The 72,089-nt window shown below is 37.9% G+C and overlaps 1 protein-coding gene and 1 pseudogene across 1 annotated transcript; one reads left to right on the top strand and one right to left on the bottom strand.

Annotated features, from left to right (window-relative positions):
* Positions 1–25,715: 25,715 nt before the first annotated feature.
* On the bottom strand, positions 25,716–26,369 carry LOC150027164 (putative E3 ubiquitin-protein ligase RHC2A). Its single transcript, XM_090303834.1, has one exon. It carries the CDS (start codon positions 26,367–26,369, stop codon positions 25,716–25,718), a length of 654 nt encoding a protein of 217 aa, XP_090159960.1.
* A 21,814-nt stretch (positions 26,370–48,183) lies between these two features.
* LOC150027163 (amino acid transporter AVT1I pseudogene) lies at positions 48,184–48,973 on the top strand (annotated as a pseudogene).
* Positions 48,974–72,089: the final 23,116 nt, after the last annotated feature.

Here is a 72,089-nt window from a genome sequence, read left to right as displayed (position 1 = left end):
TTAAAATAATCAGAAGAATTGTTAAATTGTTAAACTAAAAAATATATAATTAAAATAACATTAAAAAAACAGTATAATTATTATTTAAAATAAAAAATACATTGATATAGCTATAACTATGTAAAACAATATAAAAATATGAATATAAGAAAGATTATTAACTCATATCTTATATCCTGAGATACAGTTCTAATATGTGTTTGGTATACACTCTTATTCTTTTGATATACCTGAATGAATTAACTCATAAAATTTGTCATTTTCTATTAAAATATTGTACCCAATTATATAATATCATGATGAGTGGATCTGCCTAATTAGATTGTTATTTGAAGAGAGAAAGTCTCCCTACACTAGTATATACATGAAGTAAGTGATGTAAATACTCAGGAAGCACGTCGCCAGATCTTCCGACAAGCTCAGATCGGAGCTGGTGAAGACCCAAAGGTGTAAGTTCGAGTGTACAACTCCAGTGAGGCGATTGTTGCGCCAGCATCGGGCGTGAAGGGTGTTTGGGTTGAGGGGACAGCTCGCCTATCAGCGACGGGATTCCCAGAGTGGACATTCGTTGATGGCAAGGTTTCCTCAGCCAGAACACGCATGGCGCAACGGTAAGGAGGGTGCCATTAGAGACAAGTGATATCACAGAGATGGTGCACTTTGCTGCACTCGATACTCGCCTTGTCGGGTGGTGCTCTAGAGCATGTCGCGTGCTAGTTTACCCCTTGAGTTGAGGACTTAGCCGCGCGACTGGCTACTATGCAAAAGTGATGTTCAAGTTGCCCCAGCCCAGATGACGACACGTGTAGGGTTTGATTCTCTCAGTTACTCCAACCCAGGTGATGACACGTGTAGGGCTGGGAGAAATAAAAAAGTGACGCTCGAGTTATCCTAGCTCAGATGATGACACGTGTAGGGCTGGGTGCTACCTGCCATCCCAGCCCAGATGGCGACACGTGCAGGGCTGGATGCGAGCCACGCGTGCAAAAGCATAACGGCTTAGAGAGAGAAAAAACCTAGCTATAAAGGTAACCTTAACAGAATTTGCAGAGGTACGTTTTTCATTAAGGCTCATTCTGCTAGGGTTGTGTGCTTTTCAGTACGATCCTACAGAGCATATTTTCTCTCAGTTTTGGGTGTTCTTGTCACTGACTTGAGCGTCGGAGCGCCACCGGCCGCAGAGGCGCCACTGTGTGTTTTTCAGGTTCTTAGAGAGGCTATCTGTGGTGTGGACTTGGAGGGCACGTGGTGTCAAGCTGGTGAGGAAGATCGTGACGAGGCAACGCTCTTGCGCTAAGTCAACCGGCAGGATCATCTGGCGCCCACCGTCGGGCCGTATAAAAGGTGATTCCCAACCATAGTTCGTGTTTGTGGTGTTTTTGGTGTTTTCTGTTCGACTGCTCGCTATCGCAGTCGATTCCTGGAGTTTTCACCGTTTGTTTGGAGTTCTTTGAGTTGCTGAGTTTGCTGAGGAAGGATGAGGACAACACGCTCCAGTTCAGTTGCGCCATCAACAGACGAAGATGCTGTGTCTATGACACAAGTGATGGACATGATGAGGACGCTGCAGGAGAACGTGGCTGCATCGCGTTCTGAACAAGAAAGGATGCACGAGGCGCTGGTGGCCTCGCAAGCAAGGAACGAAGAGCTCAACAGGATCAACGAAGAGCTGCGCAAAGCCCTTCAAGAGCGGGAGGAGCGTGCGGCTGGGGACAGATCTGCACCCCCATCCCCACTGCGCAGCTTTCCGATGCCTTTTTCCCAAGAGATCATGGACTCGGTGGTCCCGGCTAACACTGTGGCAGTGAAAGCGTCTTTCACTGGGGTGGAGGACCCTGAAGCCCATCTCACGGCGCTTCATACTCAGATGATGCTCTCAGGGGGCTCAGACGCGGTGTACTGTAAGGTGTTCATGAGCACTTTGAGTGGAACGGCGTTGGACTGGTTCGTCAGTATACCTACTGGCCACATTACCACTTTTCAACAGTTTTCCAAGATGTTTGTTGAGCAGTATATAGTGAACAAGGCGCCACCTTTGGTGTCTTACGACCTGTTTGATATAAGGCAGTACCAAGGGGAGTCCCTGAAGGATTTCCTGAACAGATTCGGAGCTCAGATAGTCCGTTTGCCAGGAAAGAACGAAGAGATGTTCGTGCACGCCTTCAAAAAGGGCGTGTTACCTGGGCCTTTTAGTGAGTCGCTCATCAGGAGCCACCCCGCCACGTTTGCTGAAATCCGGCGACGTGTTGTGGCTCACATCGTCGCCGAGAGCGAGGTCACCGAGAAGAGGGGAAACATGGCCCCAACTAAACCGCGCGCCCAAGCAAGGGTACAACCGTAGAGGGTAATGGAGGCGGCGGCGGGAAAGAGGGATCAAAGGACGCGCCATCCCTACGACCCTAAGAAAAATAAGAGCAAGGGACCAGGGCGCCCCAGGGAGAGTAATCGCCCCCCAAGGTATGAGTTTGTAATGGGTTTGGCTGATTTGATCGCCATCCCAAACATTGTTGCCAGGCTCAAACTGCCTGAGAAAACGACGGAGAAGGTTTTGGGGCCAAAGCCAGACACATGGTGCGAGTTCAACAAGAGTTTCGGCCACTCTATCAACTCGTGTTTGGCTTTGGGACACCAGCTCGCCGAGCTGGTCAAATGTGGTTTCTTAAAGGATTACTTGCTAGAGAAGCAAGCGGACCAAGCGTCAGGATCTCAATCGGCGGGCAGCGGAGGGCAGCAGCACGAGGTGCCCATTCACGGTGAGATCCACACCATAGCTGGCGGATTCTCCGGCGGGGGGTGCATTGCGTCGCAACGCAAGAGGTACGCGAGGTCGGTATTGTCAGTAGAAATCTTTGAGGATCACTCACCCGACGTGGACATCACGTTCACCAAGGGGGATCTTAGGGACGTGGTGCCTCACGACAACGACCCTATCGTGATCTCGCTTGTCACGGCGGGAAGGACTGTCCACCGGGTGCTAGTCGACCAAGGAAGTTCAGCAGACGTGATGTTTTGGACGACTTTTGAGAAGTTACAACTGTCCCCCGATCAACTAAGACCATATGGGGGCTGCTTGTACGGTTTTTCCGGAGACCAAGTGGAGGTGAGGGGGTATATCGAGTTGAGGACGACCTTCACTGACGGTTTGGCCTCACGAACGGAGAAGATCAGGTATCTTGTTGTAAACGCCTTGTCAGCGTACAACATACTGTTGGGAAGGCCAACGCTCAACAGAACAGGAGCTGTGCCTTCGACAAGGCACATGAAAGTCAAGCTGCCGTCTATGGAGGGCATGATCATCACTATTTGCTCCGACCAGAAGGAAGCGAAGAAGTGTTACGAAAACAGCCTTAAGAACAAGAGGTCTGTGTGCCACGTAACCACAACGCCTCCCCCTGGCGTGGAGCGAGAGCGCGAATCCCGGCGAGTTTCGAATACAGCGTTAGAGGTGGTCACCGAGGGCGATGTGCCGATGGGGAACGCAGAGGCGAGGTCAGAGAACTGGGAGGGAGAAAGAAACTGCTCGGAGACCGCCAGAGAAACCGGTATCGCGAGGGCCTTGATCGCCAGCGAAGGTCGTAGAGGAATGGCTCGAGAAGGAGATCAGCGGGAAGGTGTTTAAGTTGGGGAGAACCCTGGATAGCGAGATGCAAGACCAGATCGCCAAGGTGATAAGTAGACACTTGGATGCGTTTGCGTGGGCTACTTCAGATATGCCGGGAATCGACCCCGATTTTTTGTGCCATCGTTTAGCGATGGACCCCCAAGTCAAGCCCATCCACCAAAGAAGAAGAAAGTTCAATGAGGAGAAGAGACAGGCGATCAAGGAAGAGACACATAAACTCCTTGCAGCGGGCCACATCAGGGAAATCCAATATCCAGAATGGCTCGCTAATGTTGTTATGGTCAAGAAGAGCAGCGGAAAATGGCGAATGTGCGTTGACTTTACAGACCTGAACAAGGCCTGCCCAAAGGACTCTTATCCTTTGCCAAGCATAGACGCCCTGGTAGACAGTGCATCAGGGTGCAAGCTGCTCAGTTTTCTGGATGCCTTCTCGGGGTACAACCAAATCAAAATGCACCCCATGGACGAAGAGAAGACCGCCTTCGTGACGGAAAGGTCATGTTATTGCTACAGGGTAATGCCCTTCGGGTTGAAGAATGCAGGGGCCACACACCAAAGGCTGATGGACAAGGTGCTCGCATCCATGCTCGGAAGGAATGTGCAGGCATACGTCGACGACATGGTCGTGACGTCCCTGGAGAACGACAAGCACGTCGCAGACTTGGAAGAGTTGTTCATCACGATAGCCAGGTACAAGCTAAAACTGAATCCTGAAAAGTGCGTTTTTGGTGTAGAAGCAGGGAAATTTCTGGGGTTTCTCCTGTCAGAGAGGGGAATCGAGGCTAACCCCGAGAAGTGCGCCGCCATTTTGGCAATGAGGAGCCCCGCCAATGTGAAGGAGGTGCAGCAACTCACGGGGCGGATAGTCGCCCTGTCCCGATTCGTATCGGCAAGCGGAGAGAAGGGCCACCCATACTTCCAATGTTTGAAAAGGAACAACAGGTTTGTTTGGACAACCAGCTGGGCAGCGGGGCTGGGGTCATTTTGGAAGGGCCCAACGGAGTGTTGATAGAGCAATCATTGAGGTTTGCTTTCAAAGCAAGCAACAATCAAACAGAGTATGAGGCTTTGATCGCCGAAATCCTGCTGGCGAAGGAAATGGGGGCGAAAGTGCTGATGGCCAAGAGCGATTCGTTGTTGGTCACCGGACAAGTAACTGGCGAGTTCCAAGCCAAGGACCCGCAGTGATGGATATCCACTAGGAGAGGATTTTATTAATGAAGGAAGAGGATTTTCACCTACACATTTGAAGTTCTTCCTTCTAGTCTTCTCACAAATTAAAAGAAGTCAAAGAGAAGATCAAGCCTAAAGATAAAGAAGTCTACAAACTCTCAACTAATAGGCTTCATATTAAATATCTCTCTTTATAGTTTCTTTTAAATTGTAAATAATATAGAATAATGTTTAGAAAGGTTCTTAGAGGGAAACATGAGACACCTCTTTTGTAAAAGCATCTTTAGGCTTTAGTTTAGCAAATTCTAGAAGCTTGGGGAGTGAGCTTAGTAAGGGGGTGTGATCTTAGGAGTTTTTTGGGTAGCTTAGGGAATAAGCTATGTAAATGACCAGCCCTTACTCCTATAAAAGGAGGGCTTAGGTCCTTCACAATTCAGATTGGAATTTTATAGTAGAGAGACTATACTCAATTTTGGAGAGAATTTGTGAGTTTTGAGTCTTCCTCTTCTTTGCCTTATCTTGTGAGCTATGGTGAGCTTCAAATGGTGGCACTCCATCACTTATCTTGGGTCAAGGTTCCAAGTGGCGTGAATGGCTTCTTCCAATCCTCAAAATCCAACAAGCATCTTCCTATAAGTGTTCTTCTTCCCTTTTCTTCAATTTTCCATTCAGCAGTTTTTGATTCCTAGAGTTTTACTTCTTTTTCTACCGTTTAATTTTGTGTTTCCAGCATTGTGTTCTTAATTATGTTTGGTTCAGTAGCTAGCTTTTTAATTTCTGTCCAGTTTTAATTCTTGTTCTTCATTCTTTGTGTTTTGATTCAATTTGACAAAACATGGACTTCCATATGAGTCTTGGTTGGTGCTAAGTTTTGGTGAGTTCTTGAATTAGAGCATTGATCCAATTCTAATGTAAAGTGCCTTTCAAATCCAGCTCAAGTTGATCCTAAGAATGTCAAGAATCATGTGTTCTTGTAGTTACATTCACATCACGCAGATGGCAGCCTACTTGGAGTACGTGCAAGAGCTAAGAAGATCTTTCGCTTCATTTGAAGTGGTGCATGTGCCAAGAGAACAGAATGCCCGAGCTGACTTGCTGGCCAAGCTCGCCAGTTCGGGCAAGGGGGGCAGGCAGAGGACTGTCATTCAAGAAACCTTGAAAGCGCCTCGAGCATTCGTGGCAGACCACCAGGTTCTTCATGTTGGCAGATCAATGGAAAGAACGGCGAGAAGTCATAGATTCCTAACGCAGGAAACTCTGAGGATGCCGAGGGTCAGAGCGCGCCCGGCGGAAGAGGCGAGATCGATGCAAGTTTGCGCTATCCACAAACCAGACACGTGGATAACGCCATACCAACGCTATTTAGCGGATGGTGTGCTTCCAGTTGACTCAACTGAGGCCAGAAAGATAAAGAAGAGCTCCAGCAAGTTTACCCTTATTGACGGCGAGCTGTACAAGTTTGGATTTACACACCCTCTTCTTGTATGTGTACATGGAGAGAAGTGCACGAGGATTATGACTGAGCTCCATGAGGGGATTTGCGGGAGCCACATTGGAGGTCGATCGCTGGCAACAAGGACTATCCGTGCAGGCTACTACTGGCCCACGATGAGGGAAGATTGCAAGAGATACGCCCAGCGTTGCAAGCAATGCCAGCAGCACACCGACTGGCACAAGGCACCCCTAGAAGAGTTAAAATCAATCTACAGCCCTTGGCCGTTTCACACGTGGGGAATCGACATCCTGGGACCCTTCCCATTGGCAGTCAGACAAATGAAGTATTAGGTTGTGGCGATCGAATACTTCACGAAATGGATTGAAGCAGAACCAGTGGCCCAGATCACCGCACACAAAATCCAGAGTTTCGTATGGAAGAATATTGTGTGTCGTTTTGGCGTGCCCAAGCGTCTAGTATCAGACAATGGGACCCAGTTCGCAAGCCACCTGTTGAAGAAACTTTGCGAGGACATCGGGACACAACAAGTGTTTGCATCTGTGGAACACCAGCAAACGAATGGGCAAGTGGAGTCCGCTAATCGGGTTCTGCTCAGAGGATTGAAGAGGAGGTTGGAAAAGGCCAAGGGGTCTTGGGCTGAGGAGGTTCCCCGCATAGTGTGGGCATACCATACTACTGAGCAATCGGGAACCCACGAAACCCCGTTTAGCTTGGTGTACGGGTGCGACGCGATGATCCCAGTTGAAATCCAAGAGAGCTCGCTGAGGTTTCTGAACTTCGTGTCAGAAGACTCGAACGAAGAAAGGAAGATGAACTTGGATCTGCTGGATGAGGTCAGGGAGGAAGTGCGGGTGAAGGCCCAAGCAGTAAAGAGAACGGTTGAGCGCAAGTACAACTCCAAGATAAAGCCGAGGCAGTTCAGAGATGGCGACCTGGTGATGAGGAAGGCCCACCAGTACGAGATGGAAAACAAATTATCGCCCAAGTGGACAGGACCGTTTAGAATAACCGAAGCACTCGGGAACGGCGCCTACCGCTTGGAGACGATGGAGGGAGGGGCGATTCCTCGCACTTGGAACGCCACCCATCTCAAGTTTTACTACAGTTGAGCCTTTGTAAGTATCAATTAACTTGACCAATTTAAGATGTATCAGTTTGAACAAATTTTTCAAGGGGGCACTCTTTTTCACTAAGGAGGGTTTTAATGAGGCCACCCAGTAAATAAGGTTTCGAAGTTTATCAAAGTTTCCCAGCTATTAAGTTTGCATGCTGTCTGTTTGCCAAGTTTGGGGGGAGAGACCCTATCTTCCTTGTGTAGTTTTAAAGAAAAATGGCAAATCCGAACTGCATGCATCCAGTACAAAATTTCCGAAACGTAAAGTTTTTTAAGTCCTCATCGCCATGTGGCGATCGGAGGCACAAGAATAAAGTTTTTTAAGTCCTCACCGCCTCCCGGCGACCGGAGGCACAAGTATCGGATTTGCTCTAGGCGAGAAAGAGATTTAAAAGACCTCCTCGCCTAGAGCGAGCATAGGCGAGAAAGAGATTTAAAAGACCTCCTCGCCTTGAGCGAGCATAGGCGAGAAAGAGATTTAAAAGACCTTCTCGCCTTGAGCGAGCGTAGGCGAGAAAGAGATTTAAAAGACCTCCTCGCCTTGAGCGAGTGTAGGCGAGAAAGAGATCACAAGACCTCTTTGTGTGAGCAAATTGAGGCAAGTTGAAAGCTCTCAGTGCATCCGGGGGAGGAGGAGATGTAACCCCTAGGCAAGTTGAGGCATCAGAAAAAGTCCTTCTCACCCTCAAGTGAGTTCAGGCAAGATTAAATCGAAAGGTCAGGGGTGCTAACGATCTCAAGCGTGGGAAAGGAGGGTTGGAGAAGGACTTTTTCCCCCTTGAGAGAGACACCAATGTCGACCTAGTAAGATCAGTTAAATCGGAGGTGAAGGGTGGTTGGGGAAGGTTCGCAGAGGACACTCCACCACCCAAATCATTGTTCCAAAACTCAGGGAGGTAGAGAAGGATCTGAAAGGCGGCTCTACCCCCAGATGAGGGAACAATGGTGTAAGTTATCTCAGGGTAAAGGCTCGGGGAAGGCAAAGAACGATTCGAAAGACGGCTCTCTTCCCAGGTGAGCAAAGATGAAATCAGAAGGTGGTCCCGCAAGGGACGCTTTCAGTTAAAGGGAAGATGACGTCGCCAGAAGCCCATGGTTTGAGATTGGAACAGAAAGAGAATCGCACAGCGGAGGCCGCGTCTGCGAAGTTCTGAGCGACGATGTAGAGACGCCTTAGGCCCTTGGCGGGTCGGGCAAGAGAAGTTCCAGGTGCTAAATGGTTTGCAGAAAGTTAAGTACCGGTTGGTGCAAAGTACGTTGAGTCAAGAAAAGTTAAGTACCGGTTGGTGCAAAGTGCGTTAAGTTAAGAAAGAACCATCCAGTTAAACCAGTTGATTGTGCAGCAGATAAATTAGAAGATTATATATATATATATATATATATATGTGTGTGTGTGTGTGTGTGTGTGTGTGTGTATGTGCACATGAGATAAGACCAAGGTAAAGCATAAGAGTTTTCAAGGAGATAAGTCAATCGGGGGCACGATCTTGCCGTCCACCACTTCGTTGTACACCGAGAACTCAGAAAGATCGAGGTCAGGATATTTGCTAGCAAACTGCTCCAAAGCAGCGCCAAAGTCGGAAGTTAGAACCTGGGCAGCCTCAAGCTGAAGCTCGTCGATCTTCGTCTTGAACCCACTGTTCTCTTCACGAACCTGGGTGACTTCAAGCTCGAGCTCGTTGGCCTTCTTCTTGAGCCCGCTGTTCTCCTCGCGAACTCGAGCAAGCTCAGCAGCAGTTTCACTAAGTTCCTGGGAGGCCTTATCCCGATCTTGCTCAACCTTTCCCAGAAGGGTCTCTCTCTCGATTGACCTCTTCTCCAGGTTGACCATCTTCTGAGCGTCAGTCTTCTTTGCCTCCTCCAGCGCGGCAATTTTCTCCCTTAGAGGGACGATCTTGCTCTCCAGCTCGACGGCGTCTTGGAGTTTGTCATGAAGCTTCTTGCGCAGCTCTTTGTTGTCTTGCCGCACGCTCTAGAGCTCGTCCTTGAAGGCATTTTCAACTCGCGAAAACTCCAAGCCTTGCATCATCATATCGCACTTGGTCTTCTCGGCTTCAGCTTTCGCGGTGCTTGCCACCTCCTGGTTGATCCGATTGTCGAGCTCAAACTTCTCCAAGGAGTCCTTGAACCCTTCGCCGACGATTTGGGGAAGACAATCGTCAACCATGGCACTTAGGCGCACGGTGAAGGACTTCAAAGCTTCTTGAAGAGCGGCAGGGAGGCCTGAGGTTGCTGGTGGAGGCGAAGGTTGGTGCTCACCACCACCCTCACAAGGTTGTACGGCGGGGGGAGCTTCGAGGCGTGGTGGTGAGGCAGGCAGCTTCTCGGCGGCTTGTGAGGAGGCTTGCGTATCAGCAAGTTGCTCAGGAACGGCCTCAGCAACTGAAGCGTTTGAAACGAGAACATCCCCAGCGGACTCGAATGGTGTGGAGGCGCTGGGGGGGTTCTCGATGAAGTTTGGAGCGACGCTCTCAATTGCTGGGGGCTCGGTCACCGCCACCCTTTTCCTTTTGCAGATTAGCCCGTCCTTGGTGCTTTCATCCGCCTCTTCGTCAGATACTACCCTGGGGGCTTTCCTTTTGGCCTTCTTGAGAGGTAGTTTTTTGCGTTGGGGGGCTGGAAGAGCGGCAGCAGCGGGTGGACCAGCTGGTGGGGATTGGCCCTGGGCAGCAGCGATCTCCGCAACAGAGTTCGGGATCGTTTCAGAGCCCGCCGCAAGCTTATGGGACCTGGCTATGGCGCGTAGCTCAGCCATCCTATCTTGTCCCAGCATCGTATCTGCAAGGGGGGCCAACAGTTATCAACTAGCACAGAGAATTGACAGGTAATAATGCATGAAGGAGTTTGAAACCATATGCGAAGTAGAACAACAACATCAAAGTAGGAATGAGAAAATGCAAAGTCAAGCTAGGGAAACTTGAAGGCTTAAGGGCAAACCTATGTGAAAGTCCAATTGGCTTTCATAGAACTCGAAGGAGACGATGGAGGCAGTCGACAGGGTCACGTTGGAAGAGGCGACTTTCTTCCAGAAGCCGCATAAGTCCTTGTCGAGCTCCCCCATCTTTTCTGGCTCCCTACCCTTCCTGAAGCTCGACTCCTTTTTCCCTTTGTTCACCCAATACAAGGGGAACCTGTCGAGAAGGCAAGGGTCTTGATCGTTGCAGCATACACGCACGAACTTCCCCTTCCAATCCTTATAGGATTGCTGGAAGATAGAAAGAATGGACCTCCCGCCGATCCCATTGAGGCTGACCCATAGACGACCGCCCGGGTCCTTCACCTCGAATAAGTAGAGGAACACATCCACTGAGGCCGAATGTCCTAAGTGTGCGCAGAGGATCTGGTAAGCCCGCACGAACGCCCAACTGTTGGGATGGAGCTGGGCGGGGGCTATGTCAAGCTCGGTCAGGAGCTCCCTCTCAAAGCGTGTGAAGGGAAACCGAAGCTTGACCTTCTTGAACATGGTGGTGTAGATGAAGCAGAAGGGGGCGTCGTCGCTCCCCTGATCGTCGGTGCAGATGGGCTCACCGGGAGGACAAGGACGCACAGACACTTTGCTGCACTCGATACTCGCCTTGTCGGGTGGTGCTCTAGAGCATGTCGCGTGCTAGTTTACCCCTTGAGTTGAGGACCTAGCCGCGCGACTGACTACTATGCAAAAGTGACGTTCAAGTTGACCCAGCCCAGATGACGACACGTGTAGGGTTTGATTCTCCCAGTTACTCCAACCCAGGTGATGACACGTGTAGGGCTGGGTGCTACCTGCCATCCCAGCGCAGATGGCGACACGTGCAGGGCTGGATGTGAGCCACGCGTCCAAAAGCATAACGGCTTGGAGAGAGAAAAAACCTAGCTATAAAGGTAACCTTAACAGAATTTGCAGAGGTACGTTTTTCATTACAGCTCATTTTGCTAGGGTTGTGTGCTTTTCAGTACGGTCCTACAGAGCATATTTTCTCTCAATTTTGGGTGTTCTTGTCACTGACTTGAGCGTGGGAGCGCCACCGGCCGCAGAGGCGCCACTGTGTGTTTTTCAGGTTCTCAGAGAGGCTATCTGTGGTGTGGACTTGGAGGGCACGTGGTGTCAAGCTGGTGAGGAAGACCGTGACGAGGCAACGCTCTTGCGCTAAGTCAACCAGCAGGATCACTTCTTATATACAATTTTCTTATATGTATCAGAGCACCAATCTTGGTGTGCTCTGACCGTCTCTCCATTTTTATCCGCTAAATAAGAAGTTATGTATGGCAAAGAAGGTACAAGCTTCACTGTCGAGTTAGCGTTGCAGGTTTGCTTGCCCATAACTCGTCTATTAATTTGGCTTTTACAAAACCGATTCACAATTTTTCACACACATAAGAGAATAAAAACATCTTTTTTCTTCTTACATACAATTTTTTTATATTTTCAAATATATATTTATCTTCAAAAACTTAAATATCCTAATATATTAAATATTTTTTTAAATATGAATTCAATTATACCTATGTTCTAAAGTTGAAATTCAATATTTATTAAAAAGATATTATAAATAATTAAAAGTAAAAATATCAAAATGTAAGTTATTTGTCATAAATACAAATAAATTAAAAACATTATTCACTATAAATTTTAATTATAACATAATATATATATATATAGATGTAGTTATATAATAAATATTTATTTTATACAGTGCATAAAACAAAAATACCTATAGCTATATATAAAATTTTTCATTTTAAGATTAGGTTCGCCTTTGAATATGGTTGAGTTTAACATAAAATATATACAATTAATTGATTAATTTACGAAAACGGTTTAATTATTTATTAAATTTACTGAAATACTTAAATTTTAAATTTTTTACAAAAATATGTAAATAGTAATTCCAAACACGATTTTAGTTTTAGTCAATATTTCACTTTCAAGTCGCGCTTCAAAGCATGTATTTTTACTATTTTTTATTTATTTTTAATTATTTTTAAGTAAGTCGTGTTTAAAGGAATCACTTTAATTTAATTTTTTTTAGAAATAGTACCAAAAAGAACAAGTTCATATTGTGTTTTATTTTTTATTTTTTAAGTGTGTTTTCACTAGTGCAGAAATCTTAAATAAGGGCTCCTTATTAAGTGCAGTTTTACGAACAGACGCATTCGTAAAAAATACGGTGGTATTTTTTAAATTAAGTTCATTTACAAATGCGGCTATTTGTAACAACCGCATTCGTAAATCAAGCGCTATGGTTTACAAATGTGGCTATATTAAAAGCCGTATTTCTAAATCAAGCGTTTTAATTTACAAATGTGATTGTTACTATAGCCGCATTTGTAAATGAAAGCGCTTGATTTATGAATGCGGCTTTTACAAATAGCCGCATTCGTAAACCGTTTTTTACCCTAACTCACTTCAAAAACGCGTCATACACTACTCTTTCTTTCTCCAGAAGCGTTTCGCCATTCATTGTGCTCTCATTTGCGTTTTGCGTTTCGCTGTTCATGAAGCTTTCGTTCCTTCGTGGTATGTTTGTGGTTCTCTTTCAAAGCTTTCGTGCCATCACCAATGTATTTTTCGTTCATATATACTGTTCATCATACTGTTGCATTGCCTCATTGATACTGTTGCATTGCTTTCGTAGTTCCTTTGTTCTTACTTGTATGCTCTGTCGTTGTTTCTGTGTCCACCGCCTCTCGTTCGCGTCCACGGCCTCTCGTTCGTTGCCGCCGTCGTGCCACCTTGGGAACGTTGCCTTCACACACAAGATTGGTTGTATTTTTTGAATTTATTTTAATGTTATGAATTTATGGATGACGATCAGACTCCAATCCGACCTCGATCCGGACGAGGCAGCAGAGGACCTACTAGATTGAAGCGTCTCGCATTGAAACGTGCTGATAGTGAGAAGACACGTGTTGACATTGATGTCAACACTGGAGTGGCTTTTGGTCCTAAAGCAGATGAGTTTATGAGTTATCTTGGAGTTGTTTCTCGTGAGAGGCTCTCCATTTTGATTAATTCATGGGATGAGGTGTTAGAAGTCGATCGGAACATGATTTGGGAGAATGTTCTGGTAAGCTTTACATTATTATTGTTACCATATAATGATTTTTAATATTCATTGATTAATTTTAATTTGGTGATGTTATTTTCCAGACAAACTTTGAAATTCCTAATTTTAAGATGTTTAAACCAATAGGTTTGAAACATGATATTATCAGGTGTTGGGGGGGCATTTGGGTAGGTATTGTAAGTGAAATTTTGAATCACAGGAATAGAGTTTTTTTTAGAATGGGCGGGTAGATCTAGTGGAGGTCTTTACTGCGGTACAAAGGAAGACTTGGTCTTGGATCATGGTAAAAGAAGGGTTGGCTGCTTTCTCTTACTCAGACTGGTGTTTGGAACCTCAGTGTTGTATGGGGTATTTGAAAGATTGATATTTGGTGTTTCTTATTTAATGTTTGTACCCAGGTTTGGAAGTTGTGATGTGTTCTATGTAGATTTCCTTGACTTTTTCTACCTGACAGTGATGAATTTTTTCTACCTGACAGTGAAGATTTCCTTGACTTTTTCTAGTTATGTTCTCTTCTCACAGGATCGGTTGTTGTCTTTGACAATTAGTTATGTGATAGGTCAGACTGCTGGCAAAGATCTTCTTTATCAGTTGGATTTTGTGCCTGTTCTAAGGGTGTCTTTCACTGGTGGGTTGATGTATTTGGGGATTTTGTATCTTATTCTGGTATGTGATTTTGGGTAATGTCGTGTAAGGTCTGGTGGATCCTTAGCTGGTTAGGTGCAAGGAAACTTGTTTTCGTTTTTTGTATAAGGATTGGGTACCCCTGAAGGACCTCATTTTATTTTATTTATTCTTTGCTGATAAAAAAAAGGGTAAAAATAGAAACATATCTCATTTGCAGGAAGGGTTACATAATTAAGTTCATACTGCCAGTTGCCCCCCTCATACTATATATCTATATAAAAGATGTCACAAATAAGAAGAATTTTTTTTTTATCAACAAATAATTAACTGAATTAATAGGATACTTCAGGGGTATCCCAACCCTTATACCAAAATCATTGTTCTTCCCTCATACTAACAAGTTAAGATTACAAAATAACAGTAACAATATTGCTTCCTTTGAAAGTTAAAACTTGTAGTTGGGGAGATCTTTTCTAACAAACCAGCAACCTTGCACCTTCATTTCGGCAGTCCATATGCTCCTCTAAGGATTGTGATACCAAGACAAAGATCCAATCTGCAATTAAAACAAAAAGCCTCACTCCAGCTAGCATCCCCTTAGAGTTGTAATTATAAACCTGGCCTAGGATTTCTCCCCCTTCTTCACTCTACAGATTTTACCAGTTAATTCTCCCTCCATGTGCCCCCTTCTTATTCATCTTCCATATAGCTGATTTCATGAGGACCTTTTTGTTACACTCCTACAGTTTCTCCTTTCGGAATTCCCTCTTCTGACAGCATGCTACCCTATATCCATCTAGACTAGCGGCACACAATCAAACCTGTTAAGCTCTTTAATCAGTAGCCACCACCCATGAAAAATTGATTACTTATTTCCTGTTCCAGCACCTCCACTACACATTCAGTTGTAACCTTAAGTTTGATTTGCCCATTCCATTGCATTTGGAATGCTGTCCAGGAAAAATTGGTTGGATTAGTGTTAGTTCCGTAGCCCAAAACTAGCAACACATTGGATGATCCTGACTAGAGACAACCTATACAAGTAATGTCACTGCTGACTAACCACACAACTGCGTTTACCAGCAATAGCACCTTTCAGCACCAATCAGAAATTAATTACTCCACCTATTCTTCAGCCCTGCTTTGCCTCTGTCACTCAGGATTGCATTCCTGGCCTCCCACTATCTGCCAAGCACCAACATTTCCTTCACCCTGACATCAGCAACTGCTTCCATCTCCACCATCAACTTCTCAATCCTCTGCCACATTATTAATGTTATGAAAAGGTACTACCCTTCCTCCACCACAATGAGTGACATTTCCTGATCATACACTATATCAAGACCCTTCCAGCGTTTCATACCCCATATTGCTTCACATTACCAGATTTTCTTTAGCGTTTAACAAACCTTCAGTGCTTAGGAATTAGGACAGCCCTACAACTGCCAGTTTACCCAGTTGCGACCCCCTACAACCAACATCTCCATCCACCCTTGTCCTCTGGTTCCTATTTAGCTTTTAGTAAACCTTTTGCTATATACACATCAACCTGTAGTTGTTCTCCAAACACCCAACATCCTACTATAGCTGTCAACACCACCTTAGCCCTTACCAGCTTTTAGATAGGCACAAAACAATCCAGTTTTGTTTCTCATATATGTCCACCCTTCGAACCTCCCCTAACTACCTCCATGATCCCTCTCAGCCTTGTTTCTGCACCTTGTACATACCCCTTTGCCATTCATTCCAGATTATTTCAAACTCTTTATACAGATGTCTGGAAATCCAATCTACAAAAGAGTAACTAAATGATCTAGTCCTATGTTTAAGCCAAGACCAAGATTTAAGCTGAGTCATCTGAAATATCTCTTCTACATCCACAACTCCCTGTTTGAACAAAATTATGTTTCTTTGGTCCCAAATACACCTTACAACAGCTGCCCAAATACCTTTCCAAACTTGATTCTGCTTAACACTTGCTTGACTACAGTGAAAACTTTCAAAATGGTTCTTAATCTTATTATGTTGCACTAACGTAGTTCCCAACCACCTTTGGCATATGGACCATACTCGTTGTGCATATACGCATTCTATGAATAAGTGCTTAGAGGATTCCTCCTTACTTCGATACAAAACACATTCAGTAGAAGTCACCTGCACACCTCTTCTATATAGGCCTTCCCGTGTTGGAATTCTATCCAAAAGTGCTCTCCACGCTGTTGTCAGCACACTTGGAAAAGTTGTGGCTTTCCAAAGGATTTCAAAAACAACCTGCTGTGTCCCACTCGATTTCTTTGCTAGACATGTGTATGCTGAATTCACCGTATACTTCTCTAGTTCCTCCTCCCCCCCACACTTGGATGTCAGATATGTATCTCTTCACATATGCCCTTGTAATACATTGAAGAAGATTTATTACCATCTCAAATTCCCACTCAAATTTGTTCCTACGCCACTGTAACCTCCACTGCCACTCAGGACCCTCCCACACACCTACTTCTTCCACCTTTTGCTCCTGGTTAGCTGACAAGGAAAACAACCTTTGGAATGATGTTTCTAGACTTGAATTACCAACCCACACATCCTCCAAGAATCTCACCTTATCTCCTCTCCCTAGTTTCCACCGTAACTCTTCTTGGAACCACCCTTCTCTTCGCCCTTCTTACAAACCTTTCCTATGTCCCTCCACCACCACGACTGGTGCTTCACAGGAATACTTGTAAAACTTGAACCCTCTTGCTGAAAACCATATTTTGACAGAAGCACCTCCTTCCACTTCCCTTTCTCTTGCGAGATAAGTCGCCATCTCCATTTCGCTAACATGGCACAATTTAACTTTCTGATGTCTTTGATTCCTAAGCCTCCCTCTTCCTTTTGTTTGCATACGTCTCCCCGGCTTACCCATGAAATCGGTTTATTCTCTTTTCCCCACCCCCAGAGGAATCTTCTTTGAGTGCAGATAATGCTTTTATAAACCGATTCCGACGCTTTGAAAACAGATAGGTAGAAGAGGGGCACTACTGTGAGCACAAATTTAATTACACAACTCCTACCTGCCAAAGATAAAAACCTCCCTTTCCACGCACTTAGTCTTGATTTCAGATTGGTCAAAACAGGTTCCCAGAACGCTTTTTTCCCTGGGTTCCCTCCTACTTCTAGTCCCAAGTATTTAAACGGATAGCCCATCAAGCCACAGTTTAAGATCTTTGAGTAGCAACTAAGAGTAGTATTCTCAAAATTTATACCAACTAGTATTGACTTGTGGAAATTGATTTTTAGGATAGCCTTCATATTCACCACGTTACTCCAAGAATCCTCACAGAAGAAAAGAGTGGCATCTGCATATTGCAAGAAACTCACATCTACCTTCTTACTTCCAATCTTCAAACCCGACAAAAGATTGATTTTCGACAAGCTGGATATTTTGTAAGAAGGGGGAGGACGGTAGAAAAACGCATGGACTAGCTGGGGAAATTTATGTAAATCTAAGAAAGAGGGAGGATTAAATGTTAAGGATGTAAAGTTTTTTAATATAATTATATTGAGAAAATGGAAGTGGAGAGTAGGTATGAAAGAGTTAGGACCATGGAAAGATATCCTTATATCAAAATATGATTTAGAGAAAATTGAACGAGAATAAATCAAGCTCACACAACTCAAGTTGGTGGAGGGACATTAAGAGTGTGTGTGATCGTGGACAATCAGAGAATTGGCTTGATAAGAACATAGTCCAGCAAAAAGGAAAATGAAATAATATAAGATTATGGAAATATGCATGGACTGTCAGTATCCCTCTAAGGGAAAGATTCCTTACACTCCATGTTGATTCTAGTTCTAAGGACTCCAACTTAAGAGAGCAAGGGTTTTGGAATGGTAGTACCTGAGAATGGGAGGTTAGTATGGATAAGAGAATGGTTTGCTTGGAAGAAACCAATGTTAAATGAACTAATGCGGGAACTGGAGGCTACACATTGCATCAGGATAGAGAAGATGCATGGGTTTAGAAACACTACAAGAAAACAACCATTTTGCGTGGGCCAAAAACGGACGCAAAAGTGAAAAAACGGACGCTTATGCGTCGGAGTATCATCTGTTCCGCATCCGACGAAAAAAGCATGGAAGCAAATACAAATTAGCGTGGGTCAGAAAGTTGGACGCATCTTGCGTAGGCCAAGCCCACGCAAAACGAACGCACATGCGGCGACTTTTGCATGGGCCTATCCGACGCATAATTATTAGATTGTGCGGATTTTTCCGTATGTAATTTACAAAAATTTATTTTTAATTTTCCCATTATTACTAATTATTATTTATACCTATTTCTATTTTTTATTAATGTTAGAAATATAAGAGGAACAAAAGCAAGGTATTTGAGGAGGTGTATAGCTACAGAGGAAGCAAAATTTTTGTTCATAAAGGAAACAAAAACAGTTGAAATAACGGATACTAGGTGTTTTTCATTATGGGGAGATAATAATATTGGGTGGATTCACAATGGAGGGGATAACCGAAATGGAGGTTTACTTTCTATCTGGCACAAAGAAGCTTTTAGCTACGAGAGTCACTCAACGACGAAATGTTATATTGCTACTGTGGGCCAACATGTTAAATCTGCCAAAAGGTGATGTGTGGTTAATGTGTACGTAGAGTGTTCATTGAAAGAAAAGAAAAGTCTTTGGGAGGATCTGTCTAAATGTAAAGAAGTCTCTCAAATTGTTATGTGGTGCTTTTGTGGGGAATTTAATACGATAAGAAGTAGAGTTGAAAGGCATGGGGCAAATAAGGGTGACTTTACCAGTGAGATAAAGGGGTTCAATGAGTTCATCCAATCAAACCTGTTATTGGAATTGCCCATTGTGGGGAAAAAGTTTACATGGTTCAAATCAAATGGTACGACGAAGATTAGGATTAATATAGTCCTTGTAATTGAAAAATGGCTGCATTGTTGGCCTATCTGTAAGCAATATGTTATAAGGAGGGAAGTCTCCAACCACTGTGCCCTGATGATTAAGTGTTTGGACAAAGACTAGGGTCCCAAACCCTTTAGATCAATTGACGCCTGGCATTCGGAACGAGGCTTTGATAAGATGGTGGAGGTTAGGTGGAAGTCCTATGTGAACCAAGGAAGTGATATTAAAGGCCTCAAGGAAAAGTTTAAAATCCTCAAGGCTGAATTAAAAATATGGAACATGAATGTTTTTGGGAACCTAAATTCTATTAAGAGGTCTATTTTACAGGAAATTGAGAGCTTTAACTACCAACATTGTAATGGTCAAGCTTCGAAAAGTGAGAGGCAGCGAATGGATCTGGTAAGGAGACTTTGGGAGACTGACTCAAAGTTAGAATCTCTTCTCCGTCAGAAGGCTAGAACCAACTGGTTTAGATATGGAGATTCTTGTCTAGTTTTTTTCCAGTCATCACTAAGGTGGAGGAGACTAAGGAACGAAGTGAAGAGGGTTAAAGTAGGGGGCATTTGGTGTGAAGAGCCTAGTATTGTTCGTTTAGAAGCAAAAAAGCTCTTTAAGTTAGATTCAAAGCAACAAAAGACTTTGGGGTTAGACTTGATGGGGTTGAGTTTAAATCACTCTCTTCTAAGAAAATCTTGAGGTTGATAGAAGGCTTCTCTGAGGAAGAAGTCAAGGATGCCGTGTGGCATTGCAAAAGATCAAAAAGCCCTAGCCCGGATGGTTATAACTTCAACTTTATTAAGAAAAGTTGAAACTTCTTAAAAGTTGATTTTGTAACAGCCTTGGAGGTCTTCCATAAGACGGGTTATATCCCCAAAGGGTGCAATGCTTCATTTATTGCACTGGTACCCAAAGTGAAGGACCCCTGTAAGCTTGATCAATTCAGACCCATCTCATTAGTGGGTGCCATATACAAAGTCATAGCTAAAGTGCTAGCTGGAAGACTAAAGAAAGTGCTACCTGCTATTATAGATGAAAGCCAATAATCATTTATAAGGGATAGGGGTCTGGCAGATAGCGTGCTTTTGGAAAATGAGGTGGTAGAAGATCTTAGGAGGAAAGGGAATAGAGGCTTGTGTTTGAAGGTAGACTTTGAAAAAGCGTATGACTCAGTTAGGTAGGACTATATGCACAACATGCTTGGAAGGTTGGGTTTCTATAGTACATGGATAAAGTGGATTAGAGGATGCATGGAATTAGCTACTGTATCAGTACTAGTGAATGAGAGTCCTACAGAGGAATTTAGGCCAGCAAAAAGGTTGAGACAGGGAGACCCGCTAACACCCTTTCTCTATATTTTGGTGGCTGAAGGCTTGGCTGGACTGGAAAGGCAAGCTCTAAAAGCCAATCTTATGCATAGGGTCAAGATTGGAAGTAAGGAGGTTGAGGTCAATCTCCTTCAATTCGCAGATGATACACTCTTCTTCTGTGAGGATTCCCGGAGTAATGTGTTCATTATGAAGACTATCTTAAGGGGTTTTGAGCTAGCTTCAGGTTTAAAAATCAACTTTCACAAGTCAAAGCTAGCTGGAATCAATGTTCAGAATTATGATCTCAGCTGCTACTTAGAGATCCTGAATTGTGGACTAATGAGCAACCCGTTCAAATACTTGGGTCTAGAAGTAGGAGGCAACCCAAGGAAGAAATCGTTCTGGGAACCTGTGTTTGAACAAACTGAAAGCTAGACTGAGTGTGTGGAAGGGGAGGTTCCTATCGTTGACAGGTAGAAGCTGTGTAATTAAGTCAATGCTCACAACAATACCACTCTTCTACCTGTTAGTGTTCAAAGCGCCGGAGTCGGTCTATAAAAGTATAAGAAGTATTCAAAGGAAATTCCTCTAGGGGTGGGGAAAGGAAAAAAGACCAATAGCATGGGTAAGCTGGGGAAACTTGTTTAAACCGAAAGAAGAGGGAGGTTTGAGGTTCAAAAATATCAGAAAGTTTAACTTTGCTCTCCTAAACAAATGGAGATGGCGGTGTATTTCACAAGAAGTGGGGAAGTGGAAGGAGGTTCTTTTTTCAAAATATGGAGGTGAGCTGGATTGCCCTCATATTTCTGTGAAACACCAATCGTGGTGGTGGAGGGATAGAGTAAAGGTTTGTAGGGAGGGAGGAGGAGATAGGTGGTTTCAAGAAGAGGTACGATGGAAACTAGGGAGGGGAGACAAGGTTAGATTCTGGGAGGATGTGTGGGTAGGCGAGTCAAATCTTAAAATACTGTTTGAGAGGCTGTATTCTTTGTCACTTAATCAGGAGCAAAAGGTGGAAGATGTAGGTATGTGGGAGGGATCAGTATGGCGGTGGAATCTACAGTGAAGGCAAGACAAATTCGAGTGGAAATCTCAACTGGAAGCAAATCTTATGGAATGCATAGTAAGGGCCCCTGTGAAGAGGAATATCAATGACATCCAAGTATGGGGAGACGGGGAACTTGAGAAATATACGGTTAACTCAGCATATGAATGCCTAGCCAAGCAAACGAGAGGTACCCATCATGTTGCTTTTGAGATTCTTTGGAAAGCTAAAACATTCCCTAATGTGGTGACTAAAACTTGGAGAGCTCTTATAGATAGAATTCCAACAAGGGTGGGGCTAAGTAGAAGAGGAGTGTTGATGCTCTCAACAATATGTGGGTTGTATCAAATTAAGGAGGAATCATGCCATCACTTATTTTTTGAATGCAAGTATGCACAACTTGTTTGGTCTCTATGTCTCAACTGGTTGGGTTTTATGCTTGTTCAACACAATGATCCAAAGACTCACTTGGTGAGCTTTCATTGAGTTCAGGCCAATTGCAAGCAAAATCTGGTTTGGAAAGGTATATGGGCAACCGTAGTAAGGTGTATTTGAGACCAGAGAAACTCTATCCTATTCAAGCAAGGAGTAGTAGATGCAGATGAGATCTTCCAAATGGCCCAACTTAAATCATAGTCATGGTTGAAACATAGGACAAACTCCTTTACCTACTCCTTTGCTGATTGGACTCTTAATCCAGGTATATGTATAAAGAGTATTAAATAATAGGGTGTGAGTGACTGAGGGGAAGAAAAAGATGTGTTACTGTGAGCAATTTCGCATGCCAGTAGAAGGTGAAGAGGGGTCTTGGATGAAGGTTCGGTTATACAGGGGGCTGGTTAACTTTAGACGGAGCTGAAGTATCACGTTTCATATGGGAAAAGTAGCTCACAGAGTTAGACGCAGGTATGTATCAATTCATAAGTATTGATAGATTGGATGAGGATGTTGTAAAAGTTGCCAAAGATGACTTGGTTCTGGACTATATTTGATGGCGGGTTTGTGGCTGGTTGTAAGAGGCCAGGAAGTGAAGATAGAAATGTATAGCCCAAGGTCTAAGCAGCAACGATATCAAGTGAAGGTTTCCCTCTGAGTTAGAGGATTGTGGGCTAAGTTATGAGCCAAAAGGAGCTGCTGTTATCTGGAGTTGGGTAAATTTGTGGCAGGAGGTGCTGATTGGCTGGGATCAGACTTGTAGACGCAGGGGAGGTTAATGTGTATAGAGGTTAATGGGCCTTAATCTGGAACTCTACAGAGGTTTTCTTTGACCAAGGGGTGAGGCCCTGTAAGTATAAACCACCCTATATGTCCTGGAGTAGGGAGTAGTTTGGTGTTGGAATGAATGTGGGTGTAGTAGGGACAGGTCTATTGTTCTGTGAAGACCTGAAGATAGTACCTTATTGGTCTCCAAGACTGATACTGCTGTTGAATCATACTAGAATCTATGTGGGGGTTCATTACCACTGAAACCAGATTTACATCGTACAACATGATGAAGTCATAACCCGTATTTTTGAAGGAAGAAGTTGGAAAAAGAAGGGGGTAATAAATGGGAGGTATAGTGCCAACAAGTGTAGTTGGTTGTGGAAAGTCTGTAGGTGCAGACGAAGGGGTGTTATCCTAGCTATCCCCTCAACTGGACGGTTTATGTAGAAGAAGTGAAGGGAGATGTTTCTGCTGTGGATAAGTAGCATTGTTGGTTGGTCCAGCTAGACTATCAAAGGAGCAGTGCTAATCAAGTGTGATGAAGGGGTTTTTAGGAATGTGAGTGTAGAATGGGTGCAGGTAAAGGAAAGAAAATTAGAAGAACTAGATGTGCTGGTGTTCTCCTGTTCAGGGCATCTTATAATGCTGCTGAGGGGTGTTATGTGGCTCATTTGCTATAGCTGGGTTTGAGCCTAGCTCAAGGGATTAGGGAATGCGGTGTGCAGTACAATGAGGAATGCTGAGCTGAGGTCTCGGGAGTGTAGTGGTTATTGTCCTCTTCAAGAGAAAAGCTTAGCATGAGCCAAAATAGTCTGCTATGCTGCATGTTTCTTCTGGAGGGTTACATAGCACCAGCAAACATATCAATCATGCGCTGTATAAGCTACTAGTAGTTATACCATAACCAGATTATATCAGGTAAATAAATGTAACAGGAATCACCGTACTGATATTTCCGTTTTTTAAAATCCTATACACAAACAGCTTTTCATTTTAAATACATTATTATTATTTTTTATTATATAGATGTAACTTTAAATTTTAGAATCATTACACTTGGATCCTAATTACTAAAACCACTGTAAAAGTGAAATAAACAGAATTATAAATATAATTTGAAATTTTTTCAAAGTATCATTGTAATCTATTTTATTATAAAAAGAGGTAAGTAGATAGATGTCACATGACATCACTATATTGATATTTTTTTCCGTAAAAATATATGATTTATTTTATTCATAACTAATTATTATTCAGTTATAGTAATTAAGTTACGTGTAATTAAGGCACGTATGATGAATTTATATTCTGATTAAATTAATCAATTCATATATTCAATCTTAAGCAATCTTGATCGTATCATTCCAGTGTAATATATATTATTCAGTTAATGCATTAAATCCTAGTCCTAGCATATCTTGATTTTATCTTTTAAGTACAATTAAGTTGTATATATATATAAGATATTTTCTTGTTACATCAATTAATTTAGTTATTATATATTATAAAATAGGATTTTGTTGCGTATGCAAATGTAGGTGGCATCACGATATATATATATTCACAACAAAATACTATAATATTTAGTTATAGTAATTAATACGTGTTTAATACGCTTATCGATTAGATTAATCAATTAATATTCAATCCTAGCTGTTCTTGATTTCATCATTTCAATATAATTACGGTGTATATAATAAGGATTTATTTTGATTGCATTAACTAATCGATATATTCAATCTTTAAAAATCTTGTTTTTTATCAATTAAGTATAAGTTTATAATTTGTTTAATAATTATAAGAACTTTATCTTATAAAGACGAGATTTTAAAATAATCAGAATAATTGTTAAATTGTTAAACAAAAACTAATTGCCTATTCAGGTTCACCATGCTATTAAAGATAACTAAAATATTGCACAAAATCATTTTAAGAATTAAAATATAAATCAAACCGTACTCATAAATGAAAAAAATAACATAAAAAATATTAAATTTAAATAAATGCTTGCTTTTGCTTTGGAGCTACTAATTGACACTATAGAGCATTGCTTTGGAGAAGGAATACATTAGGTTTAAAAGAGAAAAAACTAAGAAAGAAGAAAGAAAAAAATATTAAAATATTTTAATACTGATTCATTAAAAAATTGTTGAGGTTTATCAGAGGTTTGAAAAACCTCTACTAAGTGTGCTTCCTAGGAGTTTAGAAAACATCTAGGAAGTGTGTGCTCTACCAGAAATTATAATAACCTTTATTAATAAACCCTTACTAAAATTAAAATTTTGTAGTGTTACATGGAGTTGGAGAAGGTATTAGACATTTGTCCACTTCTATCACAGACTGAGATCACAAAAGAGTTCATACAATGGTCTATTCATGCTTTATTAGGCATATTAGAATTCTTATGTTTAAAGTTCTGAACCAATTACCTTTAACTTTACATATAAGCTAAAAGCCTTCCAATAACCAAGAACAGCATAGGAATTTCTGAAGTTTGATATTGACAGTATAGTAGAATCCATTATGCAATAAAAGGATCTAACCAAAGCTTTATTATATCTTTTCCATAAGAAACAAAATTTCTTATGGCCACACAACTCAAACAAACCTAGGAATTAAAACATTCATGCACACAGACTAATAGCTTTGGAAATTCTTGATACTAAAATAAACCAATAATCCACTTAATTGAATAAACAAAAAATGTATTACAAAATCCTTCTAACATACTCCTACAACACAAGACAATGGTAGTCAAACTTCAACTACTTAATTTAAACAAATATGACAGTAGAATGGTCTATTACTGCATTACGCATATTTAGGTGGTTAACATATATGAATCTTTTTATGGTACTAAACCAATACCTTTAACTTTCATAGAAGCTAAAACCCTTCCAACATAATATCCATATTCTTTAAACTGACCAAGAATAGAATTTGAGTTAGGAAATTCTCAAGTTTGATATGAGATCGTAGAATCCATTATGCAGTAAACTAGGAATTAAAACTTTCAGAATTTCTGCACACAAACTAATAGCTTTGGAAATTCTTTGACACTAATATCAACCAATAATCCACTGAATTTAATAAACAAAAATGTATTACAAAATCTTGATAACTACTCTTGCTACAACTCAAGAATCACTAAAGAAACTCTATATGAATTTATCAAACATACTGAAATAGTTTCTGTGTAAGATTGCTGCTAGTTGTCAAGGGTTGGCAAAGAGTAACGACACAAGGGACAGACGCGACTAGTTTTGAGCCATGTGAGAATACAGTGTAGATGAAACTCATGATGGCATGGCATTGTGTAGCACTCGCAGTTGATATTCAACTCTTCTAAGCAGATGCAACAATCATCACTCCCTTCCACCACCGTACATTTCTTCAAGAAGGTCTTTGTTATGGTTTCATTCGACTGATTCATTCTATAAACCTCCCACGATTCTTCCCCAGATGCATCTTCCCCAGCTGCATCAAATCCAAAATCCAATATTATAATTGTCACAAATAAAGGGATGACTTGGTGCTGAGATTCCAAAGGGAGATAATCATCAATGCTACCAACTTCAAACAGTTCTTGAACTGAGGAAACTACCCCTTCTGTTATTTCATCAATGGATTCAATGGAGAAGCTTAAGCCTGACAAAAGTGACTGTAAGAAAGTTTGACCCTCTCGGAAGAAATCATTAGAGGAAATTGATAATGAAGAAAATAGATTTTGCAACCCTTCTGTATCTGTGTCAACTGAGTGATATTCAATTTTGATGTGGAAATTGAAAGTATCACCAGACACAATCGTTGTGTCTTGGTTATCCAACCTCAACACGTTATAGTAGTATCCTTGTGACGGCATTCTTTCTCAGTATGTTATGGAAAACAAAACAAAGTGTACTATTCTGCAAACTTTTCAGAAAGAAATTATTCTCTATATGAGGATGATAGAAAGATCCAATTCATATATATATAGAATGATAAATATATATGATATTAATGAATTAATGCATTAAATCCTAGTCCAAGAATATCTTGATATTTATCTTGAGTATGATTAAATTGTGTATAATAAAGATATATTCTTATTATATTATAAAGAATTAATTTAGGTATTATATATTTTAAAAGAGGATTTTCTTGGGTATGCAAAATGCACGTGGCATCATGATATTGGTATTTTTGTTCAATTAATAAGTAAATCGATTAGATTAATCAATTAATATTCAATCCTAGTTGTTCTTGATTTAATCAATTCAATACAATTAAGGATATATACAATAAGAATACATTTTGATTAAATGAACTATAATTAGAATTCTTGTTAATTATCATCTTTATTTTTTATCGTTACAATAACGTTATGTTATAAATTTTAAAATAATCAGAAGAATTGTTAAATTGTTAAACTAAATATATAATTAAAATAACATTAAAAAACAGTATAATTATTATTTAAAATAAAAAATACATTGATATAGCTATAACTATGTAAAACAATATAAAAATATGAATATAAGAAAGATTATTAACTCATATCTTATATCCTGAGATACAGTTCTAATATGTGTTTGGTATACACTCTTATTCTTTTGATATACCTGAATGAATTAACTCATAAAATTTGTCGTTTTCTATTAAAATATTGTACCCAATTATATAATATCATGATGAGTGGATCTGTCTAATTAGATTGTTATTTGAAGAGAGAAAGTCTTCCTACACTAGTATATACATGAAGTAAGTGTAAATACCCGAATAAAAACATTTTCTTTCTTCTTATATACCATTTTCTTATATGTATCAGAGCACTAATTTTGGTGTGCTCTGACCGTTTCTCCATTTTTATCCGCTAAATAAGAAGTTATGTATGGCAAAGAAGGTACAAGTAACAATAACAAGTCTGATAGAAACCTCGTACAAGCTTCACTGTCGAGTTAGCGTTGCAGGTTTGCTTGCCAATAACTCGTCTATTAATTCGGCTTTTACAAAACCGATTCACAATTTTTCACACACATAAGAGAATAAAAACATCTTTTTTCTTCTTACATACAATTTTTTTATATTTTCAAATATATATTTATCTTCAAAAACTTAATTATCCTAATATATTATATATTTTTTTAAATATGAATTCAATTATACCTATGTTCTAAAGTTGAAATTCAATATTTATTAAAAAGATATTATAAATAATTAAAAGTAAGAATATCAAAATATAAGTTATTTGTCATAAATACAAAATATAATTTATAAATTAAAAAAATTATTCACTATAAATTTTAATTATAACACAATATATATATATAGATGTAGTTATATAATAAATATTTATTTTATACAGTGCATAAAACAAAAATACCTATAGCTAAATATAAAAATTTTCATTTTAAGATTAGGTTCGCCTTTGAATATGGTTGAGTTTAACATAAAATATATACAATTAATTGATTAATTTACGAAAACGGTTTAATTATTTATTAAATTTACTAAAATACTTAAATTTTAAATTTTTTACAAAAATATGTAAATAGTAATTCCAAACACGATTTTAGTTTTAGTCAATATTTCACTTTCAAGTCGCGGTTCAAAGCATGTATTTTTACTATTTTTTATTTTTTTTTTAATTATTTTTAAGTAAGTCGTGTTTAAAGGAATCACTTTAATTTAATTTTTTTTTAGAAATAGTACCAAAAAGAACAAGTTCATATTGTGTTTTATTTTTTATTTTTTAAGGGTGTTTTCACTAGTGCAGAAATCTTAAACAAGGGCTCCTTATTAAGTGCAGTTTTACGAACAGACACATTCGTAAAAAATACGGTGGCATTTTTGAAATTAAGTTCATTTACAAATGCGACTATTTGTAACAACCGCATTCATAAATCAAACGCTATGGTTTACAAATGTGGCTATATTAAAAGCCGTATTTCTAAATCAAGCGTTTTAATTTACAAATGCGATTTTTACTATAGCCGCATTTGTAAATGAAAGCGCTTGATTTATGAATGCGGCTTTTACAAATAGCCGCATTCGTAAACCGTTTTTTACCCTAACTCACTTCAGAAACGCGCCATACACTACTCTTTCTTTCTCCAGAAGCGTTTCGCCATTCATTGTGCTCTCATTTGCGTTTCGCGTTTCGCTGTTCATGAAGCTTTCGTTCCTTCGTGGTATGTTTGTGGTTCTCTTTCAAAGCTTTCGTGCCTTCACCAATGTATTTTTCGTTCATATATACTGTTCATCATACTGTTGCATTGCCTCATTGATACTGTTGCATTGCTTTCGTAGTTCCTTTGTTCTTGCTTGTATGCTCCGTCGTTGTTTTCGCGTCCACCGCCTCTCGTTCGCGTCCACGGCCTCTCGTTCGCTGTCGCCGCCGTGCCACCTTGGGAACGTTGCCTTCACACACAAGATTGGTTGTATTTTTTGAATTTATTTTAATGTTATGAATTTATGGATGATGATCAGACTCCAATCCGACCTCGATCTGGACGAGGCAGCAGAGGACCTACTAGATTGAAGCGTCTCGCATTGAAACGTGCTGCTAGTGAGAAGACATGTGTTGAAATTGATGTCAATACTGGAGTGGCTTTTGGTCCTAAAGCATATGCGTTTATGAGTTATCTTGGAGTTGTTTCTCGTGAAAGGCTCTCCTTTTTGATTAATTCATGGGACGAGCTGTCAGAGGTCGATCGGTACATGATTTGGGAGGATGTTCTGGTAAGCTTTACATTATTATTGTTACCTTATAATGATTTTTAATATTCATTGATTAATTTTAATTTGGTGATGTTATTTTCTAGACAAACTTTGAAATTCCTAATGTGGAACCACTTCGATCAAAGATTATATCCAATATCGGACTTAAATTTTGTCACTTTAAGTCAAGACTGACTTTGAGATATGTTTTTGGCGACCTTAAAGACGAAAATCCATGTTTAAAGTACAAACATATTGATGAAGAGACATGACGTCTTTTTAAAGAAAGTCGTGAAAATGAGGCTTAGATGGTAAGTGAAGTAACTTAACTATTTTTATTTATATAACATTAATAAGTTTTTCTTATTTAATTCACTTTGTTTATTTCAATTATGACAGTATCATCGGAAGAAAGCTCAAAAGATAGCTTTGAAGAATGTTACCTCGCACGTACTCTCTCGTTCGGGGGTATCGAAAACTTGAGCAATCACTGGATAAGGAGCAATCTAGACAGGGGACGTCGTCTGAGAATGTGAAAACAGGGGTCACTTCTCCTCCATCACCACCTTTTCGCCATGTAAAATGGAAGAGGGCTCGAATTAAAAAGTCGGGTGCACCAAGTTCTGAGCAATCCGGGGTTATCATCGAAAAAATTGTAAGTTATTTTAGTTTTTTTTTTCATTTATTACAAAGTATTAATTATATTAAAAATGGATATGATTTTTTTCTCTTGGAGGATTCCTTGGAATCCCAAGGTAATTTTGTTCCTGAAGGTCGTCACGATATCCTAGTTGAAGCAATTAGACGACCCGAGCACTGTGCTCGTGTTCGTGCAACTGCACAACGGGTTGGAATTAAACTATATTTTGGAGTTTCACAATGATAGTCATTCTCCCCCAAAGAGAGCGAAGCTCAAATGAAGACTAATATACGTGAAGAATTAATGGATGAGATGAGAAAGGAGATTGATCGGCTGCGGGTAGAGATGAGAAAGGAGAATGATAGAATGCGACAAGAGTTTCTATCGCAACAACTTTGTGTTGAGCCGATTGAACCCCTTGTTAGTCCCACTCTCAAGAGCACAAAGGGGAGTTGTGCAACATCAGGGGATGATATCATTGGGCAAACGAGGGAATGTGAGCTACTGGTAGCGGCCAACAAGCTTCCTCAGGTGGTGGCCTTTGGAAAAGTCTATGAAGAGGCCACCACCTTACATAACATTCCTCTCTCCCTTGATGTGGCGAAGGTAACAGTTGAAAAAGTACGAGTACCTGATGCTTGTGTTCCACTACCTTCTGATGAGGTAACCACTGTGGCCAATGCATTTCAGACATTCGTTGCCTAACCCAGACACCTCAGTCGATTTATGCCACAATCTCATGTAATAATTTCATTTCATTATATTAATTTATATTTATATTTATATATTACATATAATTTAATACAAATGTTCTTTATTTTGTAGAAACCTCGTCGGAAACCAAGTCCGGAAAAGAAACATGATGTTCCCAGTTGACGATCCCATAGCTTCCTTAGGTCTAGTTACTAGACAGATTGGACAAAATCCTTTTGAAGTTCCCTAGCATGATACGTTTTTTCAAATAAACACTGAACTGCCACTGTTCATGTACAACATAAATTTATTAGAATTTGTAGCTGGGGATCAGGAGCTCAATATAAATATAATTAATTTTTTTATGATGTAAGTATCTTTACCTATATTTCAATTTACTTTATGTTAAATTATTATTGATTATGCTTTAACTAATAACTTGTAGGTTTTTGCATGAAGTTTGTCTCACTGAGGAGAAGGAAAATGTGTATAGATTCTTAGATCCTGCATATACTAATCCCATTGGACCAAAGGCATATGAGACCCAAGCATACATCATTAACACCTTGGAAAAAGAGGGAAAACAAATTTATTTATGCCCTTATATTAATGAGTAAGTTTAATTATATGTAGTCAATTATTACTATTTCATGTTTTAAATATTTACTAACTCTTTTCATGGATGATATAGGCATCATTGGTAGTTACTTGTCTTATCAATGGTTGATAAGACTGTTGTGTGGTTTTGTTCCCTACACAAGAAGATACCCACAAATCTTAAACTTTGTATGTTACTAATTAACCATCTACTAATGGGGTTTTGTATTAACTAGTTCATGACGTTGATATAACATCCTAAATTGTCGATCCAGTTAAGAATAAAGGTTTGTAATTTTTTCTTTCTATTTTCATTGTTTATCAATATACTAACTTTTACTTTTTATTGAATTATCGTGTATTAAACAACCAGGAAGCTATGAATGTGGCTATTACGTTAAGCAATGGATGATTACCATTGTAAGACTAGGCCTTAAAAGTGATTGAAAAAATGTAACATGATATGTTAAATTATTTTTATAATTTTTGAACATATATATATATATATATATATATATATATATATATATATCTTATAAAACTAATTTATGTCAACCTTATTTTGAAATGCAGTTCTTCACGGATGAAGCACCAATGACTTCGGATGCCGTAGCATATGTGAGACATTCTTGATCCACATATTTCATAAATTTTTATAACTCTAGGATAGTTGATCAATAGTGTAGGGATATGTAATTTGATGTGTTTGTAATGTACATTTTGATGATCAATATATATTTGATTCTCTGAATTTATCTGAATTTCTGTATTTTTCTGACTAGGTATATATAATTGAACATATTTATTTTGTATGGGAATTAGCACTAAACAGATTGCACTAAAAAAAACCACTATTTACAAGGGCAACTATTTACCATAGTCGCACTTATAAATCTAACGCAGGATGTACGAATGCGACTATTACCATAACTGCACTTGTAAATGCTAAACCCTTAAACCATCTCACCTGATTCAGAAGCATATACAAATACGGCTACTAGGAATAACCACCCTTATAAATAGTATTTACAAATGCGGCTATATAGCCGCATTCGTATCTCGTTGATTTAGGAATGCGTGTTGATCAAATGCGTCTCTATAGCCGCCATTGTAAATGTAAAATAGCCGCCCTTGTTTAGCATTTCAGCACTAGTGTTTAATACAATTTATGGTTTTGGATATTTTTAATTTTTCTAAATTTATTCTATAAAGCATGTTTTTAGATTTTTTTAATTCTTGATAAATAATTTTTTTATTTAACAATTTTTTTGTTTTAAACTTATATGCTTTTATAATGTTTTTTTAAACTAAATAATTATATTGAATTTAATTTTAAATTAGTATTTTTATTTAATGTAATTCTTGAAATTTTAAAAATAATAAGATTGTATAAAATAAATAAAAATGATTAACACCTAAAGAAAAATAAATTTAATGAAGTGGTAGTTAATTTTTTATAATTATACTTAAGGTAGTAAGGTAAAAAAAAGTATTTTTATGAGAGTCAGTGTCACAAGTTGGCCTTCTAGTTAGGGATGACAACAGGTTTAACTATCTCATCTCTATCATCAAAGTAAAAATTAATCTTCATCTCCATCGTTATTCTCACATCTTTTGGTTATAAAATTTTTGTCTCATCCTCGGGAACATGTATATTGTACATGTGCTTGTACTCGCCCTTTACAATTTCAAATATTAATTAAATAATTATTTTATAAAAATAAAAATCATAGCAAAGGAAACATGATATTATCAAGTATTTAATGTCAAAGGAATACATATTTTCTTTTCTCCAATGTCAAATGTTAAGAAGGAAATTACAATTGTATAAATATCAAATATGAGTATCAAATAATAATTAGATAAAAGTCAAATAATTATATAAAATAGTAAAAATGATCAAATGTATGATCTAGAAATAAGTTACGAAACTAAGGACGAAAAAATAGTTAATACAAAATTTTTAGGTAGTTCTCATTTCTAAGTATGGTGGGTGGAGATTTCTGGGAGAGGAAGGTAAAGGTAGAAGTTGCTCTCTTTGGTGGAAAGATTTGAAAGAGGTATGGTCTTCGGAGGGTTGGGGGAGAAGTTTCGAAGATAGTTTCGAGTGGAAAGTAGGTGAGGGAAGGATATTTACTTCTGGAAGGATAGTTGGTTGAAGGGTGAGGCGTTGAAGAATGTATATCCAAGACTGTTTTCTATTAGTTCTAACAAAGACGCAAAACTGTTGGAGTTTGGTTCTTGCTCTAATGGAAGATGGGTTTCGCAACTAGCTTGGAGAAGGTCGTTCTTCGAATGGGAGAAACCGATGGCGGATCAGTTGAGTCAGCTTCTGCTTGGGGTTGGGGTTGCCCCAGGAGAGGTTGATAGTTGGATTTGGAAGGATGGGGGTCTCCAAACTTTTATAGTTAGTTCTGCCTACAACCTTGTCATGAAGGACAATGAGGCGGATACTTCGCCGCGGTTTTAGTAAGTTATGGAGGTGCAAGGCAGTTCCTTCTACAATGCTTATGGCTTGGAGGGTGTTGGAAAACAAGCTTGCTACTAGGGTAAATCTAAGTATAAGAGGGGTGCAGATAGAAAGGTCGAGGTCTGTATTGTGCGGGAAGGAGGAAGAGTCTTGTAGTCATTTGTTCTTCGGTTGCAGTTTCGCTTGGCGAGTTTGGTGTTTATGCTACAGATGGCTTGGGGTTCTGTTTGTGTCTCACATTGAGCCAAGGTTTAACTTTGATCAATTTAGGTTGAATCTACCTTCTGAGTCGGTTCTTATTGTTTGGAACACAATCTGGGTAAGGGTGGTTAGTGAAATCTGGAGTCACAGCAATCACATAATTTTGAAAAGAGGAGTGGCTGATGGGTCTGAAGTTTTTGCGTTGGTACAAGTAAAAGTTTGGTCTTGAGTCTCTACAAATTCCCGGTTAGTTTCGTTCTCCTTTTCTAATTGGTGTTTGGAACCAATGGAGTGTATGAGGTTAGTTTCTTGAAGTTTATATAGGTTTAGTAAGGGCAAGGTTTTGTTTAGTTAGTTTTTGGTGGTTTGTAGCTGTAATTGGTGTTGAGTACTGTGTATAAGGGTTGAACCACCCCTGAAGTGGTTCTAATTTATTTATTTGTTATTGTCGATAAAAAAAACAAAAAAAAAAACAAATTTTTTAGGTTTTTACCTAATAAATGGAAGATGTTTCAGTAATTTAAAACAAGGACAAAAATGAGGATGAGAATATATATATATACACGCATACCTGTACCCAATTAATGCAAGGATTCCCCGTCAAAACCAGGATGAGTTCAGACAATACATAGGATGGGTTCAATTGCCATCTGCACTTCCAGTTTCTGACTTAACTCATATACTAATTTAAGCTTAGACATTGTCATCATTATTGTTATTATCTTAATGTTCACTTTTTTCATCTTCAGTTTCATGATGGGAAGGTATTTTGGGTGTATAACAATCCATGGATGATATTGGATTATATGTAGACAGTAGTGTCAATGTAGAAGTTGCAAACATATTTGATGTGGGTGAAAAAAGATGTGGTTGCGATGAAAAGATATGATATGTGTATGGACCGTATTGATATGAAAATTGTGCAGTGATGATGGTGATCCACGTATGGAAACATTGAAGGTGGCTGAAAACTAGATTAACCCATTTCTTGTCATGAAGGGTGGTGAATGTTAGAAGAAGATCCAACATGTTGATACGAAGGTTGTGGTTGAGGTAGTTGTGTCTCCTACAATGTGTCATACTATTGAAAAAATAAATGTTAATTGAGTTAGCTAAAAAAATATTATTAAATGTATTTGAAACTGAACTTACATCATCGTCAGATCTTGGACATTGGTGTGATATGTATCAAATAGTGTGTTCAATGTACCATTGCATATATTGATGGCAGAGCCCCCAGCCACACACAACCACATAATTGTTAGAATGGATGACTTTAAATTAGAGGGGGAGGGGGGTGTGAATGGTTTAAAGAGGGTTTTCGCAACCTTTTAAGTCAAGAATGAAATTATCTCAAGAAACAATTATAAGGAATCCAGTTTGCCAAATCACAAAGCTAAAACAACAGCACCTGAAAAACAATCGGTTGTTTCACAGAAACAATCGGTTGTTTATACCAGTATACAAATATCAAAACTGAATTTAAAGAGTTAAGGGAGAGAGAAAGCACACAGATGTTTATATTGGTTCACTCTAAACCCAAAGCTACATCCAATCTTCTCAGAAACCACTGAGGAATTCCACTTAGCAATCAAACCTAGATCACTTACAACACAACCAAGAAAGTGACCTTGATCCCCTCAAGACACACACTTCTCTTGGCCAACACATCAACACTAAGAATGTTGATCTTGATCCCCTCAAGAACACACACCATTTCTCAGTAAACACACAAAGAAACTTGTTCAACAGAATCCAAGGACTATACTTGTTACAGAAGCAAATCTGAAATCAATACAAGCAGAAATACTATCTCACACTATTTGATCAATCTCAATCTCTAAGCAATCTCAACTCTTTGAAAAACTCAAATCTGTTCTTGTTGTTGTTGTAAAACCCCAAATCTGTTTTTACTGAATATATTCAAAGATGTTTGTTATCAAATCTTAACAAACTGTTTATTGCATTTAAAAGATTGGTCAAATCATTAAGGACTGAAGCGTAATCAGTTAAAACATTTAAAGCTCAGTCAAAGCTTAAAACAGTTTTTCTGTTATGGTACCAAAACAAAAAAATTGGTTGTTTCCACGAATCAATTGGTTGTTATAGTTTTAACAACTCAACCATTTGAAAAACAGTTTTCAACCTTTTCTAAAAACACCTAAGTATAAAACAATCGGCTGTTTCGACAAAACAATCGGTTGCTTTTCACTTAGTTTGAAAAACATTTTTCTTTTAAAAAGATTGAGAATGCCTATACTTTGAGGTAAGATGGTATAAAGGAATTTACATTTCAAATTTATTCCTAGTATTCAAATATGTTAAGCATTATCATTTAGGTAAGATGCTTAGAAGTACTTTCTAGTCAAATTAAAGGATCAAAATCATGAATAAAAATTCAAACTTTAAGAATAAAATGATAATACCAATCTCAATTAAGAACAAAATATTATAAATAAACACTACAAGAAAATAACAATTTAGTCACTGAATATAGTGACCGAAATACAGTCGTCGCAAATTGCGACTGAAATAACCACCAATTGTTCTCAATATCAAATCTGCGACCGAAATAACGATTGATAAATTGTTCATGATTTTAGTTAGTTTTGGACCGAAACTGCGATCGAAACTAAAAGTAGCAACAAACGTGGTCGCTAAATCAGTGACTGTATTAAAGAAAATAAAATAGTTAAATGCGCAACCGAATTAGTGACTGAGTACAAAACAATATTAGTTGTATGTTCACTTATATAATAAATTTGATTTTTTTAACTTGTTTACAATATTTTTAATTAGTATGTTTACTTTCTATCTTAATTTATGTATAAGAGTTCATTTTCTATTTAGTTTGATTCAATTTTAGTATTTATAAGCAGGTTTGATTTTTTTAATAAACAGGTCAAAATACTGTTTTAAATAGGTATTAATAATATATATAAAAATAGCCATCAAAATTGATTTGGTGGCTAAATCTATAAAGACGTTGTTTAGCAACCGAAATAGGATCGATCATTGGAATTAAAAAAAAAATATTTAGCCATTGAATTAGCCACCACAATTTTATTGTTTAAATTAATTATTTCAACCCATTAGCGGCTAAAAATGGTGGTCGCTATTACCTTCAGTCGCTAAATTCTTTGAGACTAGGGTTTTTGCTTCTATCTTTATTTGGTGACTATTTTGGTCGCGAATATGCTTAGTGACCAAATTTGGTGGTCGCTAAAAGTGATTTTTTGTAGTGAAATATCACCTCAATATATAAGAGTTTTGAATAGACTATTCCCAATCCAAAAGGGATAACCTAGCCACTCGTATTGACCATTACAAGCATGGAAAGCAAGAAAAGAAGATCCAGGGTGTTTCTCCTTGACGACTGTCTCCTATAGGATTTTCTATCTCTGATTTTCCTCCCTCTAGCCTTTAGAGTTCTTCCTCACGCCCTTTATTTAACCTATTTTGATGTAAGTTAAGTGACATCTCGCTCAGGCGAAGTATTTATTGCTCAAGCAAGTTTAACGAGAATAAAAAAAACAAACTTTGTTCTCAAACTCGCTCAAGTGAGCATGAGCTCTTGGGCGAGTTTGCCCTAGAGGGAAAATTTTCCTCTGGAGTGATCTTGTTTAGGCGAGTCTGTCCGAATTCTTGGGCTTGTTTTTAATGCTCCAACTTTGTCTTTTCTTTTTGTCTTTAACTTTTCCATTCCTCCATTAGCCCTTTATCTTTATCTTCCCCTAGATTCATGAAATTAGCACAAACTTATGAATAAATAATTGTTATTCATCTAGTAATTTAAAAATATGTAAAAAGGTTTAAATTCCTAATGTAAAGATTGAATTATAACTTTATCAATAATTAAAGGCCATAAGTGCCTATCTTTTTGCATGAAATATCACTAAATTATAGTAATTACCATTGATCTAAGTTCAATGGATCAGTACGAATGAATCGTCGAGGGCCAAACGATCCCATCACTCGATTAGCTTGATGGAACTCTATGGTGGCGAAATATATAAGAGGAACAATCAGCTACATAATTATTAAGATTGTCTCATAAAAATCGATTCCTCGCATATTTATAAATTTTTTTGTATCATTACGAACAAATTTTATAAAAAAAATTAATATTTAAAATCTATTCCTAGCATTCAATATGTTAAACATTATCATTTAGGTCAGATGCTTAAAATTACTTTCTAGTCAAATGTAAGGATCAAAATCATGAATATAGATTCAAACTTTAAGAATAAAATGATAATATCCATCACAATCAAGAACAAAATATTATAAAAAATTATCACCTCAATACATAAGAGTTTTGAATAGATTACTCTCAATCCCAAAGGAAAACTTAGCCACCCATATTGGTCATCACAAGCATGGAAAGCAAAAAAATTAGATTCAATGTGTTTCTCCTTGATGATTGCCTCCTCTAGGGTTTTCTATCTCTGATTTTTCTCCCTCTAGCCTCTAGGGTTCTACCTCGCCCTCTATTTAACCTAATTTGATGTAGGTTAAGTGACATCTTGCTTAAGCGAGGTATTGCTTCCTCAAGAGAGTTTCACAAAAATAAAAATAAAAAAAAACTTTGTTATAAAACTCGCTCAAGCGATCACTACAAGAATAATAAGATTTAGCTGCAATAGAAAGCGTGGGTCACACTATTTGTGTAGGTTAAGCCTACACAAAATGAAGAAAAAAAAAATAGTGTCCGTCAAACACACGAAAATTATACACACTACAAGAAAAAAATAATTAGTTTCCACACATTTGTGGGGGCTAAATGTGGATGCATTTTTCGTCGACCAAACCCACGCAAAACGGATGCAAACTTAAAAAAAAAAATATAATAACAAAATTTTAAATTTTTGAAGGTTTAGCCCACGCTATGCCTTTGAAGCTAAGTCCCCACTATGCTTTTGAAGCTAAGTCCCTGCTACTTAAACGTTTTGAAGGTTCAGCCCACGCTATGATTTTAAAATTAAAAATAATAAAATTATAATTAATTTATTTCAAAAATTCTAGTTGTTGAAAGGTGTTGAAGTCGAATATGAGCAGATCCCACAAAATTGCTGAACGAACATTTCTTCCTCCACTCCTTCTTCTTCTTCTTCCTCCACTCCACAAAACTCCGTGATTGTGATCGTGCTCGACCGTGAACGTGCGACCGTGAACATTCATCCTCCACTCCTTCTTCTTCTTTGACCATGATCGTGCTTAGACCGTGTGAACGTGCGACCGTGAACGGTGAGTTTCGCATTTCTTCCTCCATTCCTTCTTCTTCTTTGACGGCCGTTAATGAGTAACCCTAGGTTCTTGATGTAGGTTTCCCATATACTTGCTTTTTTCTTACAATTATGATGTTGATTTGTGTAACCCTAAGATGATTTTTCGAAAATGATTTCTGCTATTTTAATATACCTTTCGAAAATGATTTCTGCTATTTTAATATACCTTCTAAAGTTTGATTGCACTCCAACATTTTTCAGTTTCCACGAAGTTTCAAGAATTGACACTAGCTAACTACCATGGCAATTCAGAGTTTTTGTCCCAAAGCACATTCACAAAAGTAGAAAAAGGGTTTGTGTACTATACATTCATTCATTGACCATTTTGTTTTGAAAGAGATTTTACTACTGTTGTAGGGAAGTGTTTTTTATTTAGATATTTCACTTTTACCATACCTAAATCAGCATGCTTATTGGCCATTTTTAGTCAAAGGTGAATTCAGTTTAACCTTCCTCCTCATGGAGTGGCAATGGTTGTCATCTGTCCATCGCTATTGTGGTTTGAGCGCTGGCTTAATGCTTTACCCTTTCTCACTGAAGTTGTTGTATCGTCATTTTGCCTAGGTGATATACTAAGACACCATCAGAGATTATTGTATAATTATTCAAAAAGAGACTTAGTCACTGGGGTCATTTAGTTTATGGTTAAGTCTATAAAAAGCATTGAGCTAGGCTAAAATCAAGAGAGGAGGTGAAATAAAAGATTTGTTTGATTTCAGAATATAGAAAGTTTTTAGTTACGAACCTTTTTTCATTACCTGTTATGGACCAAATTGACAATTACAAAGGTCCTTCTTTAAGGAAATTAGCAGCACATCTATTCAATGAATATTGGAAAAGTATTTATGATATCAATAGAATGGACAAAAGATTTTAGGAAATGATTTACTGAAAATAAAAAAAATAAAAAAAGTTAGTCTAGACAATTAGATTCCTTTTTTATTCTGAAAAATTAGATAGCCATTTTCTCGTGGTTCTGTTTCATGAGGTTAAAATTAGTGAGTTGTTAATAGTGGGAGAACAAGCAAGGTTTGTCTCTGCAATATAGTCTTGAAGATAAAACATTTATCAAATTACCTGATATACTTGTTGTAAGGCCACTAATAGTCATCTGTAATTAGCTTTGTTATCAATCTTTTTAATTTTTCATAACTAGTAATTAAGTTTGGTACTTTTTCTTTATTATTCACTATTTTTTAGTTTAAATTTGATTAACTTCATAATTGGGTGATTATGTAAAATAAAAATTACGCTATACATCACAATTAAATCATTTTCATACATTGGTTGAATTGATCAGTTATATGTTTTCATACATTTGCTTTCAGTTTATCTCCACAGATTTACGTAATGCTACAACACATATCTCAAAAGCATAAGATTTATATGTTAAGTACTAAAATGTTCTTTACGAAAGCATGAATATTGTACATGTGCAGCAGACCTTGAACTGAAGGGGAAGATCAAAGTTAGTCAGTAAGGGGTAGTGAATTGCAGTAGGTCTCAATAATGATTCTGGTGAGTAATGGGGTGTATATTGTCCTGTTTTTGGTGTTTTGTAGCTGCTAGTTGGGGTTCTGGTTTTGGTTGCTGTGTGGGACAGTTTTTGGTAGCTATGTGGGCTGGTATTCTAGGTTTGTAGTAGCTGCTACCTAGCCACTCCATGGTTGTAGTTAAGCAATGAGACAAACTACAAGAGAAGAGGAATCTTACTTTCTACACACATCTCAATACCTACCTTTCACGGATTTCAAACCTATTCTTTGTCATCTTCCCTCTATTCTCTGTCTATTTTTGCATGTTGCTTCCTGAATTCTACATGTCACTTATTGAAAAATAAGTGACATGTAGAATAAAAGTTGACACTTTTTTTAAAAGTTCCATTAAGACGTTATTGTTATTATTATAATTATTAATTAATTTTTAAATGTTTTGTGTGCACTACACCTGGAGTAGTCTAGGGAATCTTTCTCCGGGCCCACATGTATTTTAAAGTAGTACATTGAAGATTTAAAATATGTGCTCACTTAGGATATGTGCTTCACTGATTCAGACCTATGCATGCATTTGTCTTTTTTTTAATCTGCGATGGCGAATGTATGCAGTTAGGAATATTTATATAATGATGATACACTTTTTTCTTGGAGTAAATTTCTGCAACATTAAAAGGGTTGATAGAGGTTTAATTTTTTCGTGTCTTTTCCTTCCTTTTTTTTCATTGGTTTATGTGGAAACAAAGAGAGATAGAAGGTAAAAAAGAGCAGTGATTAAATTGACTTTTGGTCTTCGCCTTCTGAACTACGTTGGAAGTTGTTGCTTCCCCATAAAGTTCTTTCTTTGTTGGATTTGGGTTGAAGAAGAAAAGAATAGAGATTGAAATTAACAAACAATAGGTTGGGAAGAACCATTTTACACTCTCTTAACCAACTCATTCACCCTCCTTTCATGGTAAATCCAACACTTTTGCTTTTCTTCATTGCCAGTTATTTCAAAATTTAGCTATGATCAACTAAATGTAACCCTTCTGTTTCAGTTTTCTTAGTTCTTATTGTCTTACGTTTGTGTCTGTTTTGTTTTTCTTGCATGTGCAGGCCTCCGTTTAGCTTTATTTGTCCATTGTAAGTAGGTGCTATCAGTACTCGTAAATATGATGATGTATGTGTTCCTAATTTTGTTTTCTGGTTTGTTTCTGTTCGTGCAATGGAGAGTGACTCCTGTTCCAGCAACCAACGATGCCTTGCTTTTTGGGTTCTGTTTTCCTTGTCAATGATCATGGAAAGGGGACTTTCAGTGTTATTGAACTGGTATTTTTTTTCTGCTGAGAATTTAATTGATAATTTGAGAAAATCTAAAGTGTACTTAGTTTACATTAATCATTAAACTCGCCTAATTGTTAATCAATTTTTTGTCATTTTTCATTAACTCTTATACTGTCATTCCATAGTTTCCTCTTTGAGGCTTTAAACTCCAACATTCTCTTCCATAGAGTATATAACAAGTCATAGAGCAATGTGATAACACTCACTTCTATAGAGTACAAGTGGTCATTGAGCAATATGATCACAATCACTTCCATAGAGTACAACTGTTCTAAAACTTTCCTTTAAGCTTCGTAGGTACTTTGTGATCACAAATATTTTGAGTTGAAAATCACTTTACAAGTCAAAACTGATTTCACACCATTGTGATATGGTATGATAGTTTTGTTTGATAATTCTTATATATCACTACTCATAGAGCGGTGTTATATTGGCTAATAAATTCATCACTACTATATACATATATTCTATGCAGAAAAATGGATCGAAGATGGATGTATGAACGACTTGATCCTTCAAGGAGACTTAGCAAACAATTCATTACACATATTTAATAGAAGGTTGTCTTGTTCTATCATACATCCTCATCCCTTGATGAGCTACACTCTTTCCATTTTAATTTGATCATGTTCCAAAGCCTAAAGGATTATTTTCAAAACCTACGAAACAGACTTTGACAGACACATTGAAAAGGCTAATTTATAAAATGACACTGAGACACTGCATATATATGTATATGTATGTATATATATATATATATATATATATATATATATATATATACAATGAGTAAGTATTGATTATCACTTTAGATTCTATGTACATTATTCATTTCATTTGAGTCTATCTCTCTCTCTCTATATATACATACATGGGGATATATATATATATATATATATATATATATATATATATATAATCAATACTTACTCATTGTATATTCATCTTTTTCTAATAGTAAGCCTCAAAAGAATATTAGTGAGTACTCATTATTTTGCAATGAAAGAACTGTCTCTTTATAAAAGAATCTCAATAAGATGAAATTATAACTTAGAAGAAAAGGTATATTCACCTTTCTAAATCAACTATTTTTTTCCTATGATAATGAGCTTTACTAGGAGAGGTGAGAAGACATTAGTAGTTTGATGTCCTTCAAAGTGGAGGTGCTAGTGAGGAGTAACTGTTGAAAATGCATTTGCCAATATGGCACTTCAAGAAGGAGAGGTGTCTTTGCTTCATAGTTCAAAGCTTATTTCATCTTCTGAAATTTTTAAGCTGAAGGTATTATAAAAATAGTTTAGTGGCGCATGCATATTTTCAGAGAAAAATATATCCTTGGGAGGGTCATTCATAGTTGTTCAAAATTGCCAAGAGGTTCATTTACATTCGGATGAAGCATAACACATCTTCATCTCTCAAGAAATGGAGCATGATTTGTCATGTTTCTTTCTTAAAATAGTGGTTTTTTAATGGTGTTTCCCTATATATGCTGCAATGTTTGATTTTCTTTACCACTCATTTGTGTTCTGATAGTGTATTTGTGTATTATTTGTGTTGACAGACTACAACAAAGAAGAAAATTTCTTCTGCTTTCTCATTTCCTGCTGAACTTGATATGCGGCATAGAATGTCTGAGCTATCTCAGTTCGACTTGGTGTATGACTTGTCAGCTATACTGATTCACAAGGGAACTGGTGCTAATAGTGGTCATTACATTGCTCATATTAATGATGTAAACACTGGGCAATGGTGGGAATTTGATGATGAGCATGTTACTAATTTGGGTTGTCATCCATTTTGCGAAGGGTCTTCAAATTCTACCTCTAAATCCATCAAGACTGATGCAATTCATTCTAATTGTTCTCAAGCGATAGTAGCTGACAGTAATGGAAATGGTTTGCATGCCTCTCATTCAAAATCTTCACTTGTGGAGACATTTTTGTCTAGTGATGCGTACATGTTGATGTACCATATTAAACATACAAAAAATGTTGGTGAAATTGGGAGTGTAATTTGTGGTGCTAAGCATGATGAAAGAGAGGGTGTGGAAGTTGCTTTGCAAAATGGTGCTTATCTTGCATCTCATCTTTGTAATGAGATTCAAAATTTCAATGCCTCATATGATGAAGCTTGTCAGAAGTACAATAACAAGAAAGAGTTGCAATTGGGTCCTATTACTGGAAGGAGACAGGAGGTTCAATCTGTTTTAGCTGAAGCTCTCGTTCAACCACTGGAAAAACCATTTTATTGGATTTCTAGCGAATGGCTTCTCCAGTGGGCTGACAACATTATTCCAGTGTTAGTGCTTTTCCTTTCAAACAATTATTAGAGTCAGGTTAATTGATGTATTAGTATTTTATAGGAGGCTTACTTTGCAAGGTATATGCAGTCCTCTTGACAACTCGTTTGTCCAATGCTCACATGGGAAAGTCCCAGTTTCAAAGGTTACCTCAATGAAACGAGTGTCTGCTAAAGCATGGGATACCTTGTTCTCCAAGATAACTTTTTGTTGATCTCCTGTTACATATTTTTTGTGGATTATTAATTATCTACATGTGGTATAGTGTTGTTAAGGTTTGTTTGGTGTTCAAGATATGATAGGATGATACTGGGATAAAAACAACTTACGATATGAATATGATAGAATCCAAGCATGATAAGCTTAAGCCAGTCAAATATTTGGTGCACCTCAGATAATTAGATAACTAAATTATGTTACCTTTTCCTGTATTCAACATGGACCAAATAATGGTAAGATATGATAAAAATTATGTTCAAATGACAAAATTACTCTTCCATTAAAATTACATATAGTTTCTCATATTTTATTGCTTTCTAACTTAGTTCCTCCCTCTGAGGATAAGAAATGCTTTGCACGGTTAACAATGATTATGTCTGGGGAAAGGTCAAATGTTGGTTTGCTACGGCAGTTTTGGTAGTGCTTTTTGCTGGTTTTATGTTGTATAAATGTTGGTTTTCTGCTGCATTTTTGGTGATAGTTTTATGATGTGCAAATGCTGATTTTCTGCTGCAGTTTTGGTACTGTTTTTAGCTGGTTTTATGCTATATAAATGTTGGTTTATGCTGCAGTTTTGGTGCTGGTTTGGTGTTGTTTTGATGCTGTTTTTGCTGCAGTTAAAGTGCTTTTGATGTTCTTTTTGGAGCCTAGGCACTGTTGTTTTTAGGTTTAGTAGCAGGGTGTTAAGCATAGTTTGTTTGAGTGTGTGTCCTTGTTCTTTGGGAATGTTTGTAGTCATCTGTTATGTAGATGATCTCTTTAGTTTTAGGAAGGTTTGAAACTGTTTAAGATTTAACTTCTCTAGGTTGACATGATCAGAAAGTAGAAGTTTCTTGGAACCTTATATAGCTCAACTTCTGTTTGTCATCAAGTTACTATTTTTTAAAGCGTGTTTTCTGTTTTTTTTGGTATTTTGAAGAGTGTGAAGGTAAGCTTGTCTTGGTATCTACCAACTCAACCTTAGTTAATTAAAGTAACTTTAGTTCAATTTCAATCAAAATATCTTCAATCAAAAACCATAGATATCACATTTCTACCTTTGTATTTTTGTACAAAATTACAAGTTTATTATCGTGGGCCTTGTATTAGAAAATAATTTTTCATGTTCTTTTGCTGGTTCCTATTAAAAAAATATTTTTTCTTACTCATTTTAAAAACAATATTCAATTTTCAAGACAAGTAAAAAGTATAAAGAAAAAGTTATAAATAAAAGTTTTTTAGTAAGAAAAACATTTCTTCATATTAGATTGCTTCCTAAAATAATTTTATCTTTTATAATTATATTCAAAAAAATGAAATAGGTAAAATATAGGATAAATGCAATAAGAAAAAAAGAAGTAGAGTAATTTAAAATTGATTTATTTTAATACAAAATTAGTTTTCTTTTTAAAATCGATTTATTTCAATAAAAATATATTTCAAACTGAAATTCTTTGTGTGCTTGTAGGCTAAGCCTACACTTGTCGCAGGATCGGTTGTTGTCTTTGACAATTAGTTATGGCATAGGTCAGACTGTTGGCAAAGATCTTCTTTATCAGTTGGATTTTGTGCCTATTTTGAGGGTGTCTTTCACTGGTGGGTTGATGTATTTGGGGATTCTGTATCTTGTTCTGGTATGTGATTTTGGGTAATGTCGTGTAAGGTCTGGTGGATCCTTAGCTAGTTAGGTGCAAGGAAACTTGTTTTCGTTTTTTGTATAAGGATTGAAGTACCTCATTTTAATTTATTTATTCTTTGTTGATAAAAAAAAAGGTAAAAATAAAAACATATCTCATTTGTAAGAAGGGTTACATCTGCCAGCTACCCCCTCATACTATATATCTATATACAGGATGCCACAAATAAGAAGAATACAAATGGATATTTTGTAAGAAGGGGAAGGAAGGTAGAAAAACGCATGGACTAGCTGGGGAAATTTATGTAAATCTAAGAAAGAGGGAGTAAATGTTAAGGATTTAAAGTTTTTTAATATAATTATATTGAGAAAATGGAAGTGGAGGTATGAAGGAGTTAGGACCATGGAAAGATATCCTTATATCAAAATATGAATTTGGAGAAACTTGAACGAGAATAAATCAAGCTCACACAACTCAAGTTGGTGGAGGGACATTAAGAGTGTGTGTGATTGATGAGAATCAAAAAGATGTTGTTAATAGGAAGAATGGACAGGGGTCAAATCATTTAAAGTTATTCTTATTAGTCTTTTCAAAAGATGAGGCCCAAGCCCAAAGCCCAAGCCTAAGAAGGCCAAAGCCCAAAAAGCCCAAGTCCATCCCATGAGGGGCAAGTCCAAGCATTAAATAAAAGAGCATCATTTGAATTACTCTTGTATAGTTGTAGGAGGTGTGGATATTAAATAAAGAAGTGTAAAATAAAGTCACATTGTCCATGTGACTTAGGAGAGTAGGTGTAGGTGTAGTTTTTAGGAGGTGTCATAGTAGAAAAAGGTCACACCTCCCTTGTGACTTGTTTTTGGTGGGAATTTCAAATAAGTTTCATTTGAATTTTTCCACCTATTTTTCAGCACCCTCACACTATAAATAGAGGTGTGGGCTCTTGTAAAATTCAGATTGGACGATTATAGTAGCAAAACTCTCCCAAATTGGTGATTGAGTGTGTGAGAACTTGTCTTCTCCTCTTCCTAGTCTCATCTTGAGAGCCTTGGTTCCCTCAAGTGGCGGCAATTCACACTTATCTTGGAGCATTCATACTTCGAGTGGTGTGTTCATCAACCAAGTTCTTCATCCACATAAGTTTCCTCTCTTCTCCATTTAGTTCTTCCATTTCCATGTCCATATGAACTCTAAAACAAATATAGTTTCTTTTATTTGGTTCATCTTCCTTTTCTTGCACTTTTGTTCGGTTCTTTCAATTTCTTATTGTTTTAATTCGAATCAGTAGCTTCTTTTCATGTTTTGTTCGATTCAATTGCTTTCTTAAGAGTTTCAATCGATTCATTTACTTTCTTGTTCAATTTAATCGGTTCAATTGGCAAGAAATGGGTCTTCCATGTGAGTTGGTGTTTGGTGCAAGTTTTGGTGAGTTCTTGAAACATAGAACATTGATCCATTTCTATTAAAAGTGCCTATTCATTCTCCAACTCAAGTTGATTCCATAAAATGTCAAAGAATCATCTATACTTTGCTATTGAAATCATATCAGTGATCATGGACAATTAGAGAATTGGTTTGATAAGAACATAGTTCGGCAAAAAGGAAAATGAAATAATATAAGATTATGGAAATATGCATGGACTGGCAGTATCCCTTTAAGGAAAAGATTCCTTACACTCCATGTTGATTCTAGTTCTAAGGACTCCAACTTAAGAGAGCAAGGATTTTGGAATGGTAGTACCTGAGAATGGGAGGTTAGTATGTAGAAGAGAATGGTTTGCTTGGAAGAAACCAATGCTAAATGAACTAATGCGGGAACTGGAGGTTGCACATTGCATCAGGATAGAGAAGATGCATGGGTTTAGAAATTAGATGACACAAAAATGTATATGGTTAAATCCACATATAGGTGGCTAACCAATTATGGTAAAGGTAGGATAAGGAAGTTTATTATAAACTTTGAGAAATCAAAGACTTCCTTCAAATATTTTCTTTCCATGGCAAGTTATCAAAAACGAAGTGACAATAGGAGAACTTTCATAATAGAGGAATGAAGATGAAGAACATAACATGTGTTCTGTGTGGAGCAAATGAAAAATTAGTGAATCATTTTATTGGATTGGATTCATTGTGTTGGAATTCTCTCAGTTCCATATTCTCTTGCATCAGGAGGTTGGTTAAGCTTGGCTCTTCTGTTTTCTATTGCCGCTGCTGCATTTTACACAGGCCTTCTGTTTAAACGATGTATGGACAAGAACTCAAACATTAGAACTTCCCTAATATAGGTGAACTTGCATTTGGAAAGACAGGAAGGCTAATAGTGTCAGTATCCATGTCCACCAAACTTTAATTAGTTTAAATTGGATTCTTGATTCTTGAAGGTGGTAATCTGAGCAACATGTTCCCCATTGAGGAGGTTCAAATGGCTGGCTTAGCAATTGGTGGGATGTAATTCTTTGTGATAATGGTTGCCCTCATCTTCTTGCCCACAATTTGGTTGGATAACTTGAGTATACTCTCTTATTTATCTGCAAGTGGTGTCTTTGCTTCTGTTGTCATCATCCTTTCAAAAATATGGACTGCAACAGTTGATGGGGTTGGTTGTCAGCAGAAAGGAACTCTCGTGAATTGGAATGGTCTCCCCACAACTGTTAGCTTGTATGCCTTTTGTTACCGTGCACATCCTGTGTTTCCCGCATTTCTTTGACAAATAAACATCAGTTCTCTAACGTCCTGCTTGTTTGTTTTTTCATAATCACTGTGGGTTATGCATCTATGGCTATAATTGATTATTTAATGTTTGGTGGAGAGGTTGAATCACAAGTAAATTTAAACCTACCTCTGGACAAAGTTAGCTCAAAATTAGCAATATACACTACCTTGGTACAACATAATCAAATTGCAGGGATGCAGGGCACTACGCGCTGAAGTGCTGGTGCGTCTTGTTCACTCAGTGGTTGCTGCTGTTTTGATAAACTTGGTGGCAGCTGAGGTAGTTCCAAGGTGAAATCAAGAGTTTAGCAGGATCAAAGTAGTGATTATGACATGAAGTAAGAAGGAAGAAGTAAGAGGCCATGTAATCTATCTAGCAGTAGAGGCTGGGGTCTTATCATTGCCATTTTATGATGCTTTAAGATGCAGCTAGCTCTGTCAAGATGAAAAGGGAAGGGAGGGATTTCTTATTTTGCGTCCTTCCAGCAGCAGCTAATTACAATGGTCTGTTTTTCTGCTAGTTTATGTGCAGATCAAGTTTCTTGGGTTGGGATTCCTCTTTAGTTTAAACCCTCTAGTATTAAGTGATTTAAACTTTTTAACTCTGTTATGTATTGTTGTTTGCTTTAACTAGGAGTGGTTATGTATAAGGGTTGAGACACCCCTTAAGTATCTCATTTTATTCTATTAATTTTTTGTTGATAAAAAAAAATTGTTCTTTTCATGTAGGCCTGCAAAATTTACCATAATAAAGTTTTTTTTTTTTATCAGCAATGAATAAAATAATTAAAGGGACACTTCAGGGGTGTCCCAACCCTTATACAAAAACATCTACAAAGATACCAGGTAGTAAGATAAATACAAACACAAAGGCCTAGATCTTTATATGAAAGACAAAGCTTTAAACCAAAAGAAAACCAACCAGCATAGGTAAAACACTTCAAATCTGCATAACTTCAGATTATACACCCACAGACATGAAAAGGAATTGTGTAGGACGGTTCAGAATGTAACCTCCATAAGGATACTATCCAAAATTAACAGTAGCATGAAGAGCTGAAGCAATCCATATAATGGTAGTGCAAGTTTCAACCAGCTATTCAGAAGTTTGCAGTTTTGGCCATTGTGCAGCTTTTAAGTCACCGTGACCCTTCTCCACAACTTCCTTCCACCATGTTTGCAATTCAGTATCTTGTTGAACTGCATCATCTTCTGAATAATACAGAGAGACGTAATCTCGTACCCACATATTAAGAGCATTCCATATTTCAAGTCCAACAACAACATAAGGATAGTCCTCTATCGCAAGGCGAAGGCCGTGAGGGGCAGAGATATCCTTAACTGCCATTCCTCTTTTGATGAGATCTTTTGGTAATGCTTGGTCAGTGAAAACCCAAATCTCGTATATAGCTGAAGACATCCCCATAGAATACAGTCCAAGCAATCAGTACTTACACTCAACCATGCGAGGTGTCTCCAGCATAAAAAGCCTGACCATCCCGGGATTAGTCCCACGGCTCGACAGCCACCCAGATCACTTCCTACAACTGCATCCCAAGCGGATTAGGGGTACCCCTTGAACTCTCACTTCCATCATCTACCAAAGACACCTTCATCAGAGTCAACAGCAGACTCATACTGATATTCCATTGACGAACTGCAGCCAACATTAGAATCCCAACACCAGCCTTTCTTCCAATGGGCACGCCATTCCCATCCTAGCCATGAGAGGACTTTAATTCCTTTCTTTTGCAAACTAGCTTCTGCAGCGCCTAAGGTGCTTCCACACAACTCCGGCATATTCACACCCGTGACCTGAATATACTTGCACCTACAGGGACCTAAAGCTGAGACAAACAGAGAACAGGTGGACAAGATTTTATCTGACCGGTCTCAGCTCGAAACTAGCACCTTCTTAGACCTCAACTCATATTGCCAGCAAGATCCCTGCTCCAAATTCAACCACTCATACATCCACTCCACTCCACAGCCATCCTCTGTACAGCATGTAGGTTCACCAAAAAAACTAACCCCCTTCCTTTCTCTGTTCCGCCACCAACCAACAAACTTCAGACATTCCACAGCAGCACAGATACTACTTATAGCTACTGATACAAATCATTGGGTTCAACACCCAATCAGAAAAAGAGTAGGTAAATTTATTCCCCTTATGTTTTAACCATAACCATGACTTTAGCTGGGCCTTTTGAAGGACTTCTTCCTCATCCACAACCCCTTGATTAAAAGCTACTTAATTCCTATGATTCCACAAGCACCATATAATGGTAGCCCAAACCCCTTTCCAGATCTGATTTTGTTCGTTACTGCCCTGGGTCAACATAAAACTTTCAAAATGGTTCCTAACATCGTTATGTTGGACGTAGAGAATTCCAATCCATCTAAGGCAAAGATCCCATACACGACTAGCAACCTTACACTCCAGGAAGAGATGTTGGCAGGACTCTTCCTTAAGTTCGCAAAGAGCACATACATATGTGTCCAGTAAAACCCCTCTCCTTCTCAAGCACATCCTAGTTGGAATTCTGTTCAGCAACACCCTCCAGGCTGTGAACATAACATTGGGGAACGTCTTCGTCTTCCAAAGGTGTTTGAAAAAATCAATTTGAGGGCCCCTAGTCGCACTGACTAGGCACTCATATGCGGAGCTCACTGTGAAGCACCCATTAGCCTCACTTCTCCACTCAAGAGCATCCTTTTCATCCTTCTTTACTTTGACCCTGGCTATGAGGCCTTCCAGCTCAGCTTCTATTGAGGTTTCCCACTCAAATCTACCTCTCCTCCATCTTAAGGACCACTTCCATATCGAGCCTTCCCATTCTCCCACTTCTTCCAACTTGTGGCCTTGGTTTAACGACAGGGAGTACAGTCTCGGGAACAAAGTTTTTAGCTTTGAATTTCCTACCCACACATCCTCCCAGAAACGAATTTTATCTCCACTCCCTATTCTCCATCCAACTTCGTCTTGGAACCACCCGTCTCCACCGCCCTCCCTATATATGCTCGTCAAATCCCTCCACCACCAAGACTGATATTTGATAGGCACAGAGTCACTATTAATACCCAGACCGTACTTCGATTCAATCACTTCCTTCCACCTCCCTTTCTCGTCAAAGCTATACCGCCACATCCACTTTGCCATAAGAGCATAATTAAACTTCCGAATGTCTTTGATTCCCAATCCACCTTCCTCTTTTGTTCTGCACAAGTCTCTCCAGCTAACCCAAGATATAAACATCTTCTCCTTTCCCCAACCCCATAGGAACCTCCTTTGAATGCTAATGATACTTTTACAGACCACCTCCAGTGCTTTGAAAAGAGACAGGTAGTATAGCGGTGTAGCAGATAACACAGATTTGATTAAGCACAATCTACCTGCCATTGAGAGAAACCTCCCTTTCCACACACTAAGCCTAGACTTTAGTTTGTTTAGGACAGGTTCCCAGAAAATTTTCTTCCTCGGATTACCCCCCACTTCTAAGCCTAGGTAGTTGAACCATCTGGCCACAATTCAGAGTCTTTGCATAACAGTCCAAATTGCTTTCCAAGACATTTATGCCTACTAGTTTTGACTTATGGAAGTTAATCTTTAACCATGAGGCTAACTCAAACCCCCTGAGAATAGACTTCAAGGTGATAACATTACTGAAGGAGTCCTGACATAGAAAAAGAGTGTCATCTGCGTACTGAAGGATGGTAATTTCTACCTCTTTTCTTCCTACTTTTATACCAGATAGGAGATTTGCCTTCACACCTTGCCTTACCAGCCCAGCCAGCCCTTCCGCAACCACTATAAACAAAAGAGGAGCGAGAGGATCGCCCTGCCTTAACCCTCTCGACAGCTTGAACTCCTCGGTAGGGCTACCGTTGACAAACACAGACACCGTTGCGCTTTCCAGGCAGCCTTTGATCCACCTGACCCATCTGTTATCGAACCCCATCCTATTTAACATTTCATATAGGAACTCCCATCTGACTGAGTCGTGGGCTTTTTCAAAATCCACCTTAAAGCACAAACCACTCTTTCCACCCCTCCTCAGGTCCTCTACCACCTCGTTGGCCAAGAGCACACTGTCCAGAATCCCTCTATTTTTTAAGAAAGCCAATTGGCATTCCTCAATGACAGAGCCGATGACTTTCTTCATCCTTCCGGCCAAAATTTTCGAAATAATCTTGTAGACTGCACCTACTAGGGAGATAGGTCTGTATTGCTCAAGCATAACCGGATCTTTTACCTTGGGTATAAGAGCTACGAAGGAGGCATTACAACCCTTTGGAATATGCCCATTTTCATGAAAAATGGTCGTCGCTGCTATTATGTCGTCTTTTAGAACCTCCCAGCTTTTCTTGATAAAGTTCATGTTAAAACCATCTGGCCCTGGTCTCTTCGAACCATCACAGAGCCACACCACATCTCTAATCTCTTGCTCAGAAAAAGTGGTTGTTAGGGATATATTATCCTCCCTGGATAGGGACTTAAAATCAACCATGTCAAGTCTAACACCAAAGTCCTTCGTAGCTGTAAATCTGTTTTCAAAAAGTTTCTTGGCTTCTTGACGCACTGTACAAGGTTCCTCGCACCAGATACCACCAACCTCAACCCCTTTCACCTCATTCCTAAGTCTTCTCCACCTCAGAGATGAGTGAAAAAACTAGGTGCACGTGTCCCCGTACTTGAACCATTTTGCTCTAGCTTTTTGACAAATGAGGGAGTCTAGTTTCTTTTCAGTTTCCTTCAAGCGACCTACCAACTCATACCTCTTCAGCCTATCATCTTCCCCAAGGCCGTTTATGCAATCCTGGGAATCTAAGGCCTCCAAATCCTGCAGAATCCTCTTCTTGTTTGTTTGGATGTTGCCAAACTCATCCCTATTCCAGACTTTTAGATCACCTTTCAAAAGCTTCAATTTCTCCTTGATCTTTATGAAAGCACTCCCTTGCACGGGGTATGATGACCATTTATTCTTGACCATCTCACTAAACCCTTTTTCCATAAGCCACGCATCGATGGATCGGAAAGGTTTGGGTCCCCAATTCTTTTCCACAGACTTTACCACTATTGCACAGTGGTCCGAGACTTCCCTTCTCTGCACATACTGTTTACACATAGGCCATATCTCCATCCACTCTTCCGAAACAAGAACTCGGTCTAATCTACACTTTGCCGAACCATTAGACTTAAACCAAGTGAAATTCTTCCCTACTAAAGGCAAATCGAAAAGAGAGTTGGTATCGATGAAACTATTAAACCCAATAATCTCACTTGATTGACTAGCCCTCTCCCTTACACCTTTCCTCTCGTTCCAGCTTCTAATTGCATTGAAATCGCCGCACAGGCACCAGACCAACACTTGTGAAGCTGCTTTAAATTTAGACAGATCCTCCCAAAGTGACTTCTTCTCACTCAAAGAACAAGCAGCATAAACATTGACCACTACACAACTAGTACTGGTTTTAACATGGTTTCCAAAAACTGCAATGAAGCCCTTCCCCATGACGTGGTTTGCATAATGAAACGCTTCTTCATACCACATGGACAACAAACTGCCACTTCCATTGACGCCTTCATGATGAACCCATCCTACTTTGTTATCCCCCCACAGGGAATAGCATCTTGCTGCCGAGAACTCCTTAGCCTTTGTTTCTTACAGACACACAAAATCCGCCCCCTCACAAGCAATAACTTGTCTCAAATACCTCGCTTTTGAGCTTCCCCCCACACCTCTAATATTTAAGTTCACAATAATCATTAAGACAAGTTTTTATTACCCGTCTCAGAGCGTGAAGCGACCTCTGAATCTCTGACTTCCATATTCCCATATACTCCCTTACAACCTCATCTTCTTCCTTGCGGCACCTAATCCCAACTTGTTTTCCCACTTCCCATAGCTTGGATGGTCCCGCCCGATTATCAGGTTCAACTAGGCGAGAATTACACATATAGATGTTTTTATCAGAAATTGAGGATGATGAAATTTCGTCTGTATTGTGAGCCATCACCCCTGCCTGAGGCATTCTTGTTTTAATCCTTCTAGACCGCCTTGGAAAAGGGCAAGAGTCCCCCAATTCTGTTAGCCCTTTCTTCTTACGGTGACGCGGTGGGGAGCTTGATTTGCTTCTCTCGGCGATTCCAGCTTCGCCGCCTACCAGGTTAGCTAACCGCGCCGCCGAAACCATTGCACCTGCAGCTTCTTCATGTTCATTGCCTCCTTGCATCATGATGCAGATTTGTTGCCCACTTTCCCCACTACTCGCACCGTATTGTATTGCATTTGCCTTTTTGGGACTTAGCCTATTGCTATGAGCCTGTCATTCTTCTAAACTAGCTCTCACTTCTGATCCCTCTACCTGCCTTTTTTTCAACTTATCTCCTTCGTTATGTGATTCCCCTGTCTCAGACCTCTCAACCATTGTCTGGATCACTAACTCCTCATTCCTTACGTTCTTTTGGGCTGATCCATGGGGCCCACCGTCGCTCAATTGGGCCTCGCTCATGTATACCCGGCCCAAACCTTCAGAAAGTTCCTTTTGGTTACTCAAACATTCTATGTCAACCACCACTTTAGCCAAGTCAGCTAGAGTAGGGTTGCTATAGCTAGTCCATACACAGTCTGGGGCAAGTAGACAGACACAGAGATTACTTTCGTTTGCCACCTGACCCACACTTTCTCCATTCATGAAAGAAAGACCACCTTTGCCCTGATTGCCCTTACTTTTCAAGGTAGATCCCTCAAAACGGAAGTTTGACTTTGTCCGGTACTGTTCATCGTCTCCCCCAAACTTTTCTCTGCCATCTCCCCCTTCTGGCCAGCAATCATCCCTGAACCTCTGATTGCCCTTCTCCTCGCCATTCACCTCAGAGAAGTCGGTATCTTCTACATAGGTATCCAGGGAGGACACACTATCAGTGGAGTCTTCCGCATATGGATTGCCTCTATACCCTCGTCCTTCACATCCAATGGCCTCCTCTTCGATGAAAATACTACATACATGTTTGTTGATCCGCATTTTCCTCGCTAGCCTGACACTACCAAGATTCTGAACCCGAACTTTCAACCTTGCGTATTCCAGGACCTCCCATGTTAACGTAGAGTTGTCGATGGACACTAGCTTGGCCGCCTTGGAAATCTCTCCGACCACTTTGGAGAAGCAATCCTTATTCCAGAATGGTAATGGCACCCCATAACATTTCACCCAGACAGATTTATGACTTGCACCACTATCCAACAACCATGGTTTAACATCTGTAAACACAGCGTCGAACCACTCTTTATTATTCTTCATAATAACCTCCATCACCTCCCCCTCTCTTGGGGTTATCATAACAAGATTATCACCTAAGAATCTCGCCCTTATCATTGACATTCCTCCCTTCACAAGCTCCTCTCCCAGCATGCCAAAATCCATTCCATCACCAAGGGTCCCTACTACACTTCTTTTCATCCAGGGTAGAGAAAGGTGTTGTGTTTTAAAAACCACGCCCTTCCATCCATCCTGGTATTCACCTGTAACAGCTTCAGCATAGGTCCTCTTTCCACTCTTCTCCACCCAGATCTCCTTGCCTCCATATTTCCTAACGAACTCATCTTCCTTCGTATCGCTCTTCCTTGATATCACCTGACGTTCTCTTGGCAGTTCCCACGGCGCCCTCCACTCCTCCTTTTTTGGACCATACTGATGTCTTCTATACTTCGGAATGTTCACGTAGAGTTTCCTACTTCCAATGTAAATCTGGTCCAGATCTCTCTCCAAGCTCCTTTCATCTCTAACACCGAAGAACCTCACGAAACCAAACCTCTTCCCCCATTTGTTTAATCTTCTTGAGATAAAGACGTCCTTCACCCTTGCCCATTTTTGAAAAACCTTAATCATATCCTTTTCACCAAGTCCATGCGGAAAGTTAGAAAAGAAGAACGAGGAGAAATCGTTTTCACCTCCCTAACCCCCCACCCTTTTAGCATGACCTTTGTTTCCTACCCTATCCGCCATCACTTTAAGGTTATTAACGCACACGCACCTTAGTTCACATAAAACCGAACGTCGTTCACGCTCTCGGTCACTGAAAACGAACTTCGGTCTTCGCCGTTCACAACTCCGGTCTCCGTAACGCCAAGAGGTTGGTGTCAGGATGTATACATAAAAATACCATAATAAAGTTAAGGATCCCGATATTGCCACCGCTTAAGTGGGATGATGGGGCAATTACAATGAAAAATTGAAATTTGAAGAGACTTTTCACTCCCCCTCTCCAACGTTTCCGTCATAGTTCTCTTTCTCTTGCTCTTCTCTTACTGTTCTTTTGTAGTTTTTTTGTTTCCGTTCTTTGTTGTTGTTGTGTGTGGTGCCACGAACGTGTGGTGTGTAACCGTTCGTTGGCCTGTTCTGCATTCGACGACTGGCTTCCCACTGGTGTATAGGTTTTGTGTGTTGGCCTTGGGTGACGGGCCAGGGTGATTATTGCAAGGGTTGTTGGCCGAGACGTTGGAGATTAGAAAGTTGTGGAAGACTTGTTGTTTGTTAAAGTAAAGGTAAGATTTTTTTTTATTGAAATGAATGTTTATATGAAGGTTTTTTTGGTTTGGGAGAGCGGATTTGGAAAGGGTTTGGTGTGTTTAGTGGTTTTGTTTATTTTTAGTGGTTGTGGGTTGATGAGTGGTTTTGTATTTGGGAGTGGTTCTGTGTTGGTGTAGGTTGTGGTTGGAGAATGGTTCAAATTTCCTATAGGTGTTCCAGATTCTGTGTTGATGTAGGTGACCGTCTACTAACGTTAGAGATAGTGGGAAGGTTTTTGTGGCAGAGTTGGTGTAATTGCTTGCTGATTTTAGTGTGTAATTGCTTGCTGATTTTACCTTAGGTACAGTCGTGGTTCTTCATTGAATTGAAACTTGCATATGTTCCCCATTGAAAATTATTAATACTTTCCTACATCGAAAAAGGTTCCATTTAAAATACTTCTGCAAATCTCTTCATACGGCTCTTTGACTAAGTTTTTTTGAGATTAGAATGTATTTTTTTTTTATCAGCAATCAAGATTAGAATGTAATGACTCTCTGTCTGGTGACATGGAGTGATGCCGTGTTATTTTCTAAGCAATTATCTCGAATGAAAATTCTTACCATAATTCATAAATAAAATTATTATTTTAATTGCATCAATTAATGTGAAACTAACATTGCCAAAAGTGAGCCTTTGTTGTTTCCATCCTAGGCAACGCAAAATTGCATCAATTTTTTTCTCTAATGATCAATGGTGGATTGTCGATAATAGATGCTGAAATACTAAATTCTTCCATTGAGATGTGCATTCTTTGTTGCATCGCAAGAACCATTTCAGATAAGGTAATAAGAATTACATTGCATGTTATTTTATTAAGCTGGTACAGTTTGAACTAAAATTGCTTAATTTTAAAAACTTAGAAGTTAAACGGTTAAATGTGTTAATAAACTTTTGTAAGGACCAAAATTTCACAATAGTCATCGTCAAAAGTTGATTTAAGCCTTACTATCTTAATATTATTAAGATGAACTATGAATATTAATTAATGGAGTGGTGCTAGTACTTTGATTGGATTACAGTTCTGTGAGTGAGTGTGAATTTAAGAAGTTTTGACCTGGGTTTCTTCCGTAGAGGATTTTTAGTATAATGTTGGTAATGAGGTTTAAATGTAATACCTATATTTGTGAATTATGAATTCTATGGTTCCTACTTTTTATTTGTACTTATTTATTATTTACTATTAATTCAGATCAAGAGGGAAATTTCTATTATGAAGCTAGTCAGGGTTTCATGCAGTTGTTTTAGCTTATATTCGTGTGTTTCCAATTCAGAACAGAGACATCTTGAACAGTAGTTGATTTTGGATACCTGTTTGACAAACTCAATTGACATTTGTGAAAGCCACAAGTAATTTAACCGTTATATTTTTGTTCTAGAAAATAAAATAGATTCATATTTTTAGTTAAGGCAGGTTTCTTGTTCCTATCATGGTTTCTGATTAATGATTTTGAAGAATTAAATTTTTTATTGAATGAAATTAGGTTTTATGGAATAATTCATAGGTTATTATAGACTATGCTCCAGTTTTCACATTATTTTTTTTTAGAGGACTCAGGACATTGGTGCTCTTCGCATTACGCAACAATATGGGGTACTTTTCTGTATTATTTATACCCCTACCCATTGGTAACATGACATACTATGGTTTACTGTTGTCAATTCCCATCCACCTCCAACATTTTTTTTTCAACAAAGAATTAAAAAATAAAATAAAATGAACACTTTAAGGTATTCCAACCCTTATACAATTCCAAAAAAAATTGACTAGAACACATAAACATAAACATTACTTATTATAGTATCTTGTAACGGTCCTATTACCACATCTAACCAAACTATGCTCCCACCCAAAATAAAACCTTGACAGCAGCGTAAATAAACAACATAAAACTAGACCCAAAAACACTTTCTCAACCCCGCAGCATGAAACTCACTGCCTAATGCTGCTAAAGGATTTCACAATGTTAAAAGCCCAACGTGCTTGACCTTACCTGCCATACTCACCACACTAGAAAGTAGTCCCTCGAAGATCTCCTGTTATGGCCAAAGGTTTTCCATAATGCCAATTCCTGCTACTCAACAGTCCCAGCAGCAGAGGCATGTGCAACGCCTCATGGAATATGGTTCAACGCCTACCACACAATCCATTTTTGAGCTACCAAAATTGCTACCTTCTAATGCCAAACCGAAACAGCGATCTGCCTTAGCAGGATTCCTCTCAAAAGGTACCCACCCCCAACATAATATGGTTTAAGAGCAAATTAGTTTTATGAGTCGATACTTTTGGGTTTTGGTCATTGTGGATCCAACGGTGAATGGATCCAATTTTGGCCCTTATGTAAACAATATATTCAACCTAGGATGGTATCAGACCATTGTGCGATAGTGGTCAAGTCTCTTCTTAAGGATTGGAGCCCAAAACCATTCAGAACCATTGATGCATGGTATACAGAGTCTGGGTTCAAGGAGTTAGTGCAGAATAAATGGAGTAAGTACCGGGTACATGGAAACAGCGTGTCCAACCTTAAAGATAAGTTAAAGATTCTGAAGGTCGATCTTAGAGTGTGGAATAAGGAGGTGTTTGGGTGCCTGGAAACGAATAAGACAAGGATTCTTAAGGAAATAGAGGAACTTGATTGTTGTGACGCCAATAATGATCTTGAGGAACCAGCAAAGTTGAGAAGGTATGAGCTTGTCAGTCAGTTGAGGATGATCGATAAAAAGAGCGAATCTCTTTGTAGACAAAAGGCTAGAGTGAAATGGTTTAAGTTCGGGGACTCCAATACTAAATATTTCCACTCTATCCTTAGATGGAGAAGGCTTAGAAATGAGGTTGAGGGCGTTATGGTAGGAAATCAATGGTGTGAGGATCCTGAAGTTGTACGCAAGGAAGCCAAAAAGATGTTCGAAGATAGATTTAAGGCGACATATGATTTTGGGGTTAGGTTGGATCAGGTGGATTTTAAATCTCTATCAACGGAGGCTAGCTCTAATATGATCACTAGTTTTACGGGGGAGGAAATAAAGGAAGCGGTTTGGCAGTGTGAAGGATCAAAAAGTCCAAACCCGGATGGATTCAACTTTACTTTCATAAAAAATAGTTGGGGCACTCTTAAGCAGGATATAGTTGAGGCTGTGAGATGGTTTCAGAACACAGGAAGCATCCCGAAGGGTTGTAATGCGTCTTTTATAACCTTAGTACCTAAAGTAAGAGATCCGGTAAACCTTGATCAATATCGACCCATATCTCTTGTAGGTAATTTTTATAAAATTATAACAAAGGTGTTATCTGGGCGGATTAGGAATGTCATCTCAAAGGTTATTGATACCAGTCAATCAGCTTTTCTAAAAGATAGAGGAATGCTTGATAGTGTTCTGGTGGCCAATGAGGTAGTTGAGGAGTTACGGAGGTATGGGAAGAGTGGTTTGTGTCTGAAGGTGGATTACGAGAAGGCGTACGACTCAGTAAGGTGGGAATTCTTATACTATATGATACGTAGACTGGGGTTCCATCACAGGTGGATCATGTGGATAAAAGGATGCTTGGAGTCGGCAACGGTTTCTGTTTTGGTTAATGGAAGTCTCACGACAGAATTTAAACCTTCAAGAGGACTTAGGTAGGGAGACCCTTTAGCTCCTTTCCTTTTCGTCATAGTAGCTGAAGGGTTGGCTGGATTAGTAAGGCAAGCAACCAAGGTGAACTTGCTAAAATGGGTGAAGGTAGGAAGAAAAGCGGTTGAGATTTGTGTTCTACAATTTGCGGATGACAACCTTTTTCTATGTGAAGATTCTATTCACAATGTGCACACAATCAAAGCAATTCTTAGGTGTTATGAGATTGCTTCTGGGCTGAAAATCAAGTTCCATAAATCCAAGTTAGTTGGATTGAATGTGGATATATTATTTAACAATAATATAATGAAGTTATATTATTGTTAAATTGTTTCTAAATTGGTATTTAATTAGCAACCAAGATTTTTGCTACCAAATTTAGAATCTAAATAATTGGTAGTTAAAACTTTGGTTGCTAATTAGATACCAATTTAGAAACTAGTTAACAATAATAGAAACTAATTTAGAAACCAATTTTTTTTTAAGTTTCTAAAATGGTCTTTAATTTAGTCACTATAGCAACTAATTATTTTTTGTTTCTAAAATTAGTTTCTATTTCATTATTCTTTTTGTAGTGAGTGTCTCTAAAATTAGTTTCTATCTCATGATTTTTTGTAGTAAGTGTTCATGATATTTTAATGAATCATCTCATTTTACACCATGTATGCATCTACCTGTATACCTTATAACTATAAGGATACTTTTTTTGCATGTTAATTTGACTTACTTTTTCTAATCACGTGTAGTCATTGGAGATGGGATTGTTATGGTTCACCGAGCTCAAGCTCTGATTTCCAACATGGAATGAGTAGATTATTTCTAAATTGTGAATATTTACTGTTAAGTATTATATTTTATAGTTAAAATTCAGATGGTCTTATATAATAATATAAGATCTTATTATTAATTTTAAGATTTAAACCATGGTATACTAATCTGTTTTTTTTTATCAACAATAAAAAATAAATAAATGGGAATCACTTCAGGGGTGGTTCTACCCTTATACATAAAGAGCAAAACACCTTATATACTCCTACCACGAAACACCTACATGATTATCTAAGGAATAACCAAACTAACTACAGGAAAACATTAAATTACCATCCTCAAACAATTCACTGGGTTCAAAACCCAATTAGAGTATCCGAAGGAAGCACAATGGGACTTTGCGTAAATCCACGACCAAACCTTTACCTGTACTAAGGCGAATACTTCGAGCGCATCTATCACCCCCCTATCGAAGGACACGCAGTTCCTATGATTCCAAATACCACTCACAACTCCAACCCAAATTGAACCCCAAACGTCATTAACCGAATCTGAAGCCTGACTTAACCTGAACTGTAGAAAGTTTGTCAAAGGATCCTTATGAATAACGAAGGACACGCCTAGCCACTTAAAACAAAGACACCAAACACATCAAGCGAAGTCACAGACGGAAAACAGATGACTGGACGACTCTTCCACCAATCCATTTTTTCTAATATAGTTTTTTTTATAATAATTTAAATGAGATACTAATCTCTGTAACTAAAGTAAGAAGTAAACTTGCTATTTTGATGACGTACCCAAGACACTAAGACCAGGTGCATGGATTTTTGTTTAATCATATCTCGTCGTGCTTGCTGTTCAATGAGTTGTTTATATGTAGTTAATAGTGTATAAAACTTATTTATGTGGTTATACATTTTATTTTTTTCAAAATTTTTCTGTGACATTGGATGAATGATCAAGTGATGAAATAAATCAATGGTTGAAGTTGGAGGAATTCTTCTGCTAATTCAATTTATGAGGTCACTTAATTATACAAAACGAGTAATGTTAGATTATGTTATTTTTTCCCTTTGCTTCACTAAAATTAGCTGGAAAAAATATAATTTATCTATCATTGTTCTGTTCAGATTAAAAGTTACAGAAACCACCCAAGCATAATTCATGGTACAATTTCTGTTGCCACAAACAATTGTTTTCCAATTTCAGAATTAAACCCAAATAAATAAATAAAACTCAGTCGAATGAAAAGAAGATGCATAGAGAACTTCATTTCGGCAAAGTAGTAGAAAATCTAGAAGATGAAGTAATGCAAAATGGGAAAAAAATGAGCCGAGATAACAAAAGATGCAGTAAATAAGATACCTCAGGTAATTTAATAAACTACCAATTTATTTAAGTACTGTATACAACATTTCCACAATTACTTATAATTGTCTATTCCTTTAATAACACGTAATTTATACAATCAAATTAAAAAACACTAAAAATTAGATTAATCAAGAGGGTATCATAATCATCATATTAGTTTGATTTCATTTCTAAAACACGTCATTATGAAATTTTGGTACATATTCAATTCCAAAATTACATGATTGGTAGTTACATTCTAGGGTCTAATAGAGAACATAATCAAAATGAATAGTTAAATCCCTTAAATGCAAAAGAGCTGAAGCAGATTAACTTAGAAACTCCCATTATACCATTATAAATCATGATTAGTGTAAAAGGTATCAAGTAACACTAAAACTAGTACCTTAGATCATGAAAAAACGCATTTATATGATATCATTAGCAAAATTCCAAAAGACAAATGTGGAATAATTGTATTTGACGCACTAACAGGAAAAAAAATGTAATCATGTTTGGAGTAATGAGAAAATGTATCCACCTCACTTTTCACCCATCTTGTTATCTTGGCAATCAAATGCTAAACCCACCGAAAAATGGGACAACTTATACACACAGAGAGAATTATTGTTTCTTTTGCTTCTTTTTAAACCATGGATTTAATTAAAGAAAACCTCCAGAAAAACCAAAGCATCCAAAAAGCAACGCCCAATTTTGACTTCACTGTTTAATCTTCCTTCTCATTGCAAGAAATTGTCGCTAATAAAGACCACTTTTGTCATACTAACACAATCATAGCCCACACTCAAAAAATTATGTTTGAAATAATTTGTTGTCGTTGTGATTTTTACTAACTAGTACTATCTCACTCTAACTTGTCATTTTCCTCATAACTTCTTCCATGCATAGCTTACCAAGAGCTTCACAAGTAAAAGAGATGGTGTTTCTGATTATCTTTATGGAAAATTACAAGTTAAGGATATACAAACATCGCACCAAGAAAAATTTACAAGTATTTTACCAAAACAAATGTAAATCAGAAAAATAAAGAGAATTCATTTGAAAAAGATAATGATATATTTACAACCTCAAATTTTTATTTAATCATATTACAACTTCCAATATTATTATTTTAATATTTTTTATATCATTTAATTATAAATTTATTATTTATTATTTATTATATATATTTATTTCTAAATTTATGATAAGGAAAAGGAAGTAGTATATACAACTACAATAATTGTCATTTTTCTTATAACCTCTGCTTACCCTCCCACGAACATGCCTCGATTCGATTCTAACATCATATCCCACCAACAACCACTCGATTCTAACATTGCCACTGTCTACAACCGTCTGATTCTCCCTCCGCGTTAAAAAATTTCATCTTCTCACACCGTTTTCAAACCCTAAGTTTCTCTCCCTCTCTGTCTCTCAAAACGCTCGTCGATAACACGCCTTTCCCCTCACAATTCCACTTTCCCCAATTTTTCAAATGTTACCTAGCAGTTACAAAATTGTCCTTGCCACCTCATCATCCTTGCCACATCACCAACAGTGGCCACGTTTTCAGTGTGAAGAGTGTGTAAGAGAATAAAGAGTGTCAACAAAACAAAACATTATTGTAAAGTTAAGGAATACTTTTTGCAATTTCAGTTGGTAGAGATCAGTGACAACTGTAATAGTGTGTAGAAATGTATTTGGGTAGTCATAGGATGAACTATATGGAAACATAGGAACAATATCCTTTATAGGGAGAAAAATATAGATGTAGAGGAAATTTTTGTTATAGCACAGCTAAGAATATGGTCTTGGTAACAAACAAGTACTCAAAAGTCAAGTTCACATATTTATTTTAGTGTCTGAGTCTGATTGGTGTTGAGAGAAATCTAAAAGGTTAGGGAAAAAGAGGAAGGGAGGATTAAAAGTTAAAGGGCAAGCCTTTAATATGAGTAAACTGGGTAGAGTTTTGGTAAACCGCATGTTGGATTCGAGTAAACAGTGTTAACTCTGCAACTCTAGGTTTTAATACAACAAGATGTTAAACATAAGGGCTATGTCTTTTGTCATGTTGTATGTACTCTAATGTTATAAAACAAGATGTTTTGCAAGTTGCTTTTGGTGTAGGCTATAAAGCGGGAGGTTTGTGCCAGGTTCATAAAAGAAGACATCCCTCAATGGCGGAGAGAAGTGAAGTCTGAAAAAGAAAGCTAGCCACATGAACCCTGACCATGAACAAGGTGGGAGGCGGTGGCGGAGCTAGTGCTGGGCACGACGGAGAAGAAGGAGGAGAGCAAGCTGGCGTGCCAGAGAAGGAGATCACGAATACCGTCTCTGGCGCGGGACACTCTGTGACGCCGACAGAGGCTCGCAACAGAATGGACGAGAATTTTGGAGATCCGACGAAGGCGTGACTCTGAGGACGACGAAACTCGCTGCGGAGGCAGGCAAAGCGGGGATGCGTGCAACGGACGGCGCTGACACGAGAGAAGGGGCAGTGCAGGGAAAGTGCGACGCGGCGGACGGCGCCGGTGCGGGAGCAGAGACGCGTGTCGTGACGAACGACGCCGGCGCAGGAACAGAAACTCGCGTCGTGGCGGATGATGCTGGCTCAGAAATGGCGAGCGTGGTGGGCGGCGGTGGCGGCAGTGCAGGTTAATAAGGAAGAGGGTGAGGTGCGGTGGATTAACGACGCAAGCAATGGGACTGTTGGATGCGAGATAGACGGTGAGATACCAAGTGCTGCGGAGAGGATGAATATGGTGGGGTTTGCACCGAGTGGAGAGGCAACGGTTTTCGACACCAATGTTGGGCTAAGGCAAGCGAGACGAAGTCACTTTTTACAAGCTATCCAATAGGGAGGATGATGGCTAGTTTTGGATGAAAGGTTATCGTCAGATTCGTTAAGGGGATTAAGTTCATAAATTATTATCTAAGACAGTGATGTTAAACACTATAGTAGAATGCTTTGGTTAAAAGATGAATACCATGAAGCTACATTGTTAGGAGAAGAAGAGGTCGTCATAAACAGGATTTGCAGTTATTATCTAGACGGAGAATCGCTGATGAGGAGTCTAATTAGTATTAACAAAAAGGGGTAGGAGAAAGCGTGAGACGAACATACTTAAGAGATTTGATTAGGAAGGAGGAGGTTGGAATGGTCTGCTACAAGAGACAAAGTGCTCAGAGTTTTAGTAAGAAAAGTTGTTATTATTTTTGGAGTTCAAATGAAATTGTCTAGGTGGAGGACGGTGCAGTTAATAATGTAGGAGGAATTATTACTATGTGGAGAAGTAATTTCAATATGACGAGCTAAATTATGACAGTGAATGTTTACGGTTCTGGCTCGTTAAAAGAAAGAAAGGAAGTTTGGGATGAAATTAGTGAATTCAGGAAGATTCAACAAAATAGGGTGTGGTGTGTTGTTGGGGACTTTAATTCAATCAGAAGGAAAGAGGAGAAAAAAAGCGTTGTTTCAGTATCAAATTGTAGTAGAGAGACTAGGGGGTTTAATAGTTTCATGGAAAACTCCGAGTTGTTCGATATTCCAATGATCGGAATAAAGTTCACTTGGTACACGGCGAATGAGACAATTAAGAGCAGAATTGACAGGATTCTTGTTTCCAGAGAATGGGTGGAAGTTTGGCCAAATAGTAAACAATTCGTTCTCACGAGATCAGTCTTTGATCATTGTGCTTTAGTGCTTAAAGTTTCGTCGGTGGATTGGGGTCCAAAACCTTTAAGGAGTTTGGATGTGTGGCAAAGAGATGGAAGGTTTTAGATTTCGTTTGCAGCAAATGGCACAATTATGAGGTGTTTGGCGAAGGGATGTTTGTATTAAAAGAAAATTTGAAAAAGTTAAAATTAGATTTGAAGAAGTGGAATAGAGAGGTTTTCGGGAACGTCAATCAAGAAAGGGATTTATTACAAAAGAAAATTCAAGAGCTAGATGCAAGAGATGATGAAAGCGATTTACATGAGTTTGGGAGGGAGGAAAGGAGACTTTTGCTGGCTGAACAAAGTCGAAACTTATTCATACAAGAAGCGTCTTGCATCAAAAAGCAAGACTAAAGTGGTTGAAACAAGGAGATTTAAATACCAAATTTTTCCATTCATCTGTGAAGTGGAGGAGATTGAGAAACGGGATCAATGGGGTAGTGAACGGTCAGTGGTGCAATGACAAGGAGGTGGTAAAGACCAAGGTTAGAGAATTTTTCGAACCTAGATTTGTTGGGGAGTCTGAACCCATGGTTAGGTTGGACAATGTTCGGTTCAACTCTATATCCGACGAAGATAACGAGTTGTTGGTTGGAGTTGTCTCTGAAAAGGAAGTTAAGAATGTTGTTTGGAGTTGTGAAAGTTCAAAGAGTCTTAGTCCTGATGGATTCAATTTCAGTTTCATTAAGTTCTGTTGGGTTTGCCTTTAGGAAGATTTCGTCTTGGTGGTAAATGATTTTATGGTTAACACCAAGTGGCCTAGGGGATCAAATGCTTCTTTTATCTTTTTTATTCCTAAGACTAACAATCTGCAACAACTTAGTGATAGACCTATATCACTGGTAGGGTGTGTGTATAAAATCGTTTCGAAGATTTGGTTATCAGAATGAAACATGTGATTAGTAAAGTCATCGGCGTTAGGCAATCTGCTTTTCTTGAAGGAAATGGACTTTTGGATAGCATTCTTGTAGCCAATGAAGTTTAGAAGAGACGAAGAGGAAGAAGAAAAGTTATGTGTTTTTCAAGGTGGATTATGAGAAGGCTTATGACTCTATGAGATGGGATTTTATTTATTATATGTTAGGCATGCTCGATTTCTATGAAAAGTGGATTGCTTGGATTAAAGCTTGTTTGGAATGAGCATCGATGTCAATTCTTGTAAACGCGATTCCTACTAAGGAATATATTCCGAAGAACGGGTTGAGACAAGGTGACCTCGTTCTTGTTTCTTATAGCGACTGAAGGTCTAGCTGGGATGTATAGGACTACGGTTGAGAGCTTGGAGATTGGGAAAAAGTTGGTAAAGGTAAATATGCTCCAGTATGTTGACGACACTTTGTTTTTTTGTAAAGCAAATATTAAAAATTTATTTAACATAAAGGTTATTTTGAACTATTTTTAGTTGGCATATGGTCTTAAGGTGAATTTCTTCAAGAGTAGACTTTGAGGAGTTGGGGTGGATCAGATGGAGATTCTCCGCTTAGCGACAATTCTAAATTGTGAGGTGATAAGAATTACTTTTAAGTACTTGGGGATGCCAGTAGGGGGTGTCATAAGAGGGGTGAGTTTTGGGATGAAGTGCTCAACAGAATAAAGAACAGACTGGGTATGTGGAAGGGTAGATACATATCGATGGCTGGGAGAATATGTTTGATTAAGTCCATTTTATCGTCAATACCTTTGTTTTATCTTTCTCTATTGAAGTTACCGTCTACTATGTTGAAGAAGATTGTGTGCTTGCAGAGGAATTTTTTGTGGGGTTCAGGGTCAGAAGGGCGGAAGATTGCTTGGGATAAGGTTTGTAAATCCAGGGAAGCGGGTGAACTCGGTATTAATAATATTAGGCAATTTAATTTGGTCTTGTTGGGTAAATGGACTTGCCGTCTGAATTCGGACAAGGGGGTTGTGGATGGAGGTCATTCAATCTAAGTATGGAGGATGGAGAGGCCTGAAGGAGAAAAGGACTAATAATAACATGGTTTCACTACAAGAAATTTGTTATTTACATACCGATTATTACATACAGATTCAAATTCGTATGTAAAGTGAGTATTACATACAAATTTTTACATATGGATTTAAATCCGCATGTAAAGTGAGCGTTACATACGAATTTTTACAAGGAATTGGATTCGTATGTAAAGTGAGCGTTACATACGGATCCAGATCCATATGTAAAGTGAACATTACATACGGATCCAGATTCGTATGTAAAGTAAGTGTTACATACCGATTTTTACATACAAATCCGTATGTAAAGTGAGCATTACATACCGATTTTTACATACGGGTCCAAATCCATATGTAAAGTGGGTGTTACATACAGATTTTTAATATGGATTTGGATTCGTAAAGTTCTTGATGAAAATTAAAAGCAATGAACAAACTAAAATAAAAAAATTTAAAAATAAAAATATAAAAGAAGGTTATAGGGAATTGAAATAATTTTAAGATTTATTACGTTGTTAGAATTAAATTAGAAAAGTAATTTGAGTTTAATTATTTTTTTAATTTAATTAAAGAAAATTTTATAATATTAAAATTATTAAAAAAATAAAAAATAAATAAAAAATATAAACAATATAAACAATAGTATAAATAATAATATTTCATATTGATTGTCTCTATCTATATCCGATTAGAATTATAACACATTTTTTCTAATTGGACCATATGTGTTGCAGCCCATTAAAAAACTAAAAATAAATTAGGTGTTGCATGAAACGTATGAAGCGAGAATAATTACATACATATTGTATTTGTATATAAAATATTACATACATAATATTTTTAATAATAATAATATTGATATTAATGATAATATTGATTAATATTTTTATTAATATTAATAATAAAAATATTATTAATATTTATAATATTAATAATAACAACATTATTAATATTTATAATATTAATAATAAAAATATTATTAATATTTATATTATAATAATAAAAAAATTATTAATATTTATAATATTAATAATAACAACATTATTAATATTAATGATATTAATAATATAAATGATATTAATAATATTAATAATATTTATATATTTTTTTATTGCTGATAAAAAAAATGAATAATATTAATAGTATAAATGATATTAGTATTAATATAAATAATAATAAGTATAATAAAAATCATATTATGACAAAAGAACTTGTTTGGTGTAGTGGTTAAAGTTCTTTGGTCACTTAAGGGACTTGGCCTCTGGTGCAATACATACGGAAAGTCTGAGGATTGGGTTGGAAAGTTTGAAGATCGTTTGAATTGGGATGTTAGAAATGGGAGAGATGTTTTCTTTTGATCAGACAGGACATGATGGAACAATATGTAACTCAAATCTTGGTGCTATTTATATATGGGTTATTCTATTATAAGTTTACTATATAATTTTATTGTTTATTATTGATAAAAAAATCCTATGAAACTCTCGACTAAAACTATATACTCACTGCCTCAATATAGAGGAGTGGCTTAACTTCCTTTGCATTTACTTGAAAAATGTATATATCCATGATTATGTTAGAAGACAATAAATATCACTACTTTGCTAGAAGTGAAATAGTACAAGCAAGTAATGCACATGATTTTTGTTGTTGTTGTTGAATATGCCCTGCATATAACTTATAGTGATTGAAATTTTAGTGAACTACCATGTGCCTATACATACATAACTTCTTTTTTTTGTTCATATATTATGATGGCATGAATAAAATGAAAAGTTGGAAGTAAAAAATAAAAATTGGGATTATGATGGAAACCGTCCAGTCTCACACAATCATACAATAAGGAGGATGAAGACCTAGAGGTTGTTTATTGATTTAATTGCACATATGGGTCTAAATTGAGCTTTTGCTTATTTTTGTAGGCCCAATCAAGAGGACAACTCTAGGGTGAAGGAATGTACAAACATATCCAAGAAGTTCTCTAAGTCATCAAAACATAAACTAGAGCTTTTATGAGAAGAACACAAGAAACTGAGCTTTTTGTTGACTTGTCAACATTATTTTTGGGCCAAGCTTTAGCTTAAATAAATTGTATAAAGTTGATTAGGATTTTATGGGTCATGTATTAGGCCTAGTAGCATAAAATAATTGGACTAAATATTTGGGCCAAACAGTATAGGTTTTTGGGCTTGTATTTGAGCCAATAGTAAAATATGACTAGTTAGGGTTAAAAATGACTAGTCAGGGTAACAATTGGGCTTCTTTGAGCCCAATGTAACCCTAAAACGTCTAGGGTATATTGGAGAACAAAAATACCTTGGCATGGAGCACATGGACGTCCACATGGCAACATAGGAGTGGAAAAGATTTAGCATGGAAGGTGTGAGCTAAGCATGGAAATCATGACTCCACATGACACCTTTTCATTGGAGAGTTTTATTTTGAATTTTAAAATTTTGGCTCCAAAATGTTCAGCCCTCTCTCCTATAAATTGAGGTGTTTGGCTCTCATTTTGTAAGATTAATCAATGAGTAAATTGCTGCCAAATTTGTACCAATTACACTCTTGTCTCCTACCCTCCCTAAGATAGACGTTTGGTCTTCAATTTTCCACTAAACCAAGTGATTAGGTCTCACATATCACTCTCCATACCTATCCTTCACCTTCAAGGAATCCACAAGCTCTAAGTGAACTTCTTGTCCGCTACAATCCATGAAACTTCCGCCAATCTATCAAATAAATCTCAACGGATGAAGACACTCTTCCATCATATTATAACCATAAAACAATTTCATTTGAAAAGCTAATTTGCTAAAGATGAATGGTTAAATTTTAGAAATTACATTAAAAACTCAATTACTTATCTTTATGACTTTAATATGTTTACTTTAATCTCTATAATTGTAAATTTCATCTATTTACTTCAATCTAATTTGGATAAAGTGATTCGTTATATAAAATTATCATGTATTTACTATAGTAAAATAGATAAAAATTAATATTATACATATATATGATTTTTATTGATTTTAATAATAAGTAATATGTTGTATAGGGTTATTTTATGGTTTCTTTTCTCTTACACTCTATGTAAGAATTGTGGTTTAGATATTCTAAAATTTCTTTTATATATATGTATAGTATGATTTCTTTATAATATTGTTTATGTTTTTTTTTAAAAGTAAAGAATAAAATTGAATTAAAAGATACTTTAGAAGTATCCTAACCCTTATACAAAGATCAACCACCACAAAAACATTCAATACACCGGCTGGATAATATTGTTTATGTGATAATAATATATAGTTCTTAAAGAGACAAACAAATCAAATTGTCATATTTTTAAACCATTTTC

This window comes from Phaseolus vulgaris, chromosome 6 (assembly GCF_051622355.1).
Source record: "Phaseolus vulgaris cultivar YP4 chromosome 6, ASM5162235v1, whole genome shotgun sequence".
Lineage (NCBI taxonomy): Eukaryota > Viridiplantae > Streptophyta > Magnoliopsida > Fabales > Fabaceae > Phaseolus > Phaseolus vulgaris.
Note: the sequence above shows the minus strand (reverse complement) of the source record. Positions and strands in the feature narration are given on the sequence as shown.

Coding starts and splice junctions, on each gene's coding strand:
- LOC150027164 (XM_090303834.1), bottom strand. CDS start 26,369: ATGCCGTCACAAGGATACTACTATAACGTGTTGAGGTTGGATAACCAA.